Source organism: Tetrao urogallus, assembly GCF_951394365.1.
Source record: "Tetrao urogallus genome assembly, chromosome: 15".
Classification (NCBI taxonomy): domain Eukaryota; kingdom Metazoa; phylum Chordata; class Aves; order Galliformes; family Phasianidae; genus Tetrao; species Tetrao urogallus.
In genome coordinates, this window is record NC_136828.1 from 7,740,076 (window position 1) to 7,811,807 (window position 71,732).

General features: G+C 44.3%; 4 protein-coding genes across 4 annotated transcripts; 1 reads left to right on the forward strand and 3 right to left on the reverse strand.

The window, feature by feature from the left end:
• Positions 1-2,249: 2,249 nt before the first annotated feature.
• IL21R (interleukin 21 receptor) lies at positions 2,250-17,235 on the reverse strand (the record flags this gene model as incomplete). The annotated part of the gene is made up of 9 exons (XM_079542655.1): positions 17,100-17,235; positions 10,825-10,899; positions 8,622-8,727; positions 8,300-8,496; positions 7,609-7,760; positions 7,040-7,217; positions 6,504-6,600; positions 5,990-6,071; positions 2,250-3,155 (listed from the first exon to the last, which is right to left on the reverse strand). Exons 2-9 carry the CDS (start codon positions 10,877-10,879, stop codon positions 2,250-2,252), a joined length of 1,773 nt encoding a protein of 590 aa, XP_079398781.1. The 5' UTR covers positions 10,880-10,899; positions 17,100-17,235.
• Positions 17,236-20,983: 3,748 nt separating this feature from the next.
• IL4R (interleukin 4 receptor) lies at positions 20,984-27,963 on the reverse strand (the record flags this gene model as incomplete). The annotated part of the gene is made up of 8 exons (XM_079543092.1): positions 20,984-22,979; positions 23,077-23,153; positions 23,265-23,334; positions 23,931-24,030; positions 24,492-24,648; positions 25,229-25,383; positions 26,581-26,732; positions 27,824-27,963. 8 exons carry the CDS (start codon positions 27,961-27,963, stop codon positions 20,984-20,986), a joined length of 2,847 nt encoding a protein of 948 aa, XP_079399218.1.
• Positions 27,964-36,321: 8,358 nt separating this feature from the next.
• Positions 36,322-41,569, forward strand: NSMCE1 (NSE1 homolog, SMC5-SMC6 complex component; the record flags this gene model as incomplete). The annotated part of the gene is made up of 7 exons (XM_079542658.1): positions 36,322-36,463; positions 37,758-37,879; positions 38,419-38,496; positions 39,058-39,204; positions 40,149-40,265; positions 40,937-41,057; positions 41,502-41,569. Exons 1-7 carry the CDS (start codon positions 36,346-36,348, stop codon positions 41,567-41,569), a joined length of 771 nt encoding a protein of 256 aa, XP_079398784.1. The 5' UTR covers positions 36,322-36,345.
• Positions 41,570-42,836: 1,267 nt separating this feature from the next.
• KDM8 (lysine demethylase 8) lies at positions 42,837-47,976 on the reverse strand (the record flags this gene model as incomplete). The annotated part of the gene is made up of 7 exons (XM_079542657.1): positions 42,837-43,001; positions 43,090-43,182; positions 43,929-44,078; positions 44,884-44,925; positions 45,705-45,837; positions 47,253-47,419; positions 47,521-47,976. 7 exons carry the CDS (start codon positions 47,974-47,976, stop codon positions 42,837-42,839), a joined length of 1,206 nt encoding a protein of 401 aa, XP_079398783.1.
• Between the last annotated feature and the right edge of the window lie 23,756 nt (positions 47,977-71,732).

Here is a 71,732-nt window from a genome sequence, read left to right on the forward strand (position 1 = left end):
CCACACCAACCCATCAAATACCTCCACATCCACAGTGCTGTGTCAACAACTCTTTGGACAACAACTCTTTGGCCAAGCTTCTCTCTTACAGCTTGCTTTAATGGGGACTCTACCTCCTCTTTTCAATCCTTGTGCCACGTGCCATACAATCTCCTCTCTGCCTCTTTGAGTGACCAGAGGCAGCTTCAGTCCAATGGAGCTGTGAAACAACACCTTGTACCAGATGTGTGGCTTCAGACTGTGTAGCAATGATAGAAACCTCTCCTCCAGCAGTTTTGGGGTCAATGATGTTATCAGAAGCATGGAACATATAGAACTGAGATGTGAAAGGGCCCAGAAAGATGGGTGAGATCCCCCTCCTCCCCACAGCAGCCTTGGCCGATTACCACGAGGTCATTTTAGAAGAGCAAACAGCTGTATGATGTGTCTGTAGGAGGCAGTTACAGACAGACCATCAGCGGTGCTTCTGCCCAGTACACATTTGCACAGACACAGCAGAGCTTGCAGGACACTGCGAGGAACGCACCTCCCCAACGAAGAAGCAGAGCTGACTCGCTCCTCTGCTGCCTCGCTGAGGACATGAAGGGTACTTGCAGCACAGCCGCAGAAGACGGCAAAAACAGAAAAAAAGGAGAGAAGGAACCTAACTCACTGATATCAATCACTTTGTATACAGGAAGGCCAGAGCTATGGGATATCTCGAGGCAGTAAAAACAGTACAGGCAAACAAGCAAACCCATGTAGGCTCAACATGAGCACGACTGGCAGCACAGCTGCTGTAAGTAATCAAATAAGGGCTGTGGATGCATAGAAAAATCTCCCACAGCACCCACCTGTAAAAGAAACAGCTTCTCTTCATTGCAAAGCTCCCTCTTGTTAAGGGAGTGTGCTGTCTGTGACAGCAATTGGAGAGCGATTTCTCTGTCCTTATTTCATCCTGTTTTCTACTCCTGATCCTTTGAGGAGGGGGAGTGAGAGAGAAGCGTGGAGCTCAGCTGGCCATCAGAGCAAAACCACTACAGGGAGCTGTGGGGTTGCTGAAAGTCTGGAGTAAAAGCTTGGGGAGAAGGAAGAGTGTTTATTGGTATCACAGGAACAGATTGTTAATGACACAGGTTCTCTCACTGTACAGTCAGCAGCCAAGTGCTTCTTGGGTTAGTAGCACTGTGCCTACGTAAGATGTGAGGTGTTCACATTCAGTATCAGTATCACATTAACTTTTTAAGACAGTTATCCTAAACAAAACAGGCAGAGATATGTGGAGAAAACAATCACAGATGCAGTGTAAATGCCACGTTCATTGTAGGCTGCATGAGCTAGCAGAGGTTGGTGAAGCTCTGTGCTGCTGACCTGTGAGCTGCAGCAAAGTCCAAGACAGGAGACAGAGCTGCAGGCACATCCAGGTGGTACAACATTCCTGAAACTTCTGCATAATTCTAATAGCTACTCAGCGCTATAGTTAATATGCTTGGAAAACGTGTGGAGAGGTGCAGGATCAGGAGGAAGCCCAAGCAGAAGGAGTTTCTCTGGAATTACGTTTTGAAGATTTTTAATTTATAGACTCTATCTGCAAAGGCAAGCCTCATCTAAAACTTGAGGTATGCTTTGTCTCTTGGGTACGCCATTCCCTGATGATGAGAAATGTTTTTGATTATACCCTATGGACGGGGATGGATGTAATTAATACTTAATACAAACTTTACAGCTGCGTGTACAGAGGGGAGTGGTTGGAAAAGTAACAACAGCTGCTGTTAGAATAGGGTAAGGGAACTTTAATGTAACAAACATGCTTGCCATTAGATACGCTTCTAAGATTCCATGTACATCCAACTCGAGTCATAAGAGAATGCCAGGGAAAAACCCTTTAAAGTTCTCTACTATTTACAAGCTTACTTTAAAAAATAAAATTAATAATTAAAAAAAAAAAAAATCAAATCTATGTAAGCTAAGGAGCGATTTTAAAGGTACAATTGCTTTTTCTTGTTGTGAAAAATTAAAGTCTGTAGTCATTATATAAGGGTTTGACAAAGAATGCTGAAAGAAAATTAATCATGTCAGGTTTGATACAGTGTGGACAGAATGAGTGGCAGTAGAAATAGACCTATATTTCTATGGATGTAACTGTTCTCCATTGTATGCAGTACAGCTTACACAGAGTAAACTCTGCTTTTCCTTCTGAATTTGGCCAACACTTTGCTTCTGGCACAGGATGGGAAAGGCCCTCTACTCTGCAGAACAGAATCAACTCCTCAGTTTGTCTGAGTCCCGCTGGCAGGGCTGTCAGCATGGCAGGAGATCCACTGCTTGACATAGCTCCGCGGAAAGTCCTCTCCCTCCTGCTCAAGAGAAACAGACCCACAGTTGGTCTGGCTATTTTGCTCAAAGTCACAGTCAACTGGACTCCCACAGTCCGAGTCCACAAAGCCGCTGTCAATAGTGTCCAAATCTAGGCAGATCATGGGGTAACTGTCACCAGGCCTTGCACTGCGCGGGAAAAAGTCACAGGATCCTTCACTGTAGGACACACTTTCACCATCAGGAGAAGGTAGAGAAGCTGGATTTTCCAAATCCCACTGATTAGGATGCAAGCAGAGGGCTTCTAGGATGCTCCCCATCCCTCCTTCCACAGCCTCTTCAACTTTCTGGTGGCCTGGGGCACCTGCAGTCCTCAGGTGATCTGTGGACATAGAGCCTGAGGCCAGAATTTTGTCCTGTGAGCTCAGGTCAGACAGATGCAAGGCACTGGATGGCCTTCTGTCTTCATCATCAATGTTCACCTTGGGGTAACCATTTTCTCCAGCACTATCTTCATCACCATTATGCTTCTGTTCCCTGTACATGCGGTTACAGTTGCACTGGCAGTTACAAGGTGTAAATTCATCAGCCACTGTCACAGTGTCAATGGACAAATGTCCATATGAGCGGTCCTGAGTCACGCTGCTGCTGTTCACACCTGACAGGAGGCTGTCTTGGACTGGGGCGATCAGGCAGGACACACAAGGCTTGCAAGGCAGATCATTTTTCAACTCCTTTATCTCCTCCTGTGAGGTGCAGTTGGAAGGACGCATGCTGAAAACTTCTAGGACTTCTGAAGGGACTATTTCCCATTCAAATAAATCAATGGTCATTTTCATATGGGATGTACCAACCCACTTCTGCATGGAAACACAAACAGAGAGAGAGAGGTTAGTATTGTCAAGTGTGAGTTTCTACAGAGGCAACTGAAGATTTTATGTTTTCAGTGGCACCACTGATCTGTAATATCACTGACTCCCCTAAAGTGGTAGGGTATGAGATGCAGTTATTACAAGGAACAGGCAGTGCAGAAAAAATAGCTCACATAAACAAAATTAATCAGCTCTAAAAGATTTGCATGGCTTTGCAGTTTTCCTCATGCTGAAACAGACAGACAAAAAACCAACATAAACCAACCAAAGAAGCTGCCACTGCCCATAGCAGCATTCTCAGTTCATCAGCCAGAGGTATCCCCCCTATGCCACCATGTCTGCCCTGCACCCTTCTCTGGGACACTGTTTCTCTCTGGAAGCAAAGTCAGTTTCTTTACATGCAACATCTGCAGCCAGCACACACATAGCCCTGTTCTGTCACTTCCCTCATCTTAGCTGCTCATGGCAAGGCCTGACCTGATCTTTTGTGCGTGGCCATGCCCAAAACTAGTCCTTTCTCTCACAGTGACAAGAAAGACGGACAGGGCAGGGACTGCAGGCATCAAAGAGCTGTAGCTATTGCTTGGTGCAGATAACACTGGGATGACTGGAAGGTGTCTCACATTGGATCTTGTCCTTCCATACCACCACTAGCATTACAGCACACACACTCTGCTGCCATCTGTCACACAGCAACAACGTGTAACAGGATTTTGGTGGGAAGGTTCAACCTCTGCCATTATGGGTCAACATATTAAACAGGAGGCATTTGTTTCAGAGCAGCCCTTGCTTTTGGGAAGAGATCATCTTGTGACACACTGACACCAAGTGTAGAAACTTCACTACTGCAGGAAGTACCTAATTATTCCAAATTATTCTTAACCTAAGCTGCAAAGAGCTTAGTGTTAAAGCTGTGCATGCAACAGGCTATTTGAGGGAACAGAAGGAAACTCCCTCCTCAGAACTGAGCAGGCAGAATATTTCCTATGCCCTGTTGACACACGTTTGTACGTTCCCACCCAACATAAACATAAGAACCCACATACACTAAGTGGTAAACAATGTTCCTCTGCTTTCCCTTCTCCTTTTCTGTCTTAACAGTTCTCTAATGTTTTCACTGCTTCCTGTCCAACCCAGGTCTGCTCTGTGCAAGCATTGCTACTGTCATTATTTACAGACGTTTCCTGAGCACTTGCTTTGGTGCAGGCAAGATGCAGTTGAACAAGCTTTAATTGATTGTTTTTCTGTCTGCTGATAATGATGATGATAATGATGACTGTTCACATATTAGTGAGGTCACCACATCCTCTTGACGTTGTCTGTTTCTGAATCTTGTGTGCTGCTTTATTCTGCAAATTTATTAACTTTCTCAGAACTGAGCTTTAGCAACACTGTAACTGACACTCATTCCTTCCCAGAAGCACTGACCAAGCAGATTAGAAACCAGCAGTAGCATCAGTCCCATCGAGCAGGGTGAAGCCACAAGATTCTCTGACAAGAGCATGGCTCTGCGCATGACAGGCTGGTTTCACTTCCACTATGAGTGCCATCCCTTAACTTTTAGGAATTCCCACACTGGGCTCACCTAGTCCTGGCTCCTTTCCTGAGAACAACCATGTGCACCACAAGGAGATGCAAGTACCCCTGGCATGCAGATAAAGGAAGCTGTGATAGGACTGAAAGGGGAAGGCAGGAAAGAAAAGAAACAACTGCTGTAGTCTTCAGCTTAAGTGGTGCCCATGCAAAATTTGCCATTTAACCCAACTGCACACATCATCCACACAGCATCAGGAAAGGACACGACGATCGTCAGGGCCCCACTGGCAACTCTCTTGCAGAGGGTCTAAGAAAAGCAGAAACAAAAAGCAGACACTGAAGCGCCTATGAGCAGCGCTACCAGCCAGCAGGAACAAAAGGAACTCATTCAGAAAGAGGCAGTGATCTCTGCAGTTCAGTGCCAGCACTTTCACAGTTTTATGATGGCATTGGGGGTTCTCTTCAGTTTAATGCAAAGTCTATGGATACTCAATGTTCTTTACTTTTTAATCTTGACAAATCCTGAAAACCCTGTGGGTTTTGCAAGACATTTTGTCAGGTGAGCAAATCTGACTGATGTTAAAAGAGAAGGTAATTAATGAGGGCTAGGCAAAGTTGCTCACTTTACAAAGATACTTCCTCATGGAGGAGGCAGCTGCACACACAGCGCTGTGACACAGCAGCTATTTCTCCCCAGAATTCTAGCCATCTTTCCAGGGTGATATGTCTATATGTTGTCTGCACAAGTGACTCTCCAGAGAGAACTACAAAGATTAATGTTGAGCCTGTGTTACTGCAGAGGCTGGACTGGGAGATGTGGCCTACAGCAAAGCCTACAGTTCACATCCTTGATGGCAGCATAAGATTGCAGCATGAGATTGCAGTCCTGATATTGCTTTGTCCATTCCCTTCACAACTAGAATCTTCACAGTTCAAATATGAGCTCAGCTCATCACTAAGACAGCATTTACAAGACATGAGCAGCACAGGCATAAAGACCATCACAGTACAGAAAACATACTGGAGGGCTCTGATCCTTGTCTGTACCCATGCAGCATTCCCTTGAGATGTTCTTTCACTTACTGTACTAATGAGAATCCCTTGCCCAGGAAATAATGTGGAGCCTTTTAGTTTACTTTTGTCAGGCTGCAGGTGATTCTGGGCAGCCTGACAAAACCCTGCACATAGCAGGGGGTTGGAATAAAATCATCGTTGTGGTCCTTTTCAATCCAGGTTATTTTATGAGTCTATCATAAGCTTCACTCACTTATGTAGTTCATTTATACCTTGAAATCTCCATTATACATCAGGTAAAGTGGTTTGAAAAAGGCAGATGGATCTGGGATGCAAGCGATCTTCTTCCACAAGCTGGAAAAGAAAAAAAGAAAGGTCTTGGGGTTAAGCACACTGTCTCTCTGCAAGAGGGGAGAGGCACCAGGCTTGCACTGAATGACTTGCACCAGCTTGAAAAGGGGCTGCAAGCCATGCCTGCTCCCATCTGGGCATCTCCAGAGCATGGACAGGACCAGGAAAACAGTTCAGGAGCCTGGAGGCCTCTGCTCAGTCCCTGTGCACAGTGTTCTCTTCCACCCAGCCTATTGAGAGGCATCAGACTGACAAAGAAAAGCAAGGCACTCCTGACATTACACCAACTGGAGACTATACTTTGCTGGCCCTCACAAGGCCATAGCTGTATCTATGCCTGAAGGCACAATACGCAAAGAAGGCTGCATGTGAACACCCCATTTTTAGCAGAACAAATAAGGGGCATTTAAGTCCAGCTTCCCTATGGGCTCTTACCTCTGTTGCTTGGCCAGAAAGGTTGTGACTGAGGCAGTGATCACCATGGCAACAATAAAGAACAGCAACCACTCCATGCCTGCTCTCTGTGTCATGGCTGGAGAAAGAGACAAGGTCATTCAGACTCACTTTGCACTTTGACCGTGCAGAAATAAGCAGCAGAAAGAAGACCCTGAGATTTTACCCCAGACTTTCTCTTAGAGACTCTGAGGCTGTTACGTGGGGACCAGCCCCTGTACATGAGGTCAAGCATGGGTGAAGTTGGTCAGAGAGGATTCAGCAATGAAAGGAGCTGTGCATCACTGCTGCAGCAATGCCACAGGGCAGCTGGCAGCCGATGTGCTTGGGGCAGGTCAGCTCCCTGCTCCTGGGCTCAGTTCTCCTGCCTACAGTTCATGGACCCATAAGCAAGCCAAATGCCTGCCTTTACCAGACTATCTAGCTTTTGTTCTAATTAATTAGATTTTAGTAGATTTCTGGTAGCATTCTCTGACACTGGACAAACTGGTAGGACAGGGAGAGCTAACAGAACGTACCAGCAGGGCTGGTTTTCAGTGTCAGCCGGGAGCTCCACTCACTCCAAAATCCATAGTAGCCAGTGTCTTCTCGGGGTCTGGCTCTCACTTGGAATTCATACTCAGTGTTCCCCTGGAGTTCCCATGGCAGGATCACCAGTGTCCTTTTGTCTTCATGGACAGATTTAATCTTCTGAGTCTGTAAATAATTACACATCAAGTAGTCAGTGAGGAGAGAGTGCTCTCACCTTACCCTCACTTGGAGCCCTGCAAAGGAATCCCCTCTGCTGTCATGTTGTTTCTGTGGGCTATACTCTGGCTGCTCAGCAGCTGCTTGAGGCCCTGGGGGATTCTTCAAAGCAGAACAGGAGAAGCAAATGATCTACCTCTCTTCCCCACAGAACCTTGTACTTTTCTAACAGCTTCTGCTTCTCAATTCTTTTTATAGTTTTGCTTGTTCTTAGTCCAGGCAAGCAAAATAGAATCTTTTTCAAAACCTCAAGAACCCTTCTTCCACACCAGTGCTCCTGTCCTGCTAGGGCTGGTCCCCTCTTTGCTGGTACTTGATGGTAAGCCAACATCTCACTTACCTCCCAGGTGTCAGCCCCTCTCTTATAACGCAGCTGATATTCCAGCTCCTCATTCAGAAAGTAGAAAAGAGGGTTCTGGTAGATGGTTTCCCAAGAAATATTGTAACCTTCTGTGAACACAGCAGTCAGATTGAACGGAGGCTGTGGTCTTACTGGGGGTGAAGACACAACAGTGTTACTCTTCACAACATCAGTGCAGATGCAAGAGAGCGCAGTATGAGGAAGGCAGAACACAGAGGGGCCAGAAGTGCCCTGGGGGGTGCAGCCCTGCACAGCACAAACTCCTGCACAGGCAGCACTGTGACATCTGGCGCTCTGAATGCCTTCTGTCCCTGACTCTGTTGCCCGTCTCTGCAATTCCTTATCATCTCAGGAACCAGGGAAATTAGCACGAGGGCAGCTAGCTCCTGGGAGATGAGGAAAGCAGAGTTCTTTGTTCTGTTCATCACACAGGAGGTCTCCTTTAGTCATAGTCACTTGCACAGTTGGGTGACTCTCAGCTCAGGCACAGTCATGAGGTGTTCTGCAGTTTATAATGGCAACAATAGGATCCCACTGTCCTGCCCAGAGGAGTGCACACTGAACAGCTCCCCACCCTTGGGTGTCTTGCTCATTCCCTGCCCAGACTCTATCCTGGCAAATCAAGACAAGCTTAAACAACATATATCGAGCCCATCATTTTTGTACTTACTGTTTTCTCTCATATAAAAACTTCTGGAAATCACATGCTGCCTGTCAGCTATCTCTGTGACATCCACCTGGACTTTGATGTCTGCCAGCAGCTCAGTCATGTCCACAGTACAAATGTATTCTGTGTGGTTGGTGCTCCTGGACAATTCCAGGAGACTGCAGGCTGCCACAGTGTTTTCTGGATCGTCCTCATCAACCCTGAAACCATTAAAAAAAAAAAACACCAAAGAAAGTAGTCCACTTCTATCACATAAACTAGTTGGACTGATCTGTTACTGTAACAAAACAGATTGCAATAAAAACTGTGTTCTATTAAGACGTACCATGTAGCAGTGATATTGTATGAACTGGCACCCAGGTCATTCCTCAGGAGGCAGGACAGGGTCTGCACATAGTCCACAAAACAAGTGAGGTTTTCATGACATGCGGCTGCAGGTTTGGAGAGAGAAAACACAATACCAGCTTCCACGCTGCAGCAAGCAGAACTTGGTATCAACACACAGCCCTTGGGAGTCCCGCTGCATCCACAGAGAACAGACTGCCCTGCACCAGGCTCAGAAAGCCTCCAGTCCTGGAGCACAGGAATGTTCCACCTCCAAAGGGAGGTGAATCACTGGCAGCCATCGGTGATAAAGAAAAAACTACTGGGAATGCTGCAGCAGCAGATGATGTACAGAAATACCAGAATGTGCCCAAACCGGGGCTGAATTTTCAAACGTCTCTCTGCCCTCTCTCACACGATCACAACCTAAGATTCGTGGCTCTTGGCACATTAAAAATTGGTAATTTAGTAATTCTTTCTTTACCATTCTCTCAGCTTAAAATTTTCTACAGTTTGGTATCTGCAGCATCAATGATTTTCATATCCAGCTCCAAAGACTTGGAATACATTTCATCAAATGTTGGCAAAAAGGTATTGCAACTTTCCCACTATTATTTCCATAAGTAATTCTGATGCTCAAGTGACTGGCAGAATTTATTGATCACTTAAACTGAAACAGACTTCTGATGAGAACATGAGAGGCAATTATGGAGATCATAGTGTTGTCATTAGGAAAATGAGCACACTTACAAGTGGCCACAAAACAGCATTTACGCTTTTAACAGTTCTCAGAGGCTGAGAAGTAAAAAGAGCTTCTGCAGATGTGCCATACAACACCCTGTCACTCTGAGCATGGCACGGTCTATTTCAGCACTCAGATTCCTGTGCAAGACCTCCAGTGAAGCAGGAAGGTGGCAGAAAAAGAAGTATGGGGATTCTTGCAGCAGCCTCTGTCTCCAAATTGTGTCCGTGTGCTTTACTACACATTGCATTATTCAAATTACGTGGCTGTTATTTTGTTTCAGTTTGACTTTTTCCTCTCACTCTGACTTCAGAATTCTGTTCTGAAATTTTCATTAATTTCATTTTGTTTCATTTCCATCTTAGCTTTTCATTCTGCGTCCTCAGCAGGCTGCCCTGAGCCCCCAGGGCATGCATTTCTTGCTTTGGTCCCAAACAAGATACTTTTTCTTCATTAGAATAACTTTGCTCTTCTAGAAAAAGAGAGCTGTTACCCCTGCTTTCTTTTAGAAAGGGCAGCAACTATTTATAAATTAATAAGCACTGCTAATTAGCATTCTTCTATGCTATTATGATATTGGTCAAAAAGTCTATTACTCCTTGGCTGTCTGCACAATTATCTCTGCAAGAATTTGTTAACGAATTGAAGAAGAGGTCAAATTTTTACTGGTAAGGGAGTATTAAAAGGTTAGATGAACCCAATTGACTTCAGGATGAATTCCATCCCTGGCAGCTTCAGAAAAAAAGATCAAAGGATTTTACTTCTAACAGTAAGATCCAGCCTGGTCAACCTGCTAAACTAATTACTAAAGAAGTTAGTACAGTTAATTCCTCATGTTACTCAAAATTCACAATACTGACATCACAATATGGCAGAAGATACAACTCTGAATTCACCTCTTTCACTAATTCCAGGGCTCTGCCTAGATCAGCGTGTGAAACGCTGAGCTCACGCCCGTTCTGTGCAGATGCTCTTGTTGCCACCTTTTTCTGTCCAGCAGCAGCAGATAAGAACCAGCAAGGGAAGTGGCAGTGGTCATCTGCACAGTGCAGACCTGAGCAAAGGGGTTCAGACTGGGAGAGATCACTCCAGTGTCCGGTTGGCTTCCAACTGTGCTGTGTGCTGTATATCCAGCTATCAGCCACCAGAACGTTCCCGATAGCAAAAGTTTTGGGGAGGAATCCTAGCCCTATGTCACCAGGAGCCATTTCAGTGCAAGGCAATAACTGTCTGCAGCATCCCATCCCTGTTGATGCCACTCTGCAACTTGGTTGAGATCTGCCCAGCTCTGCTCCCTCTCTTGCCTGTTCTTCACTTCCCCTCCCCGTGGAATCCTCTCCACTACCATCTGTCTTGTGCTTATTGCCCTGTGGCACTCTTGTGTACAGCCCTGCAGAGCCTGTGTCCATGACCAGGAAGGCAAGCCTTGTGTACAGCCAGGAATATGTGTCTGTGAACTTACTGTACTGGAATAAAAGGAAGAAGGAAATACTCTGGAGCCATAGTTTGTTCCTCATTTTGGTTCTGATTGGATGTCCTGAAAAAAAGCAAAAAAGCTGTACAATGAGGGGTTCAGCTCAGCCATCTGCTCATGTGTGTTGGAGGTTAAAGTGGAATTAATCAAGCCTTCATTTACATGTCTAAAAGTGAACTGCTTAATTTGGGCAAGGCATCTCAGCTTTCCTTCATACATCCCTCCCATGAGCTAAGGGTTTGGGGTGGGGGGCCTATGGCCATTATACAGATGAGTGACATTTCTGCTCTTTGCCAGCAGCATTTGCTCAGAGCAAGCAGAAAAGTGCCTGCAGCCTCAGCCTATCCATGCAACAGGAAGACACTTGGTTAAATACTAACTCATTTTTTCCTTCATCAACTTCCTGCAATTAGAAATGTCTTGCAAATAGAAGTGACATTGTTGTGGCTTAAACCTCTCTAGTGTGTATTAGTCCAATAAACAAGTCTGAATGTCAGTGTGGGTCTGTATGGGTAGTACCTGTGAGAACTCACTGATTTGGACTCTGTATAGTTAAATAAGCAAGAGACATCCAGCTAAGGGACTCCACAGAGCCAGGAAGAGTAAAACAAAGAATAGTCTCCCATCTGTCACAAGAATAATAATGCATAGCACTCTTCAGGAGAAGACTGTCCTGATACACTTTGGTGAAAAGAACCAACAGGAAAGGAAGGTCTTCAGAGAAGGGTACAGCAAGATGTGTGTAACAAAATGAGGAAACAACACCAAATACAGATGACTGCTACACCTTCAGTGACTGACCCCGCAGGAGCCCCTCTGCTGACTGCAAGCCATGCTTGCAAGCAACAAGTGCCAGAACCCTGCAAAACTTGGCCCTGGTTTGCAGCAAGGCACCTGTGAAAATGATGTGGAAGAAGCGAACACCCAGGTGCCCATCAGAGAGAACGCCAGCAACGCCTCTCCCACTTGGGGAATACTCACGATGTTTAAAAATTTCCAAGTTTACTCAAATAATGAAAGCAAAATAAATTTAGCAGCCACCAAAAAGCCCCTGCAAACCCACGTGAGATCTGAGACTCGCTCTCAAGTCTCTGCAGTGTCCAGATGAGATCAGCAGGGCTCACTCCGGAGCTGGCAGCAGCACCTCAGCTCTGCAGCGGGAGCAGTTGTGCTGCTGCTGCCCTCACTCCCTTGCAGACACAGAAAAGCAGCTGCTCCAGCTCACCAAGGAGCCCAGGCATTCTGCTTGTCTCCTTGCCTACTGTGAGCAGCAGGACAGAAGCTCTTTCTCCAGTTCTCCAAACATTCTCTGTGACTGTTGTCATTACCACCAGTCCCTGATAACTACGGCACAGCCCACTACTGAACAACACCTGGGCTCTCATTTACCCTTCCCCAACTCTTCTCTAAACTCTTCCTTCTCTGAGTAAGGCACCCCTCATCACACCATCCAAACCACACTCACCTAACTGCCCCATGGGAACAGTCCCCTGCAGATGGGAAGCCTCCTCACATTACAGCACCTGCTTGCAATATCTTATCACAAGCTCTTTTCCTTGCAGCACATTTAACAGAAGAGCTGTACCAAATTAGTTGTACGTCGAAGCCTAGATATCACTAGGCCCAGAACAAAGCTGTGCCACCTCAGGCCTTCGTGTCCTCTCCCTGAGTGCAGCCCAGTGCTGGCTCAGGGGCTGCACTGATCCCTCAGAGCTGTGCCCTGCTGCACAAGCCCAACCTCAATGTCACTGCTTTGCCACACACCACAGCCTTGGTCTCTCTGCAAGCAGAAGCAGGCTGCTTGCTGCCTCTTCTTCAGCCAAGGCAGGAAGGGTTGGACTCCCAGAGAGCTCTGCAGACTCACTGCTTGTTTCAGAATTCAACTAGCAGTGCCCTGAGTGTTTTGCAGCCACAACACTGCTGTCGTTCTGCTTTCCTTCATGCTGCCAACAGAGGCAAAGCAATGAGAGGGAAGCCTTTGTTGCTTACTGGTCTGTTATTTCTTCTTTATTTCTTTTCTACTCAGAGAACAGGAAAGATTGAACAAGATAAAGTCAAAGCAACAAGCCCAAGTAGTTTTATAGCAACATTAGCTGGTGTTATTACACACTGGAGAAAGGTTATTGTAAAACAAAGCAATTCAGATGGAAGATTTCTGGATAAGAGCAAAGGAACAGAATAGGGACAGTTCCCTGCTTGTGAGATTGTTCACTTCTGAGCAGAGGGCAGAATGGCAGTAAGCAATGAGCAGAGGCAGAAACTTATTCCCTATTTTGTATTAGAGAAGCCCTTTCCACCCCTTTGTGATAACCATGGCATCATGTTAAACACAGAACAGCTTAGGTTGGAGGGGACCTTACAGATCAGACTGTTCCAACCCTCTGCCATGGGCAGGGTTGCTACCCATTAGATTAGGCAGCCCAGGGCCCCATCCAACCTGGCTGTTCTTAATAAAAGGTGATTATCCATTCATCTATATGCACACCTATAAATGACTCTGCAATGTTTTAAAATACATCATTGAAGAGGAGATGAGACCAGTACACAGAATTTTAAGATTATTTTGCTTATTATTCCTGATATTTCCAAGCATGAGAAAACAAACGCCCCAGTTACATCCAAGAAAAAGACTGGAAGGTCTGCAGAAGTCTCTCAGGCACCAGCTAGATACAAAAGCAAGTTTTCTTCTCGAAATCTTCATTAGCAACATACACAGCTACCTAATCACAATGCCCAAAGAAACAGAGAGGCATCAGGCTACTCCGGCTGCCCAGTATGAGGCAACGTGAATGACATGGGGCACAAGGGCCACATCAGCAAAGGGAAAGATTTACAGTGAGGGCACAGGTATCAAGCAGGAGCAAACTGGCAGCAGGGAAAATTGATGGGAACACGGACATTACCTTGCCCCGTCCTTTCAGCTGTCCATGTCAGCCCTCCAACTCTCCCCCAGCCGGACTGGCCTGGCTGAACGGTTACTGGGACCGCAGACACTGCATGTGGGAGATGGAGAGCAGGTGGCTCTCATCAGCACTGAGTGAGAAAAACGCCCGGTGTGCGCCCCAGGAGCCGTGCTGTATTGGAATACACAGCGATAGGCGGTGGTTGACGTCATCACTGTATCAGTATTACTGACAGAAGGATGTGGTGAGCACAGAGGAGGCAATGAATTCAGGTCCAGGCTCCCACACATCATTTATTACTGTATTGCTCTTTTATCTTACTTTTATGTGAGAACAAGGTGGGAGAGCAGATAAAGCAAACTTCTAGGGCTTAGATCTAAAAGGTCATGCAAGTCACTTAGTGGGGTTGGTAGAATGAGTGGATGAGGCACTGGTGGCAAGTCGTTAAGTGGCTAAACCTAACTAAATAGTACACTATGGACCACATCCGACAGCTCAATGCTGCTTTATTCTGCTAACACCTGTCTCCAAACAGACTCTGGGACCAAGAGGCAGCAGCAACCATCAGAGTGCAGGCAGGGAGGTGGTCTGGCTCCCGGCTCCCCCCTCCTTGGTTGGCTCCAAGATACAGACCAGGCATAACGATTCTAAAAACAATTCTGGTGACATTTAAGAGGGAGACAATCACGTATTACCATAAGGAATGAGTCAACCATGACAGGAGAACAGCTGAGAACTGAGTGACTGCGTTCTACTGGAGGGAAAAGCAATAGAAGAAACCACCTCAAAGCTCAGGAAATGGGTTAAAATATGAATGAGCCTGGCAGAAAGCGGAGGTGTTAGTCAGCAAAGCGGCAGGCTGAAAAACAACAGAGCCCCACAGCTGGAGCCTGCGAGCTCACACAGAATGCTGCACAGAGGAGGGAGTGCATTGCTTTCATTGTGGGGAATGCTGAGTGCCACCCACACAGACCCCCACAACACTGCCCTCCGCACTCCCTCTTCCCTTATTATCTCTTTATAGCCACCAGGAGTGGGCTCAGCCTCTTATTCTCCACAGTACGCATCTCAGCCTGACCCTATTCTGCATGAAGGCTGTAGCAGATGTTGCTTTGGCTCCTACCTAAGGAAAAGGGCTTACCTTCACAGCGCTGTGACTGTGCGTCTTGCTCACATGGAGGGGAGAACTCACAGCCTTGTGTCTTCTCTTAGGAAATCACCAGATACACAGTGGTAAGCAGAAACAGGAATGACTGCGCCTGTCAACTCACCATGACCATCTGGAACAGAAACCTACAGCTCTGCTCAGATCCATCACCCTCGTCTAAACCATGCAGAACGTACCCAGAGCTCTCTCCTTGGTTGCTTTGCTGTGCTGGAACCTGCTGGCAGACATTCAGCCTGCAGGAAATAGTGATTTCTTTGATGGAGCCTCCACACCACCCTCCTCAGAGTGCTCAGGCTCCTTTGGAAGCCCATACACAGGTCTCTCCCTCCAGAAGTATCTATCACACCCATTTAGGGCCAACATCTATCAGCGCATCCCTTCTGCCTCCAGCGGTGCACCAAGACCAGAGCAGTGCTGTTGGCATATGGCTTTTTGTGGCAAAAGCTTCACCTCACCCACTCTGCCACTCTGCTTGGCCACAAGTTTTTACAGCAGGCCTTCCACTTCCTGGGCTGGGTGTAGCAACTGAGTGTACCTTGCACAGCTTTTGGCATCTCAAATAGGTTTGCAAACATACCAGCTGCTTTCAACTTGTTTTTGTGGAAGCACTTTCAAAGCAAAAGCTGATGGCTCACCCTTTATGCTGCCTCGGTGTGCAAGAAGGGAGCTGCAGATGGCTGCACGGCAGTGCACAGCCTCCAAAAGCACTGCTAGCTCACCCCTAAATCCATAGCACACACCGTCCTGGTGCAGCTGGCAGTGGTATACCATACACTGGGGAGAAAAGATGGGGATGGAGGATGGACAGTTTATGACCAGTAATATATTAGAACCTATTAACAACATTGGAAACAAATATGGCCTGTTCTGGAGTAACCAGTGTTTCCAAAAAATTAAAATTACATTTCTGAACAGAAAAGCTATAGAGCTTACTGGAGCCTTCCTGCAATCATCCTCATTGCTTGAAGCTGTGGCTTGCTATGAAGCTGTAAGGCAACAGAAGGAGCACACATTTTACTTGAGACTGAAAAGGCTGAAACGTGGAGTTATTGGCTCCACTGAAGCACAGGGACTAGTACAACAAAATAATTTCACATCAGTACTTCTGCATCCACTCAAACACAGGTAGATCTTTTTTACACTGCTCAGCAAGAAGAGGAGTTTGAACGCTGTTCTTACAAAGAGTAGAGACTGGGGGATTTTGTGCTCCATAGCAGCTTTTGCTGTGGTATGGTTGTTGATCAAACAAGGATGCTGCTTGCATCCCTTGGCTGCTGTTCTGGAGTCAAGGAAGAGTAACTGTGCATAGCCCAGTTTCCACATTGCTTACCCTGCCACTGTGCATTTGCAGAAGTTGGAACAGAATGTGCTATGAGTGGCAAATTGAAGCAATGGCAGATAACGTGTAAAACAGAAACAAAAAGGACAGCAGGTGACTGCAATGGCCCTTCTCACTGGGGAACTCAGCTGGAGGCTTTAAGACAAGTTATAAGAACAGCGGGGGCTGTCTGACCAGAAGCAGGAAGAACTGCTGTTGCTTCAGAACAGCAGCATCTGTTGCAAAGGCCCAGCACAGCTCAGAATAGGGCTCTAATGCTGAACTACGGATCCTAGTTCCTGCCCCTGGGGCAGAAACAAGTCACTGGACAGCTCTGTTAATTCCCTTGTGATGCTGCAGGGCAACCTCTGCTCCCTGAGCCCCTCTACCAGGCAGCTGAGGAGCAGAGCCCCACATAACCTCCAAGCCCAGAGCCTGTCAGGTACACGTACTGGTTAGTGAATGCAGCACACCTCAAACCTGTCAGATCCATCTCCCTGGCACCTCTGTGGGCTGCTCACAGTGCCAGGAGTGCTCATTTCAGGGCAAACCACAGCCAGCGCAGAGCTGGCTTTCACAGCAGCTGTCCATAGCACTAAAACAAGAACAAGGGCTGATTAAGACTCTGAGCCAGGTGTGGAAATTCTCTGCCCCCCCCCCCCGCCCCAGAAGGCAGTCCAATGCTTCCTCACCCTGTTAACATTTTTGCTGCTGTGTGGGTGGTTTACTGCAAGTGAAACCAGTAGTGGCTGAGCTGGGGAGAAGCAGCCAACCCCAATCTTCTGCTTGTGTCAAATTCCCCTACGTCTAAGAGCTGGGGAAACAGCAGCAAGTAGGAAAGTCCCAGCAATATGTTAGTCACTGCCTCAGTTACCTCCGACCACACTGCTCCAAGTGCACTGCTCTTACACAGCAGGGGACAAACACAAGTAGGAGCACGGGAGCAGCTGATCCATCACTGAACCGGGCAAAGAGCTCCTTAGGAGACCTGTCACAGCCCTTGGACTGGGGGAAGTCTAATATGTCATCACCGTGCAGCTAAACGTGCCACAGCAATCAGTTCTCTGCACTGTTCGTTACAAAGCTGCAGTCAATTTTCTTTCACCTTAAAGTTTTGCTGGTGAGGTGAAATAAGGGCGTACGGAAATTCTGTGCTGTAGAAAGCCATAGAAGGGACCAGACAGAAGTAGGACAGCACAAGGGAGAAACAGGGGAAAGATTTTAGCTAGATAACAGCAGAGACATAAGTTTCCTCTCACCATTGCATCCTCAGCTCATCCAATAAAGAACTTTGAGAGACCAGTAAGGACAACAGCACTGCAGCTGAGAACTCCACCAGCGCATTAGCCTCATTCCTCTGTCAGTGAGGGCTGAGCTGGGCTTTGCTCCTGACCCTGCCACCACAGCTTGGATGGGGCCTTGAAGGCTGTGTGCTGTGGCTGCAAATAATGAAAATCTGACAGCATGGGATGGCTGCCTCAGTCATAACAGGGGAAAAGAAAGATAAAATGCCAGATTATGTGATCATGATACATCACCATGTGGCAGAGCTTGTACTCAGTCTACAAAGGTGGGGAAGTGATGTGTGCATACATACATAAATGCATGCATTGCATGGACACAGTACCCCGAGAATTAGCCCAAACCACCTACTATATGTGAAAGCACCTGCACATAAATTTACAAACATTGGAAAAAAGCACCTCTGTCAGAGCACAAACTGCCAGAAGTCATGCTAAGGAGTTTCCTAAAGAAAAGGCATAGTCAGGAGAAAGCAAACCATCCTCTCAGTCTCTTTCCACTAAGGGGTTATGTCATACAATAATTTCACAGCCAGAGATGAGGTTAGAAAGGAGGGTAGGGCAAGTCACAAACCCCTTATTTGCTTCTCTCACCTTCTGGCCACGTTGCTGCCAGAAAGTGACACCTAACAGCACTTGTTTTTCTTTGATAAAGTTTATAGCTTATGTTGGATAAACATTTATATGTTCTTAGACCCTGCTTGATCAACACAGGTTCCATAGCAGGATGATGCCACAAGCTCTTACAGAAGCTCACAACATGCCTCTGCCCTGGGTACATGTCACAGGTCTGTTTAACCCCACAACCCACACTTCTCTCACCCCCCTCTTGGGGTTATTGTGTTTTCCAGTGACCAAACTCTTGACCGATAGGAATTTGAATGCAACTGCTCAGTTCAGCTGCTTATTTCTAAGATGCTAAAAGATGCTTAGAAGGAAGGAAAAAAAAAAACCACATAGCATTCACTGCAGAGGAAAAACAGTTTATCAGAATGAGTTCCTCCTGAACTGTGAATACAGCTGCCTTTCTCAGGAACCTGCTACACCCACTCAGGATGGTGAGTCAGGCTGCCAACTCTGGGTATGCAAACAGGTAAGGATGACACGGAGGTGGAACAATTGTGAGTTAGTAATGAATGGCTGAAAGTCAGCACAAGTCTCCATTTGCATTTCAGTCTCACAAAACAAACCGAGAAAGACTGCAAACACACTTAACTGCAAGAGGCAGCTCTCCATCCTGATAGGAGCAATCTGCTAGCTAAAAAGGTTGGAGGATCCCAACCTTTAGGTTTGAAGCTCCTCTCCCTCCCAAACACAGATCAGCTCTCAGGAGGTGTGGCTCAGGTGCATACACATTCTGGAAGTCCTAAAAGTCAGAACTCTCACACCCTCTCAGCAGATCTTAATCTTAAGCCTCAAACTTATCATTTGAAACGTAGCTATGGCCCAGCAGCCTATAGCAATAGCTCTAGATTGCAGAAGTGGAGGAAGTGGGAGCTGGAATGCTGAAATCACACTTGAGTCACACACATACTGTGCCTCCCTTAGCACAGCGGGTGGGCAGGCCGGCTGCACACAGTCCTGATGTTTAAACACCAGTCCTGGGTTCTGCCGAGGCAGGAGAACAGGGCTCCTCCTTCCCAAAGAGATGCAGTTTGATTTCACCAGAGGGCTGATGTAGAGTACTCAAGAAGACAACATCTCCCAATGGAAAGGAGCAGACAGGAAGGTGCAGCTATGTTGGGAAAACATAAATAAGTTTGGGAAAAAAAAAGTGAAAACAAAGCTGGGGCTCAGCAGAGGAACTGCTGCAGCAAACAGCCTCCAAGCTGGCATGAGCAGAGCTCTCTTGGCTGTTCCAGCCACATGCAGGCATTCCTGCATCCCCAAGAGCACATGGATGAGAGCACAGGCAGAAGGAGAAGAAAACAGCACTGACAGCACCATGCCTGCCTTCACACCCTGCAGCACTACCGCAAACAGTGAGTAATCCATTCTGGGTAGCTGCAATAACTGGGGGCTTTTGCTTAAATATTTGTTAGGATTTAGGGAAGTGAGTCATCTTAATCAGGAGGCAGATTGTGGCCTTTGTGCACGTTGTCATCCCACCATTTTAGTGAGTTTGCTTAGAGTCCTGCAAAGCCTCTTCACTTTCATGCCCCGCAACCTCACAGTACAATTCATCCTCATATTTTTAATTAAAAAAAGAATGATTACCATGTTCATCAGCACTTCAGTTGGCTCCACCACGCATGTTAATTGTCACATGCAAATACAGACACTTCACTCTGAGTCTCCTTTCTGGGCTTATATACCACTTTCTACTGCTCCGAGAGTGATGTATGAACACCTCTGCTGCTGAGCCAACCTGGAATTTGAAGTGTAGCTGGACACAAATCTTACAAAATGTGTCAAATGAGTTCCTGTGTAGCAGCCACCTGTTATCTCTCCTTCTTCATGATTGGCAACGGGGTTTTCTAAATAGGTACATATGTATTTCTATGCATATAAAATAACAGTCCTTAATTATTTTGTGCTGCTGCCAACATACTGAGGTGGAATTTACAGTATACAAAATTACAAAATACATAATAATGCCCTAGCAAAATTCAGAATCATGAGTATGACTTCTGGAATAGCTGCCCAACCAGAGCTTAAAAGCAGCAGGCATGGTTTCCATTGTGACTGCACAAAAAGCAGCAGTGAAGGAACAATCCATGAGTTTACACAGTCTAACCACAAACCAGTAAACTTGCAGAGAAACTAATTTAGAAACATGCGATTCTATTTACAACAGTGTAAGTATAAAATATCTGTTTACTTCCAAAATAATAAACTGAGCATCAATAAAATAATTTCTTTAGACCAAATGATGGTAATATTTATTTCATATCTCAATTGAGCAAATACAGAAACATACCACATTCTGGTGCCACGGACACAGGAATCCCCAGCAAATAAACATTTGAACGTGCAACGCAATCTGCACAAATCAGCCACTTCCTCTTCAAGGTCCCTTCCAACCCAAACCATTCTACGATTCTATCTCACCTCCAGGTGCATCAGCACCATCTGAATCACCTCGCTTGCTTCCCAAGCAACATACAGAACCAGAGCAACAAGCACAGGAGATGTGCTGAGTAAGAACGCCAACTTGATGCATCTCCTGCTCACTTGCAGAGAACAACCACCACCAGAGAAGCCTTAACACTGGCTTTGCCTCCTTGAGAGTGCAGTAGCTCCGTGTGCTAGCCGCTAGCCCCTTCTGTACCCAGGGGTCTGCCTCATATACCAGCTGCCAGTCCAGCAGCAAGCATGAGCATTACAACCCAGCAAACCCATGTCTGAATTGTAGTAACCATCACTGTAGGCAAGATTGGAATAACAAAGCACTTTATCAGTTTGCCTTACAGTTTTTTTTTTCCAAAGGTTGGTTTGGCTGTCCTGGTAAACATGGCTAGGCAACCTTCATGTAACAGCTGTCCTCCTGGGCAAGAGCCTGTAGAAATTCAACTTTTTTCTCATTCTTCCTGTTGTTTTCCATTAATAGTTCTGATGATCTTTTTCTAACTGCAGGTGCCAGTCCAGAACTCTCATTGTGAGTGGTGCGAGAATCAGAAAGATGAGGGTTATCCGCACAAACAGCAGCTGACTTGTCTGAGACCAAGAGCTCCAGAGGCTCTTCTGCAGTTTTTAGAGTTAGCCCCATGCCATCCAGCAATTCATCAGGTAAGTTTGCTGCTGAGCAACTACACCTTCTGTTTGCCACCTCTTTATTTTCCTCTGAGTTTCCAAACATCCTCAAATGGTTGCATGGGGCACACTGGAAGTCAGTACTTATTCTGTCACTGCTGCCCCCTGGCACTCCTTCACCACAACAGTTCAAGTCATTATGTTTTGTTCCCTTTATAGCTCTCTCTCCATTAAAATCTTGACAGTTCAGCTCCAAGAAATGCAACAGCTGTTTGTCTCTGCTGGTGTTTTCATCTTTGTTATCACTCAACAGCTCATGAGAGCTGACAATCGAAAGGCTGTCATCACTACTGCATGCAACTTTCTCACTAGAGCCTGCACCCGGGGCAATGCCAGAATCAAAGTCCTGTACAATCAAACACTCACAGCCATCAGGCTCATGGGTTATGTTATCTGGAGGTGTTTCTTCCAGGCCGTTGTACAAAAGATGAACTAAGGGTTCATACAGTGACTTTGAGATAAACTCACTGCTACTGTCAAAGTGTGCACCACTACATTTAACTGCAGCATCAAAAGACTTATAACCAGATGGCTGAGGTCCAGCAGGGCAAGAAAGCACGCTGCCTTCCTTTTGAAGATTTTGATACACTGCCTGCTTATGAATTTCTTCCTCTGGTAGGAAAGCTGGAACTCCATCATTCACATGTGCCTCTGAAGATTGGGTTACAGATGGCAACAAGCACATATTTTCAAAGTGCATATTCAAACTACTGCTAGCCAAAGACTGAGACATTAAGACATCAAAGCTCTTGTATGCAGAGCTACAGGGCTCCACAGATGGAGACGCAAGGGTGTCCAAGCTCTTGTATGCAGAGCCACAGGACTCCACACATGGAGACATTACAGCATGAAAGCTTTTGTATACAGAGCCACAGGGCTCCACAGATGGAGACATTACAGCATGAAAGCTCTTGTATGCAGAGCCACAGGGCTCCATAGAAGGAGATAGGAGGGTGTCAAAGCCCTTGTATGCTGAGCTGCTTATTCTGTCAAAGGCTGGTTTATTTAGAGATTCCCAAATAAGCACAGATGAGTCACGCTGACTTTCAGAACTGCACGTCAAAAGGCTTTGTTGAAGCTTACAGGGACTATCTCTTGCATCCAGAGAAGCAGAATTTGTGCTGGAGCTCCGATAGCCAGATTCAAAGGATTCTTCTGATTGTGCAGACTTCCTGCTGGTTGTACTGCAATTATACTCATCCTGAGAGGCTTCAGTAAAAGGAGAGTCTCTATGAGAACCAGCTGACTGCTGACTCCGGACAGCACTTTCTACTAGATTTTTTTGAGAAAGATTTTCTGACTCAAGTTTCTTAAAGATTTCACTCGTAATGATGTCTGGATCTTTATCATCTTGCATGCTTTTTTCATCTGCCAAGAGCTCCATGAACATGTTAGCTAGTGCATCATTGTGTTCAGCGTGCTCCCTCAGCATGCTGACACTGCTCTCACAAGGCTCAAATATGATGATCTGGTCGCTGGTCTTTTCCTGGTTCTCAGCCTCAATGTCTGTTAAACGTTCACAGATTTCCACAGACTCTTCAACAAGAACAGTCTCAGGGGTTAAAACTGCATTAATGCCTTTTGGAAACCACACTCCAGGCTCGCTGCAGCAACTGCAAAGTTTCTCAATGTTTCTGATGTTATCTTTTTCCTTGAAGTTCTGGCTTGACAAACTTTGAGCCTGACAGTTTTTGCAACTTCTGTTTTTGGAAATAAGACAGACAGAATGTTTATGTAATAAAAAAATGTCACGCTATGAAGCTGAGGTTCTCCCCTCACCCTATTTATCTTACTTACATTTGCTTTTCCACATGACTTGGCTTTGAATCATAGAATGGGAACTTCATTTCATCAATATAGTTCAAGACTGAAAACTGATAAAACAGAAGTGTTAGGACACACAAAATATGTTCAGTATTTCCCACATTCCATATTCTATTCCTGGTGATCAGAAAAAGGTATATTTTGCAAAGCCCTTACATTACCTTGACATTTTTTACAAGCAAATGGCTCTTTGCAGGGTTTGGGATTTGATCCCACCATTCTTTCTTCATTCTGTAAGGCAAGAATAAGAACTGTTTGCTTTAACTGAATTTTGGCTTGATCAGCATGCTTCCTGCTGCTGCAGTACAGATTGCTAAGAAGGAGAGAAGAGCATAGAAGGAAGTGCTTGTTCTGCACATCTCCAGAAGCTGCTTTTCATAAACATATTTGCACTAACTTTGATTCATATGACTGCTCTACGCAACCACAGTCACAAGTTCTTCCAATTGCCCTTAAAGTGACATGTGAAACAGATAGGCTCCCACTTTCATATTGCCACTAAAAATGTAAAAAGAAATGCACATATTTAACCATCATTACTGGAACTCCAGCAAAGATTGGGATTCAAAGCTAACAGACCCATAAATGCAGCCTATTTTAGTGCTGTAATAAGACCATTCTAGTGAGATTAGTAAAAAATACTCAATTATCTTTTCAGAAAATGACAGAGTGCAGCAGACTGATGTTTAAAAGATATTTGCTCACGGAGTTTGAGTTAAAGTTACAAAGGAAAATCCCATACTACTAAATGCTCAGTTAAACAATGGCAATACTGGCATCTGTGCAAAGTGCTAGTCTCTAAAACCCATGAGCAGTATGATACCTACTTGGTAAAACAGAAATAGCAAGTTACAGCTACTCCCATGATCAGGATGCAAGATATAGGAACAGCCATGTGCAGAATGTCTTCAGATGTCACTTGATAATCTGTTAAATAGATATATTTACATACATACATATACACATACTGACAATACCAAATCCATCGCCAAAAAACGCTACTTTAGAGGATGTAAAGTAAAGCCTTTGCAGATCAACAGCAGAACCAGTGGCAATGGCATGTGTCACATCTAAAGGCCAGTGCAGATCCTTCAGTTACCTACTGTCAGTGAGGTAGGAACTGGGATAGCCATGTGTACTGTGAAGCCATTTTCTGCCCTCAGAAACAAACCCATCTCAGTCCCTGGAACGGAACTGTAGTGCAGCTGTGCTCTCACCCTCTGTGCTGCTCTTAAGAAATATTATTTTTAGAGCCTCACCCCTCTAATGGAAAATTGAGAGCTACTTCCACTTCATTCTCTCTTACTCATTTATATCCACTTGCTTTTATTATTTTTAAGTTTAAATGTCTCTGCTTCTACCAGGCTGTGATTAGTTATAATACTTACCATAGTGAAATTCAACTCCATCACTCCAGTCACTCCAGTAGACTGGGTAGTCTGTATAGTTACACCGTATACTTGCGATGTAATCATAGCCTCTCTGCAAGGAGCTTGCAGTAATTTCAAAGCTTTTGGCCTGGTAGTTAATTGATGTCACAGTAACCTGAAAAGAAGGTAAGACAGTAAGAGTTCACTGATTTTCTTATGGGGATTAGGGCTTGTGGCACTAATTAGATGCCAACTGTGTTGTACATTTCTGTGGCTTCTCATAAACGAGCAAGTGAATGACTGTACAAATTATCTGCTACATGCTGTTGTATTGTGCTGTCACAAAGGGGTCGTATCTGTGACATGCCATCACACATGTTCTTCCTGGGGCAGAATAAGCCCTGCTCTAAAATGCTGCAGAGATCAGGAGGGCGCTTGAAATGCCTCAAATGCTCCACAGTGTCACAAACTGCCTCCAGCTTCAGATGTAACAGAAGCACTGTATTTTCAGTCTCCGTCCTGCCTACTGTGAGCAGCTGGTCCCTTTGGGGTGCTAGTCAGGAAAGTTTCACTCCTTTAAGGCCTTGTTTGAACCGACTTGGGACTGACACCAACAGAAAGTGCATGCTCAGGAACACCATGGGGCTCGCCCTCGCGGGCCCTTACACCATTATTCATGAAACAATTTCAAAGTCCTTCAGGACATTTAGACCTTGAAGCTCCAGAGATAGAAAATGAGGCCAGCTGTCTCTTACCTCTCCTGGGCGTTGCTTGCTCCAGTATTTTACTTCATAGATGACTGGCTGTCCAAAAAGCATGGATGAAGCAGCATAGCTCTCCTCCCAGCTCAAATTGAAATTACCATTTTCAGCTTTCTCAACGGCAAGATTTTTGGGAGGCCTGGGCTTAACTGCACATTGGAGAAAAAAAAAAAAATACAATTAAGGAGAATGTGAAAATGTAGAAGTGTTGAAGTAAAAAAGCAGAGACAAAAAAACATTCATCAGAAGCCAAAATGTCACAGTCAATGCATTTCAGCCCTTTTCACTAAGCTCTGCAAGGAGGCCAAAACAGCACAACTGCGAGGTATTCATCAACAACCACTGAAAACCCAGGCTGGCTGAGCAAACTTCAAACTCTACTTTTGGTGCACTGAGTGCAGCTTTCAACCTGAAGAAGTGGTAAGAATCCATGCCCTCACAATAACATGCTGTGCCATATGCTGGGCATACAGCTTCTGACCACCCTGCATTCAGACTGTCCTGCCTACTTAGAAACTTATGCAGTCTTAGAAACTGATGCAGCCTCCTGCTTACTCTGCTGCTGAGTCTCAGTGACATCAGGTAGGAAATAAATCAGATCATCACTGCAGATGAATGTCTGCCCAAGGCACATGGATGATTTCTGAGCCTTTGAGGCGAGACAGTGTTACAAACTCTTATTAGTTTAAACAAACTAGGTGCTGACAGAGAAATAGGAACTGTATCTATGCTTTGTCCTGTGAAAGAGCAGGGTCATTAACATTTTATCAGAGGATAACAGAAACAGGAATGAAAGAATTTCAGTAGGGAGAGTTTACTGTTCTAAGTACTGGAAGTAGCGTCTTCCTCTTCATCCTTGAATTCTACAGCAACAAGTGAAGTTCTCTAAATACACACTTAAGCCCCCAAATTGTAGATGGCTGGAAGCTGAGATGGTAAAGCTAGAGGAAAAACCACTCTGCTTGCCCCATTTCTTGTATCCTTTCCTTAAGAATCTACTCCAGAATCAGGTTTCTAAGCCAAACATGCTTCTCATTTAAGCCAGCATTACAAATGTCATGTTTTCACAGAATCACAGAATTGTAGGGGTTGGAAGGGACCTCCAGAGATCATCGAGTCCAACCCCCCTGCCAAAGCAGGTTCCCTGCAGCAGGTCGCACAGGTCGGCATCCAGGCAGGTCTTGAACATCTCCAGAGAAGGAGACTCCACCACCTCCCTGGGCAGCCTGTTCCAGTGCTCACATCTACTAAGAAAAAAAACTCTTCTGGTAGCATTAATCGGGAGTCAGCTAGAGTTGCGAGGCCTGAAACAAAATGTTCTAGTGACAAAATAAACAGTTTCTTACCAACTTGGGCTGGTGTAACACTGGAATTCCACATATTGGTGCCATTGAACTGTAGAGCTAGGATATAGGTGAGACCAGATACAAAATAATCAGGATATATTGTGCAAGTGCACATAAAACTCTCTTCTGCGTTCTCAGGGACACACACATTTCTGAAAAACAGGCAGAAAATTATGACTGTTCACATAGCATGGCATGCTATTTCTTGAAAGTGTGGAACCAAGCTTACCAGTGTGTGGAGCCAGTCAAATCTCATACAGGCAAGTTCAGTTTGTAGAAAAATTTAGTCCAAACAAATCCAAAACAAACCCAAGTCCCTCTCAACTCCCAAACCCCTTAGTGCTGCACTAATGAAAAGCTAAGAAATGATCTAGAAAAGTTAACCCTGAAAGCAGCCTTCACCACACTCCCCTTCTGAAGGGGCAGACTGACGCCCTACTAGTCCAGGCACAGTTTTACTGCAGTGTACAAAGCAAGATTACTCAGAAGTCTCTTCTGGAGAAGTCACATGGAGAGGAAGAGGAAAGCTCAGATTTGTCTTCCTCTGTTGGAGATGGCAGGAACACTGCCTCTGCTGCAGAAGGCAGCAAACAGTTGTGAACAATGAGTCGCGCTGTATGCTACAGCCTGGTAAATCATGCGTGGTTTCTCACAAAATGAAGGCTCAGTGCACTGATGAGAACACTATTTGACAAATACTATGTACCAAGAACACAGAGAAGTTTGTAAAGGAGCCTACTGAGCAGATGCATCACCAGTGAGTATACAGATGTTATAATTAAGAAATATACAGAAAAGTTAGGCTAAACAGGTTATCATGCTAAAGAAGAATGGATGGAAAGCTTACCCTTGTCCTGGGCTAGCTGAGAAGACTCCAAGAGGAGCGATCTCCAAAAGGGATCCTTCCCCAGTGGCAGTCAGCTCTTAAATGGGGTCTAGCAGAGGTGCAGCCAGGCTCCACCCCTTCCAATAGCACAGGAGAATTGTCTTCACCTGTGCTCCCAGGGCTGACTCAGGGCTCACCTCAGGTGGTCGATCTGAGATTCAGGCTGTGATTCAGCAGTTCCCATACACTAGAGCATAATGTTAACTGCAGGACACATCTTCCTCCTGGCAATGAGGACAGCCCTGACTACGCCTTGTCCCAGGCACCCATGACAAAGGGATGGAATCAAAGCTGGTAATGGCTATAGAATATATAAAGTTCCAATGACAACAAAGGAAAGTCTCATTAATCACTCACTCGGGAGGAAAAAATTCCTTCCTGTAGTAGAGCAGGAACTCTTGGGAGCAGTTCAGCTGTGCAGGCACCTTCCAGTGACAAATCAGCTTTTCGGCATAGTCAGTAAAGCATGCAAATTCCTGTATGTGTTCTGTAGCCATAAATGGGGAGAAGCAGCACGTAATGAGATGCATGAAAATCAGAAGAATAAATTGAACTAACCAGTAACATTTTACAAAAATTAAATTCAAAAGACAAACTGCAGACAATGGTCAGACCAAGCTCACTGCCTACACGCCTGAACTTGTGTTTTATCTACAACTGCTTTAAGCTCCCTAAGCTCATACCTTCTGCCTCCCTTGAGCAGCTCCTCACTGCAAATCTCTCTCTTCTCTCCCTCAATTCCCCCATTAAAACTTAGAGTAGCTTTGGTTGGTTTTCAGAATCCTTTTAGTTAGGATTTTTCTTGGAATTTCTTTACTTACCCTGCCAGAAGCTTTCTGTTGGCAATTATACAAGGGCCATATTGATAAATAATTTGGTTTCTCTGCAGTAAGTAAACATTTCTGCTCACACAGCCTAGCACATTACTAACTCTCCATTCTCATCATTTACATTGCAAATTTAAGACTAGTTGTCAACAATTCACATCCTGTAAGGCCCTTCAGCTACTGCAGGGCTTACTTCAGTGGTGCCTGTTTCAGATTATTCCTCCAAAGCAAAATCTTTTCGTAAGTACCTTACTTTGGTTCTATTCCTCCCATGTTTCTCCTTTTCTGTGGTTCCTTTATATCACGTTTTCTGATACAACTCATGCACTTTGATACAGTACACTATCTGCAAATGCAAAACCCGTGATGGCCAGTTCCCCTTTGGGGTGCACCAATACAACATACAGCAGGATTTACCACTGCATCCTGTGGTACTTCAATAAAAACCCAACTCAAAGAAACAATCATTTACCACTGCCAGCATGTGGTCTCTCACACTCATTTCAAACGTGCATCACCTTCGTTTTCCTTTCTACACAGCCTCCCATAAAACTTCATTAACAAGGAGTCCTGGATCACTTGAGTGAACTCAAACGTTAATGAAGCTCACTTACACAAATGAGGATATACAACATTGCCAAAGAACCATTCATATTGTTAATGAAAATCATGGTAGAAGTTGTCTGATACATCAACTGGTATAAGCCTAGAGCTGCTGCTTGCAGCTTGTGGTTTCATTGTTGTTCAGTATTTAGAAAGTGTTTTTCACAAGATAAATATCTTGCCCTCATTACTAATCTATGAGAGCTATCACTCAGATCCTCTCTGTGTGGCAGCACCGCATTTGCTCCCTCTTGTTCTGAATGGCCCACAGTTCTTCAAAGACAAACAAAACCAAAGGAAAACAAACAACAAAAAACACCAAACGTGTGCACCAGTGAGACAAAAGCAAAAATAATTCCAACTGCAGCAAGTTGAAGACTCAGCATCTGCACTACTACAATAGTAACACTGCTCATTTCTTTCAAACAAGAACCACTATTTACTCTGTTCCTGTTTACAGTTTGTTGCCCTATATACTTTTACTGTTTCTGTCTTACTTTCTCTTTCAGAAATCTTAAAGTAATACTAACATTCTAATCCCTTTAAAGATGAATTTTATCATTAACATGTGGAAACATTACATTTCACTTTCAAGAACACCTGAATTAAATGAAGCTCTTCCTGCTGCATTAAGCTGATCAGCAGCTTTATCTTGCCTTCCAGGGTCCTCGTGGATTCCCAGCACTCTGGGTTATTTTCTGTACTCTCTTCCTGTGACCTTTCCCCCTTTCCTCATCTCTGGTACAAAGTTCCCTTTTTTGTTGTTTGTTTTTTTTAAAAGAGTTTTTTTTAAAGATTCATCTCTGAGAATTTCCTTTAGCAACCACATTCCGTAAAGAATTCGTTTTCAGTTCACAGACTTAGAAAAGGGAACCAAAACACTGGATTTCTTTTTTAATCCTCAACTGGAATATCATGATGAAAGAACTTAAAATATCCATTAATCAGGGAGGTGGACACCTGTGAAATTAAACCTCGATAACTTAGGGCAAATCTACCCAGATGAGATGACATAGAAGATGTACTCTCACAAACCTTCATTCTTCTCATTAATTCAAACGGAAAGATTTCCCCCCCAGCACTAGGAGCATGTCTGAACTCATTGCATATAAGAAAATTGCTAAGAAATCTTGTTTGACAGGCTATTTTTTATCTTAACTATTTTGGTTGGCTTTTTAAAACCACTGCACGCACTAACACCAAAAAACACTGTAGATTTTCGTGACACAACTTAAAAGCTACAGAAAATAAAATATAAGACTCATTTTCCAAAGTATCAAGGTGCACCATCACAAAAACAGGGCTTCCTAAGTTACCTTCATCATGAACTTCTCTCTATGATGAACTTCAGAAAGCAGCCATTAACTAACAAGCAGCATTAAGACTTCATGCAGCCACACACCTTGCCAGAGCAATAGAGGTGTAGTGAAGAACGCACACGACACCACATGCTGTCCCTGCACAGGCACAAGGCAGGGCACACCACGGCTGACACAGTGTCCTCAAAGCTGTTCAAATTCAGCCAACTCAGTCTTCCAGCTTTGCACGCCTTGGAGAACACAGACTGACAGATGCCCATTGGTGGCAGATCTAGACACTACTGCTTTTGTCCCCCATAGGTCTCTGCAGGTCTGCTGCTGGTGAGTGCACAAGGCAAGCAGTGGCAGCTATAAAAACAAATAAGAGATTCCTACGAGATTTCTACAGATGTTGGTGGGTCACTGCCAAGCATCCTGTTTGCAACACAGTGCTCAGAATAGATCAGACAACGGGGAAGCAGAGAACTGACTTTCCTAACCTCAGTTTCTCCTTACTGCAAATTCCTATATTTTTTTCTTGCCTACATGGAAAAGGTCAAAAAAGTAAAGAGGTCTAAGACTTTACTACATGGATATTTCTAGCTCTTGAGGTTGCAGATTTTATACTATTTAACATTAATAGTGCTGCCTGCTAGCTATTCCTACTTGTGAGAAAATACTGTTAGGAAAGCTTAAGTATAATAATTTAAGAACATTGATAGATGTACCTTCCATTGTTGCATATGAAAAGAGAAGGATCCACAGGGTATGCAGCACGGGGAATCTTGCCATCATTTTCACTCTCTGGGCTCAGAACAGTGAGCTGTGCTGAGATCCTGCAACAAGATGACAATATTATAAGCTTACATCAGTCCCAATTAAAGTAAGGGCACAGTTCTTCTCTGCTGCTTTGCTAGATGTTGGGATTCGTATCCCTGCAATGCCCAATCCCCCAGAAATCTGCTCTGTGAGAAGTGCAGGGGAATAAAGCTAATACAAATGAGCTAGAAGTGCAGAAAGCGCAAGGAAACCCTGCTGTGGCATAACCTTTTAAAGTAATTAGCTGAGACACTACTTAATGACCTTTTGGAAGCATGCATGTGAATGCCATATACATCTAAGAACGCAGAGCCCGAGGCGTGCTACCAAAGCCACATTCCCTCAAATAACTCATCTCAAAAACTGGGAGGACTCTGAAGTGCAGCTACTTTCTGCTTGCTGTCAGCCAGAATAAACACAGGGAGGCAATGCCAACAAAACACTGATTTCTTCAACACAGTTAACAGTACAAGTACTTTATAGTGAATCACTGCTTTGGTATGCAAGTCAGCCCTGTGATAACCAGCTCATAACCCAACTGGCAGTGCTGATCAGAAGAGGTACTGTGCTTCTATTCCCACAAGTGTAATTGATCACTCTTTAAAACAAGCTTCAGAAGCTTTCATTCTTACAGGTTCAGAGATAAGAACACTGAGTGAAAACAGAACATCAGAATGGAAACTGTTTTGAGATCTTATCGGCAGCAACTACTGCTCATCCAGTAAAACACGACCAGCTTCAAAAGTAAGTTTCCCATAAATACTCAAGAAAGCTATTACTCAAGAGCAGATCTTTTCACATTTGGGAACAGAAAACGTGGCTGAGTACAGCAATAACATTTTGGAAAAGAATACAGATGGTTTTGCAGCTGCTTGGAAGAAGAAATAAAGAGCAGACGAATGCAGCACAAGACATTGTTCTGCTCTTCCTCCCGTCCTTTTCAGGAGAAGACGTTTGCCTTCCAATCCATTGTCAAGTAATAAGAAACCCTTAAACCTCTGGCAAAGAATCCTGTATCACATACGCATACATGAATCCACAGATGGCAGCAAAAAAAGTCCTTCCCTTGTAGGAAAAATGCTCTGTTGATAAAAATGGAACCCTCAGCTTTGATGAAACAGTAACAAAACTGACTATAAAGTCAACACAAAGGGAGAAAATTCAGAAGTGACCTTTCAACACCTGCTAGCTCTTAAGATTTTATGTCAGATAATGACATAAAAAGGTCAACCTTCATAAAATATGTAACACATACAGAGAATACCAAGTACACAGCAAACCTATCGATCTCAGTATATATGAGGAAATAAGGTGTAAGAAGTTTAAGTGACTTTCCTAAAAACTATAAAAGATTTGCAGTGGGGCTGGAAGCAGCTTCATATGTTGGCTTCTGTGCTGGAATCAGCAGATCAAATCATCCCTGTCGACAGAGGGAGAAGGAAAAGAAAAAAAAGAAGGAGAAAAAGATGTGATTGAAAAGATTTCATTCAATATCTAGAAAAGCAGTAATTTCAGCTGTAGGCCTTTAAGTAAAGTAGGATCATCTTTAATCTACAGGTGTAATTTGCAAAGCTTGTGCTCAAAGGGTGTGCACCCCAAATGACCAGTGATGGTCATTTCGACCTAGGGCTGCTCAATTTACCTTTGCTGCTATTGGACAGAGCCACCCTTTATTTTTAAATTTATTAAAGCAAAGCCTGTCTTATTCCTCTTGGTTTAATATGCAGGCCATCATTGCTGCCAGCATGAGATCAACGATACAAAGCAACGTTCATCACCAGGTTTTGTATAAAAATGTCAAACAAAATTTGGAACCAAATGATATTTTCTACATGCCAATACAAAGCAGCAGAGCCACAGAAATGTAACTCCAAACATCAGCTCTTGGACATGCAATGTGACATCAAATGCAACACGTGGTGAGAAGCGTGTGCCCCAGATGTTTGACTTAAGCTGGGGGTTCTGCGTTCCAATATATTTTCTTATCATAGAACCACAGAATTGCTCAGACTGGAGAAGACCTTCAAGATCATCAAGTCCAACTGCAACCAATGGGAAAGACAAAACCTTGCAACCCAACCTGCAACCCAGAGCAGGAAGCTGAATGCAGTGGGTCAAACCCCTGCTCAGAGGGAAAGCTCACAGTGGCTGGGCTTAACTCCATAGCTAAGTAACTCAGGAGCTGAGATGGATCTAGGGGAAAGGTGTAATGGAGACAATAGAAGAAAACAAAGGGCAAAACAGTGCATCGTTTATCACCTAAAATGAAAACAGTGCTTGATCATAATTTGAAAAACTGCAAAATAAAGCACTAAGACAGTTTTAGGGATCTTCCAGCTCAGAGCAGCAGAACCTGTGGAAAGTGCTGAGTATGGACACCTGAATGGAATGCCAAGGAGAGTCACAGAGTTGTGGGGTTGGAAGGGACCTCTGGAGACCATCAAGCCCAACCCCTGCTAAAGCAGTTCCTACAGCAGGTCATACAGGTGGACATCCAGGTGGGTCTTGAACATCTCCAGATCAGAATCCACCACCTCTCTGGGCAACCTGCTCCAGTGCTCCGTCACTCTGACAGATGAGAAGTTCTTCCTTGTGTTAGTATGCAAATTCTTGTGTTCCAGTTTGTGCCCATTGCCCTGTGTTCTATTGCTGCACACCACTGAAAGGAGACCACTCCCACTGACTTGATTCCTGGACTACAAGTGTTTATAAACACTGATGAGATCCCTTGTCAGCCTTTTCTTCCCCAAGCTGAACAGCCCCAGGTCTCCCAGCCCTTCCTCAGTACTGGAGATACTCCAGGCCCTCATCAACCCCCTGGTCCTCTGCCAGCTTGTCTGCAGGAGATCCCTACCTTTCTTCAAGTGGGAAGCCCAGAACAACTCAGAGCAGAATGCAGTGCTACTCTTATAATTTACAGTACAGTAAATCCGATTTTAAGCTCTAGGGAAGGAACAGAGAGGCTGTGAAGTTTCTGTCTTTTGGAGACCTCCAAAAGGGACATAGGGCCGGGCACTCCGCTCTGGGCAGCCCTGATGAGTGGGGTGTACCAGATGAACCCAGAGGTCCTGGCCAACCTCAACCTTCATTCTGTGAGTGAAACCCACCTTTTCCAGCCAGCTTCCTGAGCAGCAGCATTGAAAACATCACTTGGCCACTGCGTGGGGGGAGATAACCAACCCGTGCCCCTCCTTGACAAACAGGGAATCCACGCAGGCTGTCGGTGGGAGCTCAGCTCTCGTATTTAGTTCTGTGCTGTCTTTTACACACACGTCACTCAAACTCGCTCACGAAACCGAGCATGGCGGAAACTCATCATGGAACACAGCCAGGGAAACTCCGGCAGGAAAGGAACTGGGGCTCAGCTCCTGGAGCTGCTCACGCTGGTCCATCGATTCTGCTAGCCGTTTTTATGACTATCATAAATTGGCCCTAAGCTCTCTGAATACGCACGCACCAGGAATAGCTGTTAAAGAACGAAATCTGCGTTTCAGGAAAAGCTCACTCATCGTTTCCGAGCAGTTTCACGGCGGCAAATTCCCCGAACGCGACACACGTGTCCGGAGAACGCCGCTCAGTGAGCGCTCTGCCGGAACGCCCCGCGGGACAGAACTCCGCGAGCGATTAAGGAACGCCAACAGTGACGCACGACGCGGACCCACAGGGCTCCGAGCGGCTCAAACTCCGGCGTCACGGGCAGAGCCGAGAGCAGAAACGCAGAACCGCCGCCCCGGGACGGGTACCGACGGGTACCGGCACGCACCGAACGCCTGCACGGACTCACCACCCGCCGCAGCGAGGGGACGGGACCCGACCCGACCCGACCCGCCGCCCTACCCGCTCCGCTCGGATCCGCATCCACCTCCCGCGAAGCCACTCCTCCCTCCGTCCCGCCGCGCTCCGCCTCCGCAACTCCCGCACTGGGCACCGAGCGGCAGCCCCGCACGGACAGCGGGCAGGCGGAGCCGGGCCAAGTTTCACGGGAAGACGCCGCGGCGCCGGACCCGAAGCGAACCTCGACACCCCGCCCTTCTTCCGCTGCCGGGTGTGGCCGGACCCCTCCTCTCCGTTCCGCCGGGCTCGCCCACTGCCCCCGCCCCCGTCCAAGCCCCCGCCCCTCGCGCCCGGCACAGCAGCGTCTGCCGTGGCCGCAAGGGGGCGCCATCACAGAGCTCGGCTGCAGGGCGCTGCCGAGCCGAGCCGATCGATGGCAGGAGGCCGCGGCGATCGCTGAGCTGATCGCTGGAGCCCGTGCGCTCTTTCAAAAGAGAACGGCCGGAGCTTCCGGCGGGCCTTCGCGTCCGCCCTGGAGCCGCACGGAGCGCGGAGCAGCAGTGCGCAGTGCTGTAAGCGCTGGAAGTGAGGGGTGCGGGGGGGGCAGCGGGCGGCGGCTCCGACCTCGCTTGGCCTCAGAGCCCCGTGCGGGCGGGGCTTCCCGGTTCGGTCCGTTCGTGGTCCCGCGGTGCCGGGGTTTCTGCTGCTTTGTTCGTCTCCTTGGTCAGGGAATGCCTTGAGACGGCGTTACTTCGGTCTGATGTTCTTCCCAGCAGATGCTGGGGAACTCTCAGCTACAAAACAGTTTTTCAGTGTAGTCGTCACCATTAGCAGTGCGTTTTTTGGCAGCGATGAACGAGAGCTGCGTGCTATGCCTGTAAATCCACACCGTCCCCACTGTTGCCATCGCCTCTGCTGAAACACCCCAGCAGTGCCTCTGTGCCACAGCCTCTGTTTGGTCTCCATCGATGGTCACCAAGTGGCCATGAATGGCAGTGGGCACCGTTTTTTTCTGCACGGAGAAATTCAGCTCCACTTGTTTTGCTTCATCCACCCTTCCACGTCAGATGCCGTTGTGTCAGAGTGCCCCTCTGCTGCTGTCTGTCACACGGCAAGCATGTCATGGGATGTTGGTGGGAAGGTTCAACCTCTGCTGCCATCCTGAGCCACCTCTGCTGTTGTGGGCTGACATGATAGAATAGGAGGCATGACTTTTGGAGCAGCCCTCATACGAAGGATTTTCTGTCCTAAGTGAGATACGCTGTAGTTAGAGAATGTCTTTGGATATGTGGCAGGAGGCAGCTGATGCAGAGCTATGCAAAGTGTTCTACAGATTAAAAGTGTTAAGGAAAATTAGTTGGACTTCTTTTGCATCCTTCCCTTAGAGCACTGCTCACCATCTGTGTTTGGAGGACAAGCTGGGAGATCTGCTTTTTAGCCCTAGCACTTGGGGAGTTTAATTGAAATACATGTGCTCATAATGTGCACTGTTAATCTGCATGTGCATTAATTGCAGTTGATGTGTTCTGCAGCACTTGAGGCCTGGAGGAACATCGCCATGGCAGCTCAGATGACGGATGCTCATCGACGGTTCTTGCAGATCCTGATGTCACATGGGATCATGGAGGGAGCAGAGGCCAGGAAATTACACAGGCGCTGCTGTGAAATCAGTAAAGGTGGGTCTTTCTTCTGGAAAGAAATGTGGGGAGATGGGGGAACTCTTCTTTTTTTCATCGTGCAACTTGTAAATCATTGCGTTTCTGAAAAGTGTATGCTAGCTAAAAAAAGCTTCAAAACAATCCAAAAAACTTCAGTGGTGTGAGTTTTCTCTTTTTCCTAAGAGTTAACAAACAGAGCAAAACAAAACCTAACGACAACACTTTTTTTCTCTGGTTATGTATTTAAAAGAAATTGACAGTGATACTCAGTTAATGGAGAACACAGTACTCTGTGCAAAATAAGCAAGCTTAGTAGCTGGGTTTCAATAAAGCACACTTGAATAAATGGTTTCTGATCCAGTCAGTTGGTACAGCTTCCTGAACAAGAACTGTTTTGTAGGTGAAAGCTGTGCATTCTTGCAAATAGTGAAAGGCATTCTGAGTCTGGGATTGTAACTAGATTTTTAACAGATCATTTTTGATCTCCTGGAACAGCCATTCATCTCAAAATGTTACAAAAGAGTATTGGTGTGTTATCTTTTGCCTTACCCTTTTCTAGAGCTGTCGTTAGTTCTCACTGATCTTGATTAATGCAATGTTTCTTGCTGGGAAGTGCCAGGCAAGACAATTTGTCACAATTTTATGTATTTCAAAACAATATAATATTAATCTATTATTGCCGTTTAATTGTCCACTTATGGAGTCTTATTATAAATAAGACTAAAGAGCTTTCTGGGCAGGAATGTCCTGAGTGATGTTTTTGCATTGTAACATACCATGCAGTACAGCGGGCTTTTGAGTTTGGGGCCTCTGCCTGATGCCATTACACTGGCAATTGACTTTTATAGTTGCAAACAGTATAACTGGTAGCAGTTTTGAGATGTCAGTCTTTCTGAAGTCATGAGCTGTTATTGAATGCTCAAAGTCAACAGGAATTTTGGCACTGTCGTTTTGTTTTGGATGGAAACTTTGGAGAATGTGTGCTATTGCTGTGCAAGCATAAGCCACAGCACATGCTTCTGCAAAGTGCATCTGAATTATGTGTTTGATAAAACAACTCATACTGTTTCATTTGCTTATGGAGTAGGACACAAGATATTAACAATGTAACTACAAAGCTACAGTGTTATCAAAGAAACAAGGAATTTGTTGTTGGTAAGTTAAAGAAATTAATTGTATTGTGTAATTGCACTTAATGGCCTGTTTGAATTCTGCCTCAGAAATTGCTAGCAATTTCACCTAGTTTAAGCAGATTAAACATAAGAAGGTGTTGTTTTTTTCCTTCCCTCAGTGTTTTTTTTCTTATTTTCAGTCTACTGTGCACAAGATAAACTGGATGATTTCGTCAGTACCATCAACAACCAGCTACAGCCTTTGTTCATGCAGATCCGGAAAGGAATGTCTGAAGTGGACGGGAGAACGCATTATGCCTTGGTAAGTACGAGGTGCTGCCATCTCGTGGTTGCAGCTTCTCGTAACGAGTGCATGCGTGGGCACACCGCAGAGATTGTGCCACGTGTCTGATGTAACAGCAGCCATTCAGTCATGTGCTGATAAAAGCGCAATAAAGGTGAGTAAACCGGGCAAAGAACTGGAGCTACGTGTTACCTTTGGGTGTTAGTAAAGCTGATTTATCTAGGATCCTTCCTTACACTGTAATGCAACTGCTACATGACAGCACAGAACAAAGGGCCACATCTGCCAGCATGAGCTGTGCCCTCAGCATGTCTGCACTTTTTGTGGGGCTCTTCCACTGCCATGCTGACAATTGCTGTGGAAACTACTTGTAGAGCAGGGAACTGGGAAGATAAACTGCCGAAAGTGTGGGTAGGGAACATGGCAGCAAAGCCCATAACAGCACCTGATTTATTTAGCAGGAACAGTCTCTGCCATGGCGCTTAAAGAAATTACATTTCTTTTAATTTTAAGATGATGTATTCCTAACCCCAGAGAATCTTTTTTTTCTTTGGTAGGTGAACATGGCAGAAACTGAAATTACTAAGATGGCATCTGACTATGCAGAAAATGAACTAGAATTGTTCAGAAAAACAGTAAGTATGGCTGATATTAGTTAGTAAATAACGTCGTTTGTGAAGGTACTCCCTTAAAATGAATGGAAATCTGAGATGTGTTTCAAGAATTAGTTGCCATCTTGCATAACTTCATTGAATTTTATCCTAAATGAAATGGGGCAGGGAGGGAAATGGGAATATAACAAGTAATGATTCTCCTCTTGAAGGGAATTAGCTTTTTTAAATTTTGCATTCTAATTTTTTTTTAGTAAACTAGAAAGAGAGGTTATTTACTGTGCTGGGACAGCTGCTGAAGTGTCATCCAAACTGATACTATTCAGAATCCACTCTGCCAGTAGCACGTATACAGCTATGTTTGTGCTGCAGAGATGGTGTTGTCATGGCACATATTACTACTAGCACATCAGCTCTGCTTTCTGCTCTGTGATGATGTGCAGCAGGAACGTTCCCAAGGAGAGAATCTCTGAAAATTGGCAATGTATGCTTATGTTCAGATGCTGAAAAAGCTGTACATTACTATAAGGTGCATCTATCTGATTGCACAGTCTTTTTAGTAACTGAAAATATTTTTTTCTATAGATGGACCTAATCATTTTATCAGAAAATGGCTTTGCCTCTTCTACGGATATTTTAAACTGCGCTGACCAACTGAAGACAAAGAAAATGAAGAAAAAGGAAGCAGAACAAGTGCTGAAAATTTTTGTGGATGATAAGTGGCTCTCTGAGGTAACTGCTTTATCTTTGCAAGTGTCTGTGCTTTAACAGGTCCAGATGTTGTTTTCTTATGGATGTGGTGGCAGAAGCCGGAGATGTTCATAAATGGGTGAGGGCAAAAATGGTTCTGTGGGGGCTGTGGTTATTGTTCCAGTCGGTGCTTCTTACAGAAGAGCTGGTACGTTTACAAGCAAAAAGTCCTTGGGTAGATGCATGCATGACAACGTGGTTTCTGTTTCTTCTATCTAAGCTAATGTGTGCATCTCTATTATAACACAAAAGGCATTCTTTGTACAAAACAGCATGGCACATTTAAAGCTTGCAGTGAAAGCTGGGGAAGGCTCTTCAAGGGTGATCTGTGCCCTCAGTTACATTTCAAATTGCCTCAAAAGCAGTAAAAAATAAAGTGTTAAAAACTCCTGAAGTGGAAACACACAGGCTGCTCTGCGTGTTTTGGAAAAAATGGAGAAATTGAGATTAGTTTTTACCATGTGGAATACAACAGTTGTTTACCAAGACAATTGGGACCTGAGTCTCTTTTCTCCTGGCTGTCATCACATCACAGATTTCCATCCTGCTGCCACCCATTTCCTTATATGAGAGAGATTTAGCAGGGATTTTCAAAGATACCTGCTGCTCAGATTTTGCAGAAAACCAAAAGTTCCACTGATGTGCAAATGAAGAGTCTGCTAACGATATGCCTCTAAGGAGAGCATACTTGCTCATCTGTACCTTTCAGGGACTGTATTTGTTAGAAGCATGACTATTATGATCCTCCTCTGCCTCTTCAAAAGCATTTTGGCTTTGTGTTTTATCAGTGTAAGAATGCTTGTTTCATGATGGCAGAAAAAAAAACTCTTTAATGTCAAGTACTTACTAGTACAAGGTGGTGAGAGAGGTCCAAAATGAAAAAAGGAACTAAGGGATATTGCTAATCTCAGTTGTTGTTTCCATAGAGAGATGGGGAATATACTCTGCATACTCGCTGCATAATCGAGATGGAACAATACATTCTCAGCACCTATCCAGATATAGCAAAGAAGTGTAATATCTGTCACAGCCTTGCCATCCAGGTAATGCATCTGATTACCTCAGTATCTGCAAGTGGATTCCTGTCACAGTGGAAGTTTGAGACACTTTCACTTGAGTATTAGGCAGGCAGTGAAAATTCCAGTGTTGCAATCTGGTAATATTACTCACGTTTATAATATAATACAATGCAGATAACTGTAATCTTCCATATGACACATATTCATCTTTGGTTGTGGGATTTTGGTTCAGGAATTGACTGCCATGGACTTAAGAATGAATGTGTATTGATACACACTTTACTAAAGCACTGCGTGTTGATAGCTGGCAAGTTTCTAATTTGGTCTTGCACAAGAGATTACAACCTGAACTCCTGTTCTAGAACTTTTACATTCTCTTGCTCCTTGCCCTTGAATTTTCTCTTCATCTTCCCACCTAACTTCCTTCCTAACATTACTTTTTCCTAATTGCTCTCCTTCACTGCAGCCAAGCAGCTCAGCATTTGTCTTTCAAACTAAATTATGTCCACATAGGTAAATGGCATTTCCTAGCTTCCAGGAGAATAATTCCTATTATGTTTTACCAGCCTTGATTTCTGAGTGTCCTTCAACTGTATCTTTTGAACTACTGTTAGGTATAAACAATTGTTTATTTGTAGCCTTTTGTGACAGAGGGGCAAATCAGAAAGCTTTTCCAGTAACACTTCTGATTTCAGAGCCAAGCATGCGAAACCTGTGGAACTGGGATGCATTTACCTTGCATTGGAAAGTACTTCAAAACTCAGTCTAAACCACGGTGTCCTCAGTGTAATGATTTCTGGCCTTATGAGATCCCAGGTACCAAGTAACATCTTTTTAAAAAGTGTAATATTTAAGGATGGACTGTGATATTCAATGGCACTGCCTGAAATGACGTATAATTGTAGCCGAATATTGGATATTTGTGACTTCAGTTGTGTGTTTCTAAGTGAACCATACTCAGGCAACACTGAGCCCTGAAACTGCACAGGCTGTCCTGTGGTCATTAGCAGATCCTGTGCGTACTGTTCATAACAGCACTAATGGTTTGGGGGATGAGCAGGAGCACTAAAACTTTTGGAAATACTGAGTTTCAAAGAAAAGCACAAACTTGTTCAAGAATTCCTCAGTTTAACCAGATAAATTGGACATTCTGAACAGGAACATGGGAACATGTAAAGAACTGTAAAAATCTGGAAGTCATACCATATCATCCTTTCTTTTTTGTGTGTCATTAACTTTGCTTTTTTCCTTTCTCTGTAGACAGGAGTCGGATAGATTCCCAGTCGTCATCAAAAAGAGGGAGCAGAAGAGAGCTTCAGTCTTTGTAGCTTCAGCTGAAGTTAGCAAAACTTGCATTTAGTGATTTTTGTTTTCCCATTCTTTGGCAGAATAGCCAGACTGCACTGTATTCAGTAGTAACAGTGCACTGTTAAATGTATTTATTTTTTCTAGAGTTTTAAGAAACTTACAATAAAACTGTCTTTGACCTTCCTGTTTTTCTACACAATTATTGCCCAGACAACTTCCTTGGAGGTGGGCTTCTGTATGCAGTTCTCTGTATTTTGGGCTGGCAGTCTCAGCGCACGTTTGTGAACAAAAGATAAATGTTTTTGCTCAGTCCTGAACGCTGATTTATGCAAATGAATTATTATACAAAGCCTTTCTCAGCCGCTGTACTCCATATTTGTATGGTTTCAGTTGCAAAACTGAGAATGAAACCTGTTATTAGAACCACAGGGCTTGTAAATATTCCTCAACCAGTTCACCTATATAACATATTACATGGTTTTCAAGTAGCTGATCACACAGCACTTCAAGGTCTCTGCTGAATCCCTGATCAAGGCCTGGCTGGAGTCTGAACTTCAGGCTTGTACCATTGCTCGTTTTTTGTCTCTTCCTTTGTCAGCAGAGTTCGTGTCATATGGTGAGGCCACAGGCAGATATGTTCAAGAAAAGATGGAACTTTTCCACAATCAAAACCAGTTACAAATTTCAGCTTAATCTATGAAGCATTAAAAAAAAAATCTAAAGATGATTTTTTTTCCCCACTGGTTTTTAGAACTAGTACTTCACACTGTTGTTTTCTGTAAAGATGCCTTATCCTTTTAAAAGTGACTTGAAAATGAAACAAGGACTAAATGTTGCTAGATACTAGTGTGGAGTGGCATTGTATCTTTGCCTTGGCAGATAGCAGAGTCTGCAGTTCAGCTGACTCTTGATCAAAACACAATTAAGCTTTCGATTATTTAATTGCAGTTAACTATTAATTAACTTAGTTTCATAGTCCTTACACTCAACTTTTTCCACATAGGAGACTGGTTTTTTTGTTGTTTATTTTTCCCTCCAGACTATTGAACCTTATGGCGACCCAACAGATGTTCTTTACAAGAAGGTTATATTAGAAACATCCACAAAAATAAAGTGGTAGCATTTATCCACATTCTTTTACCAAGCTGAAACAAGGAATTTTTATTTAGAGGGAAAAAAAACAGTCTCATGTTTACATAGAATTCACTTCCGAAGCATACCAGATGCTACTTTTCAGGATCTTTAATTGCTATTACAATACTAACAAACGTTATTCATGCTTCAGTGCTATGACCACCAGAAACTGACAGAGAAGCTAATATCAAGAGATCGTACATAGTGCCAGTATTTAACTGGGATAAACAGAACCTGTCCAGGCATCAGAATACAGGACTGAAATGCAGCCTTTCTGAAGTTGGGAAATTTTGTTAAGTCAGGATCTTCTACATCAACCTGTTTAAAAACAGAAACAAACAGTGTTTACTTAAATACGATCAGATGAACTAACATTACTGAACTAACATTCCAGACGATTATTTACCTGACTGGTGTTGTGAAGAAGTTGGCTCTCATGTGGGTACAGATTTTCTGAATCTTGTGGTGAATAAAGGCGGATATATTTTCTTCCAAATACCTGTATATATTACAATAAATACTTTTAATTTATATTCCAATAACCTCTATGTTATTGAAAAATGACAAGTTCAGTTAATTAGCAACCAGTCTATTATACCATACTGTGGGCCACAGTTAGAATTTCAGCAGTAAAATAGACCTGCTTACTTACAGGTGGCTGCAGTACTGCAGGTGTGGCCTCATGAAGGCAGAGCAGAAGGGGACAGTCACCTCCCTTGTCTTGCTGGTCACCCCTTTTCTGATGCAGCCCAGCTTACAGCTGGCCTTCCAGGCTGCAAGTGCACACTGCTGGCTCATGTTGAGCTTTGCATCCACCTGGATGCACACTTGAGGTGCATGTAGTCCACCTCCCCTGCTAAAGCACATTCCCTAGAATAGGTTGCAAAGTGTCCAGATGGGTTCTGGGTTTGGGCAGTTTGTTCCAGGGCCCTGTCACCCTCGCAGTACTGAAGATTTCTGTTGTGTTCATCTAGAACTTCCTGCGTCCTGGTTTGCCCGTTGTACCTTGTCCTGTTGCGGGGTACCACCAAAACCTGGCCCCATCCTCCTGACACCCTTTAGATATTTCTAAGTGTTGGTAAGATTCCCTCCCAGTCTTCTCTAGGCTGAAGTGTCCAAGGTCACATTCTCCATCCCTCAGTTATATCTCAGTTTGCTTACCATCCTTGTCTGTCATACACATTATAAGCATTTTTTTTCTAGCTATAGCATTAAAGGCTTGTGTAGAGTAAGTAGAATACAGACCTGGGCTAAAAAATTTTGCTGGGGATCTTGATGAAGAGGTGAGATAGTGCCTGCTGGCCCAAACCATGCGTTAATGGTGATGTCATCTTCTTCCCCTTCCCCCAGGCAGCAGTAGTCAGGAATACTGATATCCTCTTTCAATTCTGGGATCTACTCCATAAAGAAATGAACGTTAGAAAGGGTACCTACTGACTTGCAAAAAGTGTAGTTTGTACAAGAGAGTAACAGGGCCTGACACAAAAAACAAATAGCCTTGTCCAGCTCTGGCTGGGCAAGCTGGGTAAGTAGCTGGGTTGCTGGGAATCTGCAGGAAATATCCTCACACCTTCTGTTCTAGCGGATTCTGTTAGAAGGAGGTGGGAGAAATAAAGGAAATTCAGAGACTCTTTGCTCTAGAAGAAACCAGGGAAACTCGGGGAATAAGAAAACTACAAGAATATGTAGTTTGCTGTTCAAGGAGAAGGTAGCAGTTATCTCCTATACACTCAGCTTGCTTTTTATGTGATTCTTTTCCACAGTTCCCTCCAATCATAGAATCACTAAGGTTGTAAAAGACCACTAATATCTCCTTGTGCTACTGTCAACCCATCAGCACCACGCCCACTAAACTATGTCCCTAAAACCTGATTTCCTCTGGTTACCTGAAATGACATTGCAGAACATGGAGAACATATCAACACTGAAGTTTGTTTCCTATTCAAACCTCTTCCCTGACTAATGTATAATTTGGAGAAATGCTGCTTTCCAGGTGGTATCCGTGTAAGCAAATGCTACATTGTACCAAAACAGCCCTAGAATTGAACATCCTCACCCCCCAAAGGCTTCGTTTCCCACTCCTTTCAGCCAAGCAGAAAAACAGAATCACCCTACACCCTTCCATCACGTAGAAATGACATTCTCAGAGATGTCATACAAAGGCACTTGACTACAGAAAGAAATACTCATGCAGTTTTACCTGATCAAAAAGCTGGTGCTGGGCAAGGTATCCTACGCTGTTCTGACATTAAAACATAGGAGGAAAAAAAAAAGCACAGTGACATATGGGGTAAGACTTGGTCATTTATGTACAGTTAAGTAGAATTTACTTGTAGGCAAGATCCATTTACAGTCTACAATTGCTTCAATAGTTGACTAGGATAAAGAGTCTTCTGAAAAATATTTATTTCTATACTGAAATTCTGAAAGTGTGAACAGATCCCCACAATTAACAAATCATCTAACTTAAGATATTGGTAGAAACATAGCAGTAATGATACGGAGTCGCACCAGTTCTTCAGTTGTCAGTTCTACGACATTACTCTGCAGAGCTGCAGCTAGGCCCTGCTGGGATGCAGACTTGTTCACCTCTGCTCCCCACAGTCACCTTGATATTCCATTCCAGGCTATACCATAGACAAATTTGTAATGGCACACGGTCCCTCCTGCTAGAAGACTTAAACAGAAATAAAGTTCCAGATCCTCAGCTGTGAAAGTAAATAGCCATTTGGCAGCCAGTCACCTTCTTAATTTTTTGCTGGTACACATGAATTTGGGTCCTGCCAATAGATCTCACTGAGCAGTTTAATAACTGTGAGGAACAATGCTGCTGATTGAGGAGGAAAATTAATTCCCTTATCTTTGAACTTCACCATTCAGGCTTTTGGTGAAGAAATTCCTCTATTCCTCAAATTTCAGCTGTTGTCCATTTGATTGTACATGAAAATACAATCTAGCTGTTGCTAGATTCTGTACCAGTAGATGCTGTTTTTGGAAATGAAAAAAAAGAAAGTAACAGACCTCATTCACAATATACTGGCTGATGAAATCATTGACGGTCATGAGCTTCTGAGACCATTCCTCATCTGTGTACCGGGAACCCAGTTCTACAGGGACTGTGCGGCACCCGGCGACCTGGCAAACATAGTCCACGCTGAAACAAAAGGAGTTCCATCACACTTTTTGTTAATTCTCTTCTTAGTAATTTTGAATGAGAGTAGGACAACCAACCAAGACCAATCTCTGAGAGTAATAAAACTCTATTAAAGTGAGTTCCTTTCCTCTAAAACCAACCAAGCAGCGGCAAAAGTCTGCAGAAACTGACCTAACCAGCAAGAAAACAAGTGGTCAGTTTTGTATGTAAATCATGCTACATCTGCCTTGCTTTGCTTTAAAACCTCGTTTTTCTCTATTAATTATCATTTCCTTACCAGTGAAGATGATTTAGGCTGTTAGCCTCTTCTGACTACTGACAGCCGAACTTTTTTCTGCTTGCTACCAAGTTTGCTAAATAACATACTGTAACTTTTTTTTTTTTTTTTTTTACCATTAATGCTAGGCTAGCTGTCAGTGCCAAATTTTAGGTGCTAATAACATCCACTCTGGCAAAAATCAGAAGAGTTCCTCTGAAGAGTAATCCATATCTCTTCATTTACTGTGATTAGTAGCTATGTTAAAAAGTTCTTCATTGTAAGTGTCTGAAGAATGGAGTGCCTTGGCTGCCAAAAAAGACTAAGACATTTCTGAAATAATAAGGCTATATAATGCACATATAAATATATAACTAAAGTTATGTTTTATTACATATTTTCTATGTACCATCTATGTACCATCATATAACAAAAAATCAACTAATGTAGACTTTATCATTGACTGTGGAATGCAAGAATGTAAGCAATTCCTCAAACTATACCTGAGTGTTTTGTACCCTTCGGAGAGGGATCATAAGCTTTATCATAAATATTTCATTCTCAGGACTGGAAATGCTGGCACCATTGCCTACATCAAACCAGCACCACAATATTGTTATCGCTCCTGGATGTGGTTGTTTGAAACTCAATGTTCAAAAATTGCTACTCGGCAAAGATCATACTTGTGAATCAAAAAGCCAGTTATGCTTATTCATACTCACTCTGAAATTGAAGAGCAAGTTCTGAGATGTAAAAATCACTGAGAAGTGAGTGTCTGATGGAGGCCAACCCACTCGAAATGTGAGTAAGTCTGCTGGTACAGCTGGCAATTCATACTTGCCTTTGGCTTCCAGTAAAACAAAGGCAGTACACCAGCACTGCATCATCCCCTGTACGGACGGACTGGACACAACAGTCAGGATCTGACTGCCCTGGCACACGGCAGCCCCTCTACCGTGAAGTTCTTAAGAGATTTGTGCCATCTGATTTCCAGCATCGACGAGGAAACGTTCAAAGAGCCGAGAAAGATGCTCTCAATGCACATCGCTCCGGACAGCACCCATCTATGGAGGTGTGTGCTGCATTATGAACACTGCAATACCCGACACAAAACCGATCCCGGCCCTCATCAGGACGCGGAACAAGCACTTATTCTCACCTCCACTTCTTCATGCACGGCCAGTGGTCAATAATCCCCTCTAAGACGACAGGCTTCTGCGGAATCAGATATTGGTCTCGGAAGCGCTCTAGCGAGGGGCAGCGCTCGTGCGGCACCGCATCCTCGGGCCGTACAGCCGGCCCCGGGGGGGGCTCAGTCCGCGCCCTCTGTAACAGAACGCCGCCGTGGAAACGCCGTCAGCCCCTCACGGCCACCGAGGAGCCCCGCGGGACGCCGGGCCGAGAGGAAGGCGGAGCACGGGCGGTACCTTGGCGCCGCCCGGGGCCGCGCTGCGCCGCTCGGCGCGGGGCAGGTGCGCCTGCAGGAGGCGGACGAGGCGGGCGAGGACGTCGTCCTGCACGGAGGCGCCCATCAGCAGCCCCATGTCGCACAGCCGGACGGCGGGCGCCAGCGGGCGGCGGGCGGCGACTTCGGCCAGCGCGCCGAAGAGGCAGCCGTAGGCGTAGACCTGCCGCCAGGCCTTGCCGACGTCCCGCCACGGCCCCGCGTTCAGCTTCTCCCACGCGTAATCGCGGACGACGTCGCCCAGCCGCCGCAACGCCGCCTCGCACGGTGGAGCCGCCCCGTAAAGCAGCGCGCGGGCGCGGAGCAGCAGCGGCGGGACGCAGTCGTCCACCTCTCCGCTCAGCGCCAGGCTCAGCTCCTCCTCGGAGTCGGGCAGCAGCGCCCGCACCTCCTCCCACAGCCCCGCAGAGCCCGCCATGGCACCGCAGCGCTGCTGGGCATGCGCGGGAGAGGCGGGGCGGGGGGGGGGCGGAGCTCAGCTCCTCCGGGTTCTGAGGGCGGGAAGGAGCCGGGCTGCGGCGGGGTGTTGGGAGCGACTGTGGGTTGTGAGCAGTCTGCCTCCAGAGGAGGAGCAGGGCGTTAGAGCGCGATGGGCTTTGCCAGCTTTCCTGCTGCAATTGAGGGTAGACTTCATTTTTAACGGAGTGCTTTTATGGAGTGTTTTCGTAAAGAAGATGATGTTCCAAGGTAAAACTATGGAAGTTGCATTTAAGCGTATGGCATTTTGTGATACTTTTATGACCGTCACGGTATTATATAAATCCTGTATCTTAAGTGGTATTAATTCTGTGTACTTCTCATTAAGGTCACAGCATAGCTTGCTATGGGGCTGGTACGATTGACACATGCAGTTTTTGATTTGCCTGGGCCTCACTGAGTGAAGAGGATTTGTCACAGGCCGTGTGTGCAGAGGCCATACAGAAAGTAGTGCCTCCTATCTGCCTCCATGGAAATGACAACAAACACAGAGCCCAATGACACTGTTTGATAGAGCAGATTCTCAGCTACAAAACACTTCAACACAGTCACCACCACCAGCTGTGCATTTTTTGCCAGTGATGAACAAGAGCTGCATGCTATGCTTGTAAATCCATACCAGCAGAGATGCCCCACTGTTGCCATCACCTCTGCTGAGGAGGGTGCAAGGGTGGAATTAATCTTTAAAAAGTATGGATGGAGGTCATCTATTAAAATAAGCATTATATGATAGGCCTAGAATTTCTGTTACAAAAGCTAGTAGATTTTCATCTGGAATTTAAAGTTGATTTTATTAGTTTGTCCACTAGTTAGTCCATTGGTCCATCAGTTTGAGTGTTTTAAGGTAAATAGATCATTTCTGCTTCCAGGACTGTTGGCTGGTACCTCCCATGAGAATTACTTTCATTTAACGCCTTCTGCACGGCAACAAACAAACAAGTAAATAAAGAGAGAAAAGAAAATGAGAGTGTAATGTGCCCTGTGGTCCTCTGGTGAGAGTGTAAACTGATGATTGCCATGACAGCATTACCGTGGCTGACTTTGATTTTCCACTACAGACAACGAATGGTTGTCTGTCCGTCTGAAGAACAAAGGGATAAGCACATAAGTCTTTTAAGATTTTGAAAGTCTTCCCAGCTGTCTCTGCCTGCTCCCGTGGACAGGAGATGATTAATATTGACTAATAATACATCCAGAATTAATCATTACAGGAGAATTGTTTTGCTCAGATAAGCAAACTCTTCCTACTTGAGAGTGACAGACCCATGCGTTTTGATTGTATCTTTGAGTTGAGCGCTGCTGTAAAGCAAAAGTGTAATGATGGATATGTCTTTATCAACCTGTTCCCTGCACTGTGTTTTTATCGCTGCCATCTGCTCTGCTGAGAGTGGCAGCTGCCAGGTCTCACAAATAGCACTGCCATGTACTTTCGTGTAGAACAACATATTGTCGTAATTTCTGTGATATTATGAGATGGAATAACTTTCCATGAGTTAAGGTGACATTTTGCTTGGCTCTTCGGGATGCATATTGCTGCAGTGTGTGTAGGACACACAGTGTTCTTTCTGGAGCAGGCTATAAAAGCACACCCAGTTCCACTTTCAGAAATCATTGGAAAACGCTTTTTTTTTTCCAAAAATGTTATGAAACACCCATCTGGGACATAGGTGTCGATGCTAAGATGCAAATAAGACATATTCACTATTAGTATAGCTTACTGTATGTAGCCTTAGTTACCTTTGCAGGATGGAACTTTTGTAAATCATACTGTTTTAAAAATATAGTTATTTCCCTCCTTGCTTATATTGGTTTGAATCTCCTTTACATTTGTAAGCACGTTCCGACAGCTTCTTCAACATTAAAAGGAACAAAAAATCTTTATGGCAGTAAGTACTCCTTCTGCTGTTACAGCTGAACCCGAGGTGGGGATTTAATTTGATTTCATGAGGTGTCCAGTGCCAGCTGCTCCTCTGGGCTCTTGAGAGATTGGAAAGAGATGTCTTCAGCATGGGCTTTTTCATAAGCTGATAGGTATATCATATCCTGAGATAGGATAGTTATGGTGGACAAGCAAGTGGAATACATTATTCTCTGTCGGTGTCTGTTTCTCTCCTCAGGCTATAGGAGGAAGTTAAAAGACTAACTTAGATGACGTCCTTGCTTTTCAGGCAGACAAATGTAGGTGAGGTGAATCACATACTGAATACATGCCAAGGCATCCTCTGTGCATCTGTTTGTGCATTAAGAGCCGCAAAATATTTGATATAGTCCATCTGCACAGAGATGCATCTGCTACCTTTTCTTAAAAGTAAAGGGATGCATCCTCTTTTACATACTTAACTCATTTTTTTGGACAAAGATGACCAGAAAACCAGGCCAGAGAAAAGCCTTGTGGCATTTAAGTGAGGCTGTATACTCTAGAAATACTGGAAAGGTTGCATTTTGCTCCAGTAGAGCATTCCAATAGCTGGTAAGGGCTCCTGGCATCATCCTGATTTTGAGCTTATATTGGACCACTTTTTTATTCTGAGAGTAAGAAAGTCCTCTTTATAAACTACTCTTTATATTATGCATGTATACCTTGAGAAGAAGAATATGTAAGTAAACAGTTTTTCCTTCCTCACAAGATTTACTACACCCATTGGAAACTTCTGTTTGATTTATCCCTCAGACTGGGGCTATAAATGCTGCATGAATTTGTTTTTGTACTTGTTTTAAGTATATTTAGAAGTGTACACAGTTATTTGAGCTCATACATCATATTCTTATTAATGAGCACAGTATAATTATCGGTCGTATTGACTTTTGTTTCCGTGGATGTTTTAAAAAGATATTTAAAAGGCTATGCTGGAGTTTGCATCTGCTTCAGAAATTAAATTTAGTCTGTGATTTTATTACCCTTTTTATTTAATTTATCTTAACCATTGCTTTCAAGCTGTGAACCAGCTGTTGACTTTGAAAAAAAAAAAACATTGTTCAATTTGAAAGGAACATTTTAAAGCTTAATGTAATGGCTGTAAGTAATCACTACAGCAATTATATTCTATGGTGTTGTGCGTCACTATAATAATACTGGAGGTTGTAAGAAAATGCAGGAGAGAAACACATCAAGCTCAGACTTTTCAGTGTTGCCTGTGATGCCTGCTGCCTCTCTGCTTTGTATATAGGTTTGGTGCCACTTGGCTTGAATCACAGCAGAAAAACTGAAGCTCCACTCTGTCGTGGTGCTGTGTGTGCCCAGCAGGAAACAGGAGGCTTTTTCTTAGCCTTGTTCTCTGTCATTATTTTCCAACTGGAAGTATTTTTTTCTTTCCCCATACTGGCAGACTGTAGATAGATGCTTGCTGCAATGGCAGGAATGTCTGCTGCTCTGCTGCCTCCTCCTGAAAAGATCCAAGATGTTGTATGTGACGTTGAGAGGAATTTGGGTCTCCTCCGGAGTGATGCCCACCTTGCATGGTGCGAGTGGTAGCAGAGCTCCTCATGAAGCATACAGGTCTGACCAGAGCTGGAGTACTTGGCATCTTGCAAAGTCAGATCACACTGCTATTTGCTCTGAAAATGAGCAGCTACTTGCCAAGGTGAGGAGAAATAATAGAAAAAGCTATAGTTGCGTTTTCACCCATGCAATGGAAAGAGATATCCTCCATTTGTGAGCTCTCTGGTTTAAGCCAGCTGGGCCTGTTGGGAAACTTTCTGGTCCACTGCAGAGAAGATAACAGAAGCAGCATGCAGTCAGTATCCCTTTGTGTTGTAACAAACCATGAAAGTGCTGTGCAAATTCCTCTGCCCTGGAAATTCTCCCCGTGGTGATTTAAAAGGAAATGTAATATGCATCATCGTTGGAGTGGGCTGCATTTCTCAGCGAGTGACCTCACTTTGTTTTCCACACAGCTTGTGTTTGGAAACTGCAGGCTGTGGTGATGCTCTAAAAAGGTGGTCTCCCAGATTGCACAATGGAGCAGTGCCTTGCCCTTCCTCTGCTTTTGGCACTGTGTTTGACACGCAAATTCGAATCACCTGCTGGGCTAAACCATCAGTTCCAAGATAACAGCTTTGTGAAGTAATAGTGCAGCAGGGGAAGGCCGGGTAGGAAGGCTTTGGCTGAGCAATGCACTAAACCTTGCTGAATTCACTTTGTAGCGAGATCCTTAGGCAGAGGGATCTTTTGACAGCAAGATCTGAGTCAGTGCAATAATAGTAACAAGCATGCAGGGAGCTGCAGGCTTGGAACCTGGGACAAAATGGGAGACCAGGCACACTATTGAGGCGTGATCACTGGTGATAACAGTGCTTGGTTACTGAGGAAGGACAGGTGACACATTTGGCAGTTGGTTTTGTGATGGTACTTGCAATGGATGGTAGTCATGGTGATGCGATTGGGACGATCCTCCAAGAGCTAGTCCTGATTTGGTATTGGTAACACTTGGCTAGAACGACCTGTGCTTTACCTTAGAAAAAAGCAAGATTCCCACATGAGTGTAAGCATAGGCATAAGCATACCCACGTGTATCTGCATTGGTGTAGAACACATCTGCATGGCATCAGCAGCAAAACGAACTTTGAAGTAGTTTCCCATTCCTCTGTCTATGTGTGGCGCATAAGAAAACGAAAGCACTGATAGAGACCCAAGGACTCTTCAGAGATGAGTGCTTTCCCAGCAAGTGATGATCATGGATTTGGCTAAAAAAGAAAGGGACAGAATTCTGATTGTTGTGACAAGGCCAATATGCCTCATGATTCACATCGTATTATTTAATATTAAAACATATTTATATATTAATTATAATTCATTAGTAATTGTATTGTATGTATTATATTATATATATTATATATATAATGTTATAATATATATATTATATATAGTATATAGTATAATATGTACTATATTATACTATATTAAATATTACAAATGTATAAACTAAACATTCAATGAAGTGCACTGCTAGGAGCTTCACACAACGGCATGCCTTGGAAAGTTAAAAGCATATCCAGCATCCCAAGGTATTTTTTAATGTAGCAGAATGAAATTCTTTGGGTGCAGCAAATGAAGCCCATAAAGTGTAATGCGCTGTGAAATCACAAAGCTCTACTTTCAACAGATGGAAAAAAACAACTTTAATACGAAAGCAAAAATTGATAGACTCCGTCATATTCCAAATATCAAATTACACTTTAACAGCGGCCATTACTGTCTGCAGAGTGTATTTCAGTTATTACATGCACTTGCTGCTTTGTCACTGTACAGAATTTAAGGTGATGAATACTATATTCTTCTGTCTTCTTCACTCTAAGAAGTCAGACAAAGTCGGTGACAAATGGCTCCCAGGTTACACATGCTGCTTCTGACTGCTGTCTGCTGCACCTGTTCAGCTATTCTAAGCATGGAACCAAACCCCTTTAGCTTTAATGCTGCTTTTAGGAGTCCCTGTGCTGGGGGATGTTGGGAGCTGCACAAATGGACAGAGATGATCTGCCTGTTGCCAGTGGCAGAACTGCGGATTGGAAAGCTACTGCCAGGAAGCTTCCCTGTGCCCTTAGCGAAAGGAACATTACCATGAGCACAATAAAGAGCTCACCTTTTCCTCACTGTGCTGCATTTGACTTTTCTGATATGCAGGGAGGAGCAAAGGTACCTATTCCAGCTGTCTCAGTGTGGCTTCAGGCAGCATTTCTTGGGAATAATTTGCTGTATACCCAGGAGATGTAAATGCTAGTTTATGGGAAAGGTCCTTGTTAATTAGTCATTGTAACCTCACTAGGGAAAACCTGGATACAGGATGGATCTTGTTCTTTTTGGAATGCACAAAGTCAGAAGCATGTGATGCACCAAAGACATAAGACTTCTGCAGAGAAAGGTGACATCTCATAAATCTCTTGGAGATTTCTGAAGGAGGCAGCAAACCTAGGATAGAAAAATGGATTTATGTATCTTGCTTGGATTTCCAGAAAAGAATTCAAGAAGGTCCCTGGTCAAAGACTTCTAAATAAAGCAAGCAGCTCTGGGTACAAGAGGACAGGCTCCCAGATGGACACGTAACTCAAAAGGCATGGGAGTAAACGGCCAGTTTTCACAGCAGGGAGAGGTCACCAGCTGAATCCTGTGGGGATCTGTGCTTCAGCTGTTTGACATACTCAGGTGCAGTCTGGAGAAAAGGCTGCACGATGAGTGCTTGTTTGCTGACAGTGCTCAGCTATTCAAGACAGTAGAAATAAGATGAATGCAAAGAGCTGTGGAAATCCATCTGCATAACGAGTGGCTGATCTGATGTGATTCAGTGTAGATAAACATAAAGCGATGAACAGAAGGAAAAACAGTGCTAATTTTATGTGTACAGTAATGAGTACAGCAGAGATTGTTAAGTAACAAAGGAGACTTGGGGTTCTAAAATATGCTTCTGTTGCAGCACTGGCCTAGCACTGAGCAGGAATCCAAAATGTAAATGATGCGTCAGGTCTAAGAGAAGAAGTAGAACAGGTAACATGGTTATCCTAGCATACATTGCAGGTGTTGCACACCTTGAACACTCTATGCTGTGCTGATCCTCCTTTCCAGAAAGTAAAGAGCAGAACTAGAAAACATGAGACAAGTGACAAAGATGATCGCACATCTGGAAATGCTTTTGGGGAAAGCTTTGCTTGGAAAAGGGACAGCTAAGATAAATATATGTGTATAATGTCATGTGGGGTAGGAAGGAATGATTGTTCAGTGCCTCTGTTTATGAAGGAGCTTGGGTGAAAGGAAGGACACAATAACACGTCAAATTCAGAGCGGAAAGGAAAGGGAGGTATTTTTCCACACTGTACACAGTGCAGCTATGGAACTCCTTGCTATGAGGTTGTGGTAAAAGCTAAAATAGTGGGAGCGTACACCTCTCTGGGGTATGATCTAAGCCTATGTGATTTTGGAGAGAGTACTCCTAATACTTGTGCAAGGGAGTAAAAATCACAGAATCACAGAGTGGGATGGGCTGGGCTGGGCTGGATTGGGAAGGACCTTACTGTCCTCCCAGCCCGACTCCCTGCTGTGCCCTGGCTGTCCCCCCCAAATCAGCCAGCTCAGGGCCCATCTGTGGCCTTGGGCACCTCCAGGAATGGGGCACCCACTGCTCTGGTCAGCAGTACCACTGCCTTACCATCTCTGAGTAAAGGCTTTCCTCCTCACATCTGATCTAAATCACCCCTCTTTCAGTTTAAAGTCATTCTTCCTTATCCTATCATTATCAGACCAGTAGGTCCCCCTCCTGTTAATAAGCTTTCCTTGAATACTGGAGGGCCACAATGAGGACTCCCTGGAGCCTGGCTAGCACTGAAGAACCCAGAAGGTCAGGAGGTTGTGACCCTTCTAGATGGAAATTTTCAATGGGCTCATGGGGCACTGACTCCAGCCCCCACCATTCCCATTCCTTTGCATGCTTTGTTGCTCTCTGAAGTGCAAGAATCATGGGGGTAAGTTCAGGGCTTCCTCCTGCTTCACAGCCCTGTTGCTGTCAGGATGGAGCCAGCTTTCCAGCTTTTCCTCAGCAGGAATCTTCCCATTTACATGCCTCAGAAATAATTCCTGTGAATTTAATTAATCACAGTTTACATGGTAATAACCATTGAAATATTTTTTATGGGTAAATAATGTACATCTCCTGCTGTGGAGGGATCTGCTGGTTCCAACACTCAATTATTGCATAATCTACTTCCCATTAAGTGATCATAGAATGAGACAAAAAAAAAAAACAACAGCAGAGGGAATAATTAGCAGCTACTTTGTGTCCGGGGCACAGGACAGGTCTTAATGCTCCTTAGGAGCCCAAGCAGTTCAGGACAGTGTGGTTTGTTGATACTACAGAGGGAGTGTCCAGCTGCAGCACACTGCCGTGCATAGAGACCTGAGCTCATCAGAACAGGAGGGCTTCAACATAAATGAGTGAGGCTGCTCAGCCTTTGCTACCTGATCGAGTCTTCCATGTATGTCGGACTGTAAGCTATACTGTGAGAGGGCTGGGAATGCCAGGCTGAAAGGTTTTGTATGTCTGCAATAGAGCAGGGCTGGGAACGGACAGGATCTCATTTACCTAGTGCTGGGAATTATCTGCTGATGCTGCAGCAAGACAATTATTTTGCTGAAATGGTCCAGGAACCATCTGCTTAGGGCAGGCCTGGTATTTAGCCTTTGGAAAGGTGCAATGCCAGCCCATTTAGTAGCCACAGACAGTGTCACAACATGCACAGGGAGAACTGATCCAAAATGAGGTGACGTCTGGCTGAGTCCTGGCCCCTCACTGTGATTGTTCTGAACGACAGTGTACTTTTTCCAATTTGTTTCCTTTTCCTCCCTTGTCTTTGCTGGTTTTACTTTTATTTAGTGTTGTATTCTACGTTGTAATTATTTCAATCTATAATGTTGCCGCTTGCCTGACTCCCCCAGCTCCTGGCTGCCTTGAGGACCAGCACTGTAAACAAGTCATGGTGTCTCTCAATAGCAAGGCTCTGGCTGAAATAACTCCCTAAATAAATAAAAGGCAAATTAGATATTGGAAAATAACTTTAAATAACATCCGAATTCCTGGGGAGCTACATCTTACATCTCTGTTAGGGACAAATGGGTTCAACATAAGTAATACTTCCCTGGAATGAAAAATAAAGAAATGCAGCTCACCAGCCTCTACAGGCTGGAACGAGAATAGACTTTGGTGATAAATAAAAGCAAAATGCAAAGATGTCCCTGGGTGGCAGATGGGAGCAAAAGATTTAAACATCATTGGACTATAAGCACTATCTCTGAAATGTGCCTTAGCTTGCCTCCAGATATCAGCTTTGGATATGACAGGTCTAGCTTTTTCTCTTGTGTAATGGGAAGAAGCTTAAAGCCCTTCACTGAGGCAGCATTACTGGGAGCTCTTTGCAGTACGTGGTAGACTGTGACCTTCCCAGATAGAGCTGTGCCTTTCAAACACATACTTGTGCTGAATTCTAAACTGATTAATGAAACATAACTAGTTGAAATTCTCTAAATGGCTTTCTTTCTGGTGTTTCCTCATACTGATGTAATGCTAAAATCTTCCCTTGTTCCCACTTCACATGACCTTTCTTGCCTTTTGATTGTTACCCTCTGTTGTGTGCGTTGTTTGATACTCACCCCTTCCCCATACCTACTTCAGGAGTTTATGACTGGACAAGGCCCAGACAGGTGTGTGCCTTTGCTCCTGGTGTCCTTCCTCTCCTCTGCATGAGTTTCCCGTCCTTTTGGTTCTGACACAACATACTCCTGTCGTTGGGTGGGCAAACTGGCTTGCTTTGTTACTTCCTGAGTCTCTGTCAAAGCAGGACCCTTCAGTGCCAAGTCTGTGACTGTGGTCAAGCAGCTGAGCTCACGACAGCCCGTGCCATCAGGGAATGTGCTGATATGTGTCATGTGTGCTGCATCACAGCTTGAAGCATGGACTAATGCTTTTGCTGTTCTCCTCTCCCTTGTTCTGCACTTCCCAGTTACTGATAAAGAGCATAGCTACTGCCATCGCTGCCCCACTCTTCAACTTCCTTTGCTTCTCCTAGGTGTGTGTCCTTCCTGAAGAAAAGCTGATTCTGTTTCCTATGAACTGAGGTCAAATATCAGAGCACTTGCTGGAGTAGGGAAAGCTCTTCCTTTACAGGGCACTATCTTTACCTTCTGCTACTCAGGCCAGTGACCTGAAAACCTCTGCAGAGCTCAGAAACACGAGTGGTTTTGCTCCTTCTCTGCCAAAAGCACTCTTTAGCCCCCATATCAATGTGCTGCACTGTGCACATGGAGTGACACAGGGGAAGTGATTTCAGGAGCTTGGTAAGGAGTAAGTTGGGTAGCTGCTCTTAATGCCCTGTCTCGTTTATTTTCAGATAGAGATGACATTTTTCTTCTTTGTTAAAATGAAGTTCTTGATGGGCCTGTTAATGAAAATCAGCCTAAATTCTCTACCCATCCGGGTTGTGCTGCAGCCTGGTAATGAGTTAATAGCAGCTCCTGAAGAGGGCAGCATGGGTTAGCTGATGCTCCTTCTGTGGAATTGTACTTGGTATTCTAGCCATGTCTAAGGCAGGGCTGGTGAAATGTAGAAGAGCATTGAAGGAATTGGTACTAAAACTCTTGGCTCTGTGATAAGATGCCTGGACTGTGCAGACGGTGTTATCCCCATTCCTGTTGCCGTAGGAGAATATGCCGCTCACCACTAGCTGTGCTTTCTTGCCATGGGCTGTCTGACATGAAAATGAGTGGTGCTGGTGTGACCTGCCTGCAGAACGGTCCCTCTCTGTTGTCCAGCAGAGTGCACAGCCACAGAAGAGAGCATGTAGGAAAGCCCAGCTCTTCGCTTCTGGTGGATTTGATGATTCTAGAGTTAATTGTTGAGCACTGATGTAGTAATCAGCTTCTGTGGAATGTGTACAAAATAACAAAATGAAAACACAAAGCCCTTAAATCAAGGAGCTTGCACAGTGATGTGGTATGAGGCGCTTTTCACTAAAAGGAAGACATTGGGAGACCCCAGGGAAAGGATCAGCTTAGTTAACGAGTGCTGGGACTTCCATGCCCGTCTGTTTTCAAGTAATGAATGAAAACCTTTTTTTCTTCAAAGCAGAAACCAGGATGGTGAAAGCATACACAAGGTCTGGAAGATCATGTGGAAGTATTTGTGACATTTACATTAATACCAGATGAATAATGAGGATTAATGTTCATGGGAGCAATACGAGTGAATATCACAATGATTAGGCTATTATTATAATGAGTTTTCAGGGGAGGATGGTGACAAATGATTTATACACTATACAGTGATTTCTTCTGTGTATTGAGAAGATAAGCAACTCTGGCACTTTTCTGCAAGAATTTGGGATGTTTTCTTATTCCTGAAGTTGGCCAGTTAGCTAGTCAATTTAGAGGACAGGAAGGAGGAGAGCATGGGGTAAAGGAAAAGGATGCTGTTTTTCCTTTCCTTAACCGGTGGGAGAAAGCTGTTATGAACCTGGCAGCCTCACTGAGAAAAGTGAGGAGAGCTCTGTCTGGAGATGTGATATAGGGACAGTTTTACGAGCACCAAAATTCTCTCAGGCAGTAAGGTGTGACTGCTGCTTCATCACCAAGCTTTGCCTTTCTGCTGTTCAGGCACCAGCAGCTGTTTTCTATTCTGGTTCTTGGAACAAAAACTTCTAATGGTAAGGACAGTTTCCCACACAGTATATGTGTACGGTATGTAGCTGCAGGAGGCCATAACTGTAGTGTGCAAGGAGTCACTGTTGTGTGTGATAGAGATTGTGCAGAAACAAAGGAGGAGCAGGTAAGAAAAAGCAGTTGCCATTCTGTATGCATAGCATGTTACCCTTTGCCACCTTTTCCTGTCCTTCTAAGCACTGAATGTAATTGCTGCTATCTATGATGCTTGATCACTTCTCCATTGGTTTTCTCCCACGTCTGTAGGCTGACGAGTGCTGAGGCGTTGTGGTGTTCTTGTGCAAAGCCTGTTCCTCCAGGTGACATCAACTCTTCAGAACTTACAGCAGAGAACAGGGAAGCTATCCAGTATCTCACTGAGAATGCAAAAATGATGCAGCATTCGAAGCTCTCACTGTAGATAATGAAGTTCTTTTATTGGCTTATTGATAGAGTGACCAGGCCAACAGCTATAGAAATTCTTCTTTTTTCTCCTTTCTCCTCTCCTATGGAATGACATTTGGATCCTTTTCAGATATTTTATGCTTTAGAAGCTATGTGGGTACCTGCTTCCTATCTGCAGCCTCATTAGTTAACTGAACAACTTTCTACCTGTGATGCCTTCCTTGGGAAAGGCGACACGGCATCACTTTTCAGAAATGAAATCAAATGTTTGGTAATACCAATAATTTTCATTATGAGCCAAAAAATGAAAATAAGTTCAGAGTGCTTCCATTATGGATATTTCAGCTCCTTCCCTCAGCCAGGACTGTCTGCTTGTCCCATCTGCTGTGTGCTTTGCATGCTTACACATGGGCAGCTAGTAAATGGGAGAGTGCTACATAGCCTGAGCAAGCCCTGCTCTCTCTAATTCATGCAGCAAGCTAAGGCCGAATGATGAGTTAAAAAGCCAACTCTGGCACTGCTGCTTCATGTGTGTTTCAACCGTACCCGTTCTGGAGTACAATGAAATCCAAGGCGTCATCTTTCAGGTGACAATGTCCTGAGTGTCCTTCTGTTTTCAGACTGAGAAATTTGGAACAAGTTTCCAGGTAACAGTTGCCAAAAAACATTCCTTGGATTTCTGCATAGTTTTTGCAATCCATGAGCAGGAGCAGTATTTTGTCACAGCAAATAGCTCTGTGCTTTGCATCAGGTTAGCAGGCTCTTTTTTTTCCTGTGGAAATACTGCCATTACTTTCCTATCATCATAATCCTCAATCCTCAGATGACAATGTTGGTTTACCAGAACTCTGTCCAGGAAAGATGCTGTGTTCAGACTGCAGTCTGGCAGAGAGGTACTGTTCTCAGCCAATGCTGATGGTGTCCCTGGGCACACCTCCTCCCAGGAGCTGATGACAGATACAGAGCATGAACAGAGCATGAGCGGGTGGGACAGGAGTGACCTTGTGCTGGCTGTGCTTGTTTCTGTGAATTCAGAGCAATCCAGACGAAGAGTTGGTCTGGAAATATGAAACTGGAAATGTATGTAACCCTGGGCAGAAATACCTAGGGTTAATATGCTATCAGTCTTACCCCAGAGAGCTTTATTACATGCCATTCAGACACACACATTTTTGTGAGAAATGTCCCCCATCAGCACTTCTGTTTTATTTAAATAACCCGAATCATGAAGGGCAGCTGGTAATCCACATTAAAGCAAGACTCTACACTGCTACATTGCCACTTGAATGCTTAAATACCCCAGAGGTTCCTGTGTGGTTTTGTTCAGGTGACTGATCTGTATGTGCAGCTCTGAGGGTCTCTTGGCCTGGTCTAGAATGCAAGCCAGACTTGATTAACAATTATCTGTGTTCCAATCTTTCTCTGTTTGATGCTCAAATCAGTCTCTTTTTAAAACTTTGATGACAGTTTTCAAATAGCTTCATGGTAGGCAAGTGTTGGATTGGGAAGTAACTCCTGGTACAAGGAGAGCTTCTGTGTGAGGCGCTTGTTTTGAGTGGGAGCACATCTGCTACGACCACTGAGTTTGTGGGCAGGCAACAGTTGGTCTTCTCAGGTTTGTGATTTGATAATGTCCTGTCAGAGAGATTGTCTTGCCTCTTTCCTAGTGCTTCCTGATCTACAACTGTATTGCAGAACTGCCTGATTCAGTTCTGGATTAACTTGCCCTTTCCTTCATGCTGCAATACATGTTAGCCATAGATCTCTGCTGGGGAAATCCAGTGGGGCACCCTAGTGGCAGATAACTGGGCACCTTTAGTGTCATCCTGCTGAAGCAACTTGACACCAGCAGAAGAACAATATGCTGCATTCACATCACACTGTTTTGCAGACAGAATAAGGAGGAGAGACCCTGCAGCGAGCACAGCAGGTCAGGAGCCTTTGGGCTGGGCAACCACATGCATCTCCTAAGAGACAGGGGTAGTAAAGGCCAGGGTTCTGATTGTAATGGCTGAGTAAGGCAGGGAGGCAAAGTGAGACTGTCCCGACAGTGAACAGAGAATGTCCTTGCTATGTGTAATTGTCTTGTAGCTCCGAAGAGCCTCTTCTGTTCCCTGCTCTCATCTGTCCTTGACTCCTGATCCTTGTGTCTGCCCTTGCTGGCCTTCTGCTTTTGTTCTGTTTCTCAGTTAATCATTCTTTGTCTTCTGTCTCTTGATCCTGCCATGTAAAACATTGGCTGTATATAATAAAATCAATGAAATTTCTACTTAGACATTACATGTCTGACCAAACAGTGGAGTCTGAGTAAGGCAAAGGCAGCCCATAATTAACCTCTTACAGACGTGCAGAAGGGTTGTCTCACTGCACAAAGACTTGCTGTATCCAGACGGGCTGGCTCCCTCGCTCTTGCCTTGCAGGAGCCACTGAATTTTGTTGCTTGGAAGTCTTTCTTTGTATCTTTGTAATGAGGTGCACAGCAACAATTTTCATCTCATGTCAGCTGGCAGTTTTAAGCCAGAAGACTGTGCAAGTTTTTCCAGGTGCCCTCAGGAAGAGGCTGAGTTTAGCAGCTTAAGCCATGCACTTTTCAGAATCAAACTGATTTTCTCCTGCATGCTCTATGCCTCCCAGTGGAGTCCCCACACTGCCTATAGACCCATGTGACTTCGTAGGCTGAAGTTCTTAATCTGCTTTCTGTCTTTTGTTATCTTCTAGCAAGTTTGAATGGATGTTCGAATTTATTAAGTTTGACTTTCCAGAAGTGGTTGCCAGTAGCATAATGAAACAGTTAACTAAATATATGAATGCAGCTTGCTTCAGTGTAATTAGAGACCTATAAAATACATTTTAATAAATTGAAAATGTTAATTAAGGCCCACATGCTTGTACATTTTTAGTTTTGTAACATTACCTGTGGTATTGGAGTGCCGAGACAAGGGCTAGACATCAATGTGCTCTTGGAACAAATCAAGCCATCTCACCTGTTTTGCTGGCATTGGTGGGCCAAGCTGTGCTTTAACATAGCTAATAAAGTATGAGTGGGAAGATGAATCCACATGGTTGGTGCAAGCACCAGAAGCTCCTGGTGCAGAATGGGCTGCAGTAGTGACTGGCTGGGCAGTGATGAGCAGCTGGTGGCGCAGTGGCTTGGCTGCTTTCCTGCAACTTGAAAAATTCAGCTGTGTTGCACCAGGCCTTGTGCTCAGGTGAGGCTGAGAACATTGGTTATTATGGAGAGGAAAAGGAGCGAGGGGGGCAATGAGATCATGGACATCAGGTGTCCCTGCCCTGCAAGACAGATGAGTGCATGTGTCGTTCTGTCCTTCCAGTGTGTGGCTAATGCAGTTCAGGAAAACAGAGGTAATGAAATGATGATGAGAGAAAAAGGAAGGAAACGTGGAAACTTTTTTATTCTAGTCTCTAGGAATTAATTCTAGCAAGTGAAAAACACTGAATCTTTCTGGTTTTGACTGTAGTAGTGCTTCTTTTACAGCACTTGGCCTTTTTGCCAGTTGAATCAGCCCTGTTTTTGTGCCAACTTTGGTGAGCAGGTTTTGAGGGGAAGCACTCATATTTAAGGCACGTGAGTGCACTGAAAGACTCAGAACAGAGAAGCTCAGGCAAAACAAATCCAGAAGAGACCAATAGGAAGATGTTATTATAGTTGCAGTGGCTATCCCTGAGACGAGAGATGGAGGAATGTGATGCAGCTCAGCAGTCAGTGTCTGTACAGTAGGGCTGTTGGTCTTTCCAGAAGGTGCTTCAGCAGACCAATGGGCTCTAGGCTGTATGCAGGATTCTGGCTTGTGGAGGCAGAATCTATTATTTCTTCTGTAGGCAAAATAAGCACTTCCTAAAATACAGATTTAATGTGGTCTCCGTGAAAAATATCCACTCCTGTTACAGGAAGAGTAAACTGTCCCTACTTGTGTCAGGTCTGCCGCACAGTGGGTATCCAGGCTGCCGGTGTACCCTGCCCGTGCCCTTTGGAGTAGCAGTGCTCATCTCTCTGTAGGCCATAATTCTGCACAGTGTAAACAAGGTACATGAGAAAGTGTTCACCGATGCATCTACTTTTCATTGTCTTCTACAATCAGCATCTGTCAGTCTACTCTTTACATAGAGATGTTCATGCTTGGAAATGCAGCGTTCTGCACTGCGTTGGCCTGGCAGACTGTTATGAACTCCTCTCTGCTCCAAGTGGGTCACATCCATTCGGGACTCCAACTTGCCTCCTCTTCCACTGGAAAGAATATCTGTCTGTTTGTTCTGCCATTAAAAAAAAAAAAAAAGCAGCTTTTTTCTCTTCACCGGTCCCCAGTTTGTCACAAGCTACTGCTCTTGACCATTTGGGTTTTCTTGTTTCATAGATATTCCCCCAAAAACTGAGGAAACAGCCAAGGAGTAAGGACATTTCCTAGGATAATGGAAATCAGCTTTTTGATGAAGTTCATGTGAAACCTTGGCTCCACTGCAGCTTAACAGAGCTGTGTCAAGGCATCTTTTCAACTTTAAAAGTATGACATTTATTCTCTCAGAGCTAACCTGACTCCCAGAATGTATGCACAAGTAGGAAACTTATCAAGGGACATTCATTTTCTCCCAGTGGTCATGTTCTTGTGCAGTTTTGATTAAATGTGACTGTCTGAATGCAGCTAGACCAAGAGAGACACTGACTCACAATGTCCTGTGGCCCACAAAAGAAACCTTCATCACATTGCTCCAAGTAGCAACCTATCCAGACTCAGGTTTCATGATAGAGCAGTGAAGAATCGTGGGGAGTTTCTGGGTGTTTTGCTTAGCCAGATCGGAAAACCAAGGCTTAAGTGAACACCAGACACCTGAATGTCAGTGACACACTGCACAGGTAAAACTGTTCACAGTCCTAGATTCAGGATTAGGTGAAACATACTACATGGCAGACTTCAGCATCCTGAGCAGACTGTCAGAATGCAGCAACTGGAGACCCCAAGGCTCAGTTTCCTGGAGAGGTTCTCTGTGCACCGAGACCAAAGCAGACATTACATCACCGTCTGTTCTTTGAGCCCTTGCAGTCATCATTGCTATTGCCTCAATGAAGGTTATGGAATGCCATCTTACACTGCTTCTGAGGTTTTCTCCTAATGAACAGGAAATCTCCAGCCTTGGGGTGAACTGGTTGTCTGCCTTTACTGTTAGCAGAAGACTTATAAAAGAGGTTCATATTTTAAATATGGTGCAATGACATCAATATTAATAATTATTGCATGCATCAAAGCTTTGGAGATTAGCCACAGATCATGCATCTAAATAGCAAATGGTTATAATAGCTGTAGATGTGGAACATCAAAGTCTGAGGAAACGTTGCTCTGTTATAAAAAATACATCAGAAAGATCATCCCACTCCAAGCAAAGTGCAGAACTGTAGATGTGCATGGAACAAATGCAACATATTTCATACTCATTTGGGTGTTTCAACTAGGGGAAAAATTGATTCCACAGCTCCAATTACCAATCCACAGTAAGTAAAGATTATATTGAAATTATAAGATTTCGCACAGTGTTAGGCTTACGTTGACTCCTCCTGGTGGAAATGTATTTGTAATTAGGGCCCAGAAAAGCAAGGAGTGGTATTTGGGGTTTTAATTTTTTATATGTGCCCTGGTAGAGAGGAGAGTGGCTGAGAATGCACAAAATTCTTAAAACGGTGATGTTTCAAATATCCTTCTGCTGAAATGAAATGGTTTTCTTGTAGATTAAAGGAACTGCACTGCTGTTTTCTTTGTTAGGAGAAAATCATTCCAAAGCAAGAAAAACCCAGACGTTCACCACTGAGCCTCAGAACGGCTGCTGGAATAAGAAAATGCGAAACAGTCATTTGAACAACAGAACCTCTGAACTCAGCAACTGGAATTCCCAATTACAGACAGACTGCTGTTTCTCCTCCCTCAACACAGATGTTTAGCTTGATCACTCCCCCAGCCCCAGTGAGACAAACGCTGTGAAGGATGCAGAGCTGTGCATGCTCCGACAGCTACTTCAAAGGCCCAGACCAGCCTGTGCCTCAGCCACCAGACTGGAGGAAATCAGAGACCCTCATTAAAGTTTCAGAAAAACCTAACTGGTACGAGGACGGCACTCAAAAATGTATTCAGGGGAAAACAAATATTGTTTTAATGCTATTAATAATTGATGAGTTGCCAGCAGAGATCCTCATAGCATTAGGGGAATTGAAAATTAAAGGCACAAAGGCACTACTTTAAGAAAACATCGTGGTAAATAATTAATACGGAACAGGCCTATTGGAATCTGAAGAGTGTAGCTTTTAGTTTATCTTGTCAAACCTGTGCTTTCTAATACCACAGTTTCTTCCAGAATGAGAGTGTGGTCATTTTCATTTCATATGGACAAAAGCTCTCATTGTTTCTGCTGTTCAGCTGATATCATTAACAGGCTTCTGCATTGGTTGTGTTGAGCCCCTTAGCATCATCCTGGGTAGCATAGCTAAGCACCCAAAGATTATGGCTTTCTGAGATCAAGAGGGGAAAAAAGATGCATAATTATTTATAAAAACAGAATAGAACATGTTCCTGTGTCTGTCTCAGGGAAACAACTGTTTGTCAGGATCAGACTGGATCAGAGGAAGAAACCCTGCCAAAGTGTGCTTAGCAAAACGAGGTATAAATAGCTGTGAGAAGCATCTTGGGATGTGTAACACTGAGGAGCAGTGACTGCTTCAGTTTTTGTGTCTCTGGAGAGATGTGTTTGCAATGGTGAGGCCAGTTGTGGAGGCTGCACCAAATAAATAATTCAGTGGCTGGCACCTTCCCTGTGCATTCTTTCTGATAGGGATCTTGAGGACAACAAACAGAGCAGCCCAGCACTCCACAAAGCATAAGCCCATTAGAATGACTAAAGAAAGGCTGATCATAAAATGTATTAAAGGAAATAAATACTGAATTTTTGCATCTCCTTCCAAAGCAGTTCCCTACCACCACAATGTGCAGAGTTGTGAGAGCACAGTTCAGAGACATGGCTGAAGAGTTCAACTGATGCACATTTCCTGGCATGGAGAGATAACGTAGATTCAAAACAGAACAGTGAGCACTGTGTTAGCTAGCAGAGCTTCTGCTGTCTCTGAAAACCTGTGCTGCTGAAGGGCGTATGAGCTCTTAAAGCCCCAATTTATTCCAGTCTATTTCTATCCTTTAGGCTGTTGTAACGAAGCAGCTAGTAAGTCAGGCATAATTGCTGGCAGGCATTCTAATTTAGGGAACTGCACAAGAGCATCCACAGAACTATATTTATCATTTCATTCCTTTAAATAAAGCAAAAGTGAATGTGGTTTCTTCATTACAAATGTCTGGGAGTGTCTTGCACGCGAAGGGCCTGTTGAGATTGATGGAATTCATAAAGACCCTTTATTTACTACAACAAAGTTAATAATTAAGCAGAAGAGAGAACAGTCACAAATGCTGTTATAAAATAATTCTTGCCCTGGTTCCAACCAAAAATTTAAATGTAAATTAGTGATTGAGAACGCAAAGATGATCTGCTGTAACTATAAACAGAAGTTCATGAGTTCATGTTCTCTATTCTGGATGAAGTAAATACAGCGGTCTGACATTGCCTCAACACACTGCTGAGCGCACAACCACCCAGATGCCAGCTCTCAGTCTCACACAGCTGCTCCTTTTACCATCTCCTGTGCAGGAACAACATTATGGCAGCTGCCCCACGCTCTGTCCTTTCACCTCTTTTCCTGCCCCATTTCCCTCTTGCTGCTCGGCCTTCCTGCTCAGAGGTTGGCAGGGTGAACTCCTCCTGCTTCCCACGCTGCCCTCTTGTCACTTAAAGATGCTTGCTCTGGGAGCTTCATCTCCATCAGGCAAAGCTGAGAGACGGTCTGAGCCGACTGAGCTGAGCAGTGGAACAAGCCAGTTATCTCGATCAGAAGCAAAATCAAGGAGTGATTGGTTGCCTGAACTTACATTCCAATTATCTGTGCTGAGTGGCTTCTGTACATCATTGCCCGTTTTTCTGAGTGTTTTTATTTAAGCTGATAATGGAAAATGAATAAAGCTTTAGTTCTGCTCTGATTTTAACAGTCATGGAAAATATCTGAAGATGAGCATTTTTGTGTTCAAAACAGTTATGATTAATATTTAATTTGCTGGCATCCAGCAAAGGGATTATTTTTTCTCTAATATTGCTCAACTTTGTAATTACGAGAACTGTCTTCTCCTGGTTTATACCTGATGTCCCAACATCACTGTGACCGCAGTCTCGCCGTGATGAGGTTACCATCATCTGAAAGCTCTGCTCTTGGGAAGAGGTCCAGGCTGGGACCTGTTCCACATCTCCAGAGGACAGAGGAGGTCTGCAACTGGTGCATTTAAACTGCAAAGTGCAGCCATGTCGTGGCTCCAGGAAAGAGCGACATGTGCTTGCTGCTGCAAGTCCTCCAGCCGTGAGCAGATTCCAGTTCTGGGATCATACTGCCCTTCCTCTTTCAGCCTGATACCTGATAATTTCACTGGTGTCTTGCGATTCCTGTGTTGTGAATGCAGGCAAGTGAACATTCAGCGTCTCTGGTGATTCCTCCTGCTGGGGATTGTCCTCCTTTCTGGCTGACTGTAGATTCTGCCTGAGTTTTGTTGGATGCTGCTGAGGAGGGTGCAGGACTCTGCCTCGCAGGGAAATGGAAGCAAGTGGCCAATTCACACCCATTCTTCCCAAGACTAAGCTCCCAATGCTTCCTTCACAAATAGGGCTACAACCTGTGACTCAGTTGTCTAAGTGATTAGCCTTCCTATTTGCAAAATTAGGTCTACTTGCTCAGAGAACAGCTACAGCTTAGAATCAAATTCAGCCTTTAGAATTAACCCATCTGTAACGTCCATTAAATCTGGATTCCCCTGACCAGTCATGCAAGGTAACGTCTCGTCTTAGTACCATATTCATCTTACTCTGTCAGTTTTACCCAGCTCCTAAGCACTCAGTAATAGCAAGACTGTCAGGGGGTTAGTTATTCATTAGTTTTCATTCACTTGAAGAATATATTGTTGCCATAATATGGCACATTGCACTGGGAACAAACTCCCAGTGCAGACGGGGCTTGGATTCATTTTTCAAACACTGCTGTTAATGCGTGCCTTGTTTGAAGGGAAAAGGTCTTGTTGGAACTTCATTTTAAACATTACTTTGACAGAGCTTAGTGGGCAGTTTTCATGTCCTCTGATAGCTGCAGGACATACGGGCGCTGGTGACAGGGATGCAGAGCACTAACCCATCTGGCTGTGGGGCCAGTAGTTGATGCTGAGTTTTCATTCGTGCATCTAAAGCCAATCAGATCAACCTCATCAAAATCCACTTGCTCAGCAGCTGACTACAATAGCTGCTGACAACTTAGCCTCCATTCCAGGGCTATCACCAGAAAGCCCAGGCTGAAACAAAGTTAGCAGTGATGAGAACAGCATGAGTATCACCTGTGAACTGAGGATAAATAATAAGGCAAGACAAACATGAGCCACACAGAGGGTAATTAAAACTACAGTACCAAGGGATGCTTCTAAATGAGAAACATAATCTTCACAGTGAAATTGCAGAATGATGCCTCTCAGCATGTTAATTCTGCCCAAATTAGAGCTGCTTAAAAAGAAGTGGTGACATCCTCAGCCATGTGCCTGCTCTTCCAGCTGCGAGCTGTTTGGTGGCTGCCATTTTGTTGGGTTATTCCTTCATGTTTAGAAGCAGGAGAATTACTGAAGCAGGTGAGAATCAGGATCTTTGTGGAGTTCATGCACCTTTCATGGGAAGCTTGGAGAGCGAGCACAGAAATCTTCCAGGAGATAGGATCTTTTTTAATGATGTAGGATTACAGTTCGTCTGTTTAATTCAACCTGAGTGACATAATATCTTTCATTTGGACTTATTACCGGCAGAGCAGTTAGTCAGTTGGAAGCAGACCCAGGGCAGGGCATTTTGTCATTATTTTAAATTTTCTCTATCTGACAAAATTGAAGGTCTTGAAGAGAGTAGAGCCATTGTAAAGGATAGAGCATCAGAGAATAGGTCACATAGTGTATTAAAGAATGAAAATTGATTCATTCTTTCCTCTGTTGAATAAGCAGCTGTACTTTGGTCCCTGTGATCCATGAAATAAGCTGTCAGGGAAATAGGAAAAGTGCCACATTTGAACTTCACTCATTGATTCTGTTCTGATCTGAGGTGCGGCATTAAAATACATTACAGTGGGTGCAGAAGCTGCAGCAGTGGCTGGGCCTAGCTTGCTAGTCAGTTGTCTGCATTACTTGTTATTAAATTAATCCGTGCTTTACAATGCCTGGACTCATTTACTTAGGTCATCTGGTCAGAGTCAGCTAACGAGGAATTTCTCCAAAGCGACGTTTATTAGACTTAAATAAACCCGGGCTACAGAGGAGACGTGGGAGGAGCGGTTCTAACAACATCTTTTGGCCTTCCTATCTGGAGAACTGATTTTCAGGCAATTCAGATATCCTGACAGTGATCAATGTCTGAAGGTGTAGCAGAGAGTTCTGGAATGTGGGATTACTAGACAGAGCACGTCAGGCCAATTAGTGCCTGCAACTATAATATTCTGCTTAGCTGCAAAATTAAATGAAGGACGTTCACACCACTGAATAAAAATCACACTGAGATTTTTTTTTCTTTTTTTTTTTTTTTTTTAATATAGTGTAAGACTACTTATTCCTTTATTTGGAAACATCTGTTTCCCCCCCTCCAAATGGTCTCTTTGTGCTGTCCAAAGTAGTGCATGGAGGGCTGTCTGGCAACTGTTTTTCCTACGTGAGGTCTGCTTCATCCACACAAAGTATCTTTTGCTTCTTTTGTGAGTTCTCACAAGTTTTATTAAATAAAATATCATTTTTGCTGCCTTTGCTTTATTTGCCTTGAAATTGTGATACATAAAGATGGATTTTTATAATTAAGGTAGAAATGAGAAATGACCTGGTATATATAATTTAAAATGTTGAAATTATAGACACTACCTAACTTCTGCCTTAAATCACAGGAACAAACTGTTCCCCATTAGCAGCCCTAATTAAATCCATTTTTCTATGAGTCCTTGGCAAATTCCATTTTAGTAAAGCTGTATTAAGCCCTCTTTTATTTCCTCCTGCTTTGCAGAATTCTCTACTTGAGATGAATAATAGACTGAATATGGTATGTGACGGCTCTGTAGATGCTGGAGGTATAACATGAAGAAGTACATTGTTCTGAAAAGCTGCCATAAGAGCCCTGTTGCAGATTTGGAAGCATCCTGACTACCAGACAGATAGGAGTGCTGCTGTTCTGTCTTGGGGAGTGGCACAACGATTGAAAATGATCACTTACCAAGAGGCTGTGGAGAGGTGGAGAAGGCTTGCAGGAGGGGAGGAAAGGGGAAGTACTGAGGCAAGCAGCGTGCACGCACACAATGCACTGCTGAGCTCCCTTCTGCTCTCTACTGCACTGTTCTGGTGTTGTCTTCTTTACTGGTGGAGGAGAGCAAAGGAAACTTTGTTTCTGCACATGGATGAAAGCCTGCCCTGGGTCGCTGGTCCTATGCAGAGACCACTTTGTTAGGGTGACTGTCATAGACAGTTGACTCAGGAAGCAGTGTACAGAACAGAGAACTGACCTGAAATAGCCTCTCAGTTTGCAGTCCTTGTGTGTGAAGATTAACTGACTCCCACTAACATGCAGCGGTCCCAGAGCAGCAGGCATGCTCCTATCCTCAAGCGGCTCCATCATTCATTGACTGTAACAATTGGTTTCAGCCTTTGATTTCCTCTGTGGAGCGTATTGGAAAGAGAGAGGCCGAGTTGTGAACATTAATAACAGTGAATAATAACGGTACGAGTTCCACAAGCTTCAACAATCAAATGAATCAACAATCAGGCAAGCTTCATTAATACATACTTGCTGGGATTGGATGACAAGGGAGCTGGTGCCAGAGGTGTGTGTATCAGTTGAAAGCACTTCTCGTGTGTGATCCAACTCTCTGCTCCTTTGCTTGCCTTGTGGGTGACAGGTTCTGCTGCATGGTCCATCATGCAGGGGCCAAAGGCCAGGAGGAGGAAAGGAGCAGGTTATGTTGCCTGGGTTATGTT